This window comes from Lissotriton vulgaris, chromosome 8 (genome assembly GCF_964263255.1).
Source record: "Lissotriton vulgaris chromosome 8, aLisVul1.2, whole genome shotgun sequence".
Classification (NCBI taxonomy): Eukaryota; Metazoa; Chordata; class Amphibia; order Caudata; family Salamandridae; genus Lissotriton; species Lissotriton vulgaris.
In genome coordinates, this window is record NC_141696.1 from 30519941 (window position 1) to 30580888 (window position 60948).

Below are 60948 nucleotides of genomic sequence, written 5' to 3' on the forward strand. Positions count from 1 at the left end.
CCGTTGTGTGCTGCACTTTGTTAAAAAAAAGAGCACACTGCCCTATGGGCTGTTTGAGGCCTATCCTACGGGTGGCATATGCATTGAAAAAGGAATTGTAGTCATGCCAAAAGGTTTATTTCACCAAGTAGAATAGGCACTTTAACACTTCAATAAAGGCTGCAACTGGCAGGCCTGAGACATGTTTAAAAGGCTACTTAAGTGGGTTGTACAATAAATGTTGCAGGCCTCATGGTGACATTTCATTTACCTGCCCTGGGTATACTGTATACCAAGTTACTAGGGCTTATAAGTATATTAAATATACCAATCATGTGTGTGACAATTTTACCATGTGAGTGAGCACTTTGGCACTGTTTAGCGGTGATTATGTGTGCAGAGTCCTATGGCCAACAAAAGAAATTCAGCAAAACAGGAGAGGAGAAGACAACATATTTGGGGCAGTCTACCCTAAGGCTGACAGTTATAACATTTCCTGTGTGCCTGCACCCATTTTCAGAATCAGAGATCGGACCTGCACCTGGGATTGCTTTGAATGAGATCTGAGAATGCCCTCTCTTTGACTCATTCCTAGGGCAACTTGGAGTAGATTTGGGTTTCTCCACCCCTTCAATCGGAGCAAGGAGAATGGTTAATTTCCATGTTACATTTTTTTTATTGCAAGCACTTTTTAATTTTATAGCAAACATAGCACACAAAACAAGTTTAAAACATTAAAATATGTCACCCCCTTAAACAATATTTATTTAAAAACATAACTATTGCAAATAATGTTAATAAAATAGAAAAGTGCTTTCTAGCAGGCAGGCATAGTTCCAACAGATATGGAAGCCTTGTTCATCTTTAATGCATATCACAGGAAAATATGATTCTATATCAGGACCGGATGCAAGGATTACACTGTTTTTTTCATGCTTTATTCAACAGCAGCCATTAGATAAACAACAACAAAGGACTTCCTTTCCCATAACCCTAAGGGAAAAAGTCAAGCAGTTCAACCGCATGCATTGTCCAATCTAATGGACACATCCATGGTCCCTTGTTTATGTTGCCAACTCTTCTTTCTTTGCTGCTCCAGTATCCGAGTTAAGTGACTCTGGCCTCTGGGCCCTGTTATTTCCTTACATTTGTTTGTTTTTTGCTATGGTTAATGCTTGTTAATGGTGATTTAATGCTATTGTTGTTTTGGTCATAGTGTTTTAAGGTTATTATACTGTTTACCATTGCATGACAGCGGGAATGTTAGCCACTCCTCTGCGGCCGTTGTGGCATTTCTTGAGAGTGCTCCAATGCCTGTGGCCATTGCGGTGTGGTCTGCTGACCACTAGATGAAGCTGCATAGATCAACTCATGTGCTCTGCACATCTCACTGCCCCGTGCTGGATTGCAGATTTGTGATCTGCTAACCACCGTGGCCAGATGGGTGCTCAGCTTTCTGATGCTCTGTGCCCCATAGGCCTGGAGCAGTATGTCCGAAAATGGGTCTGTATTTTATTGCACCTAACGGTGATTACACATTCAGGACACCGGCCCAGGCAACTTCATTACCCCAGAGATTATAGTGGGTATACGGTGTCATGCAAAGCTGGCTCTCTGTCATAAGCCTTCTGGGCTCCAAATTTGATCTGGGAGACCCACCTTCAAAATACCCTCTAATACAGGCTGGGGACACCAGTATTCATATTCTTGCCTGTGAGCTCAATAGCTGCCCTCTGTGTACACTGGCGGCTTCCTCATTATTTCAGGTGTGCGTGTAGCACCCCTTTTTCTGCCAACTCATGAGTGATATTGAGACTTATGTAGAGGAGGGCAGTATGATTTTCCTCCCTACAGATGAAGACCATTTGGGGCTCCTACCCCTGTTGCCTCCGGGAATGCCCACCCCACCTGCACCACTCCCTATCTGCAAGAGAGACCCTGTATCAGGTATTAACCTAGATTCAATTGACAGGCTGAAGTGGGCCTTTTTGGGCTATTCCTAGTCTCTGCCTTTGGATATCCCTGAACATGGATCATGGGGTTACTACCATTGGTGGCCTATTTCCCCTCTCTTTTGCCCACCTCCCCAGGGTCGGGATCTCCCTCAGGCTCTGATGCAGAGGATGAGTCGGGCCCCATTCATGGCGTACCTCACAGTGTCACCTTCACAATGACACGCCATAAGATATTGCCCCCCCCAGAACACCTCTGATATAATAAATCCGGAGCTCCTAATGCAACCCTGCTCCTCACAGTGGACCCCTGTAGAAAAGGTCATGACCTACTTCAATGGGTGACTTTGTCAGCCCCTCAACAAGGACATCCATAGGCAGGAGGAATGCCCACGGCGATCCGTGGATGACAAGGTAGTGCTCACGCCTGAATTTGACAAGCGCATGGACACCTTCTTGAGGAAGTACATGTGTGATCCTAAAATGGGGATTGACCGGTCCTGGTGAGATTTCCAGGACAAACTCTTGGATTTCTCAGGACCCTTGACCTGCATTTTAGACATGGCAATGGATGCTAAGCTGTCAAACCCTCCACTTTCTTGTGCCAAATAGCGAGGGTGGTGGGGCTTCTTTTGTCCTTCATTCAAGCCATTTTTCGGGGTCCCTTCATTATCGAACCCTATAAAGCTGGAAAGCCATCCACTTCAGCAAGGGTCTCACTTTTTCCCAGGTGGTTCCCTTGTCAGAGGAGGCTCGAGATAAGATCCATTGGTGTGTGGCCTATATGGAGGCACGGAATGGCAGTATGATTTTTGGCTCCCTTCCTCATCTGGTCATAGAATCTGATGCCAGCAATATGGGCTGTGGGCGAGATGTTAGTACTTCTCTACAAGAGGAAGATGGTTCTCCCAAGAAAGGTCCATGCATATCAATTGCCTCAAATTCTTGGCAGGAAACTTCACGGTCTGGTGTTGGACCAAGGAACGCATGCAGTGCTTCTTTCTCTTCAAGATGGATAATGTGGTGGCAGTTCGCTTTATCAATCATCTTGAGGGTACTCAATGCAGGAACCTGTCAAATATGGCCCAACGTTTTTGGGATTTCTGCCTGGAGAATCAGATCCTGGTGACGGCGGAGCATCTCCTAGGAGTGGCCAATCAAGTGGCTGATTGGTACAACTGCCAGCTGAAGGGCACAAGTCTCTGGCACTTAGAGCTGTTGGTGTTCCAGGCCGTCTTCGACGAAAATGGCCCATTCACTGTGGAACTCTTTTCATCACGCCTGGACCTTCATCTACCAAGATACTTCAACTGGTGGCCAGACCTGGAGGTGACCGCCATGATGCATTCCTCTAGGACTGGCAACCAAAACAGGGCTACGAATTCCCTCCAATTGTAATGATAATGCACCTCCCGGCTCAAGTATGGAGGCAGGAAGCGGATATTGTCCTAGTGACCCTGACATGGAAATCGCTAATCTGGTATCCAGTTCTTCTGGAACTTTCTTAGGATTTCACAATCCTTCTATTCCTATTTCCATATCTCCTCAAAGATTCGGAGGGGAATCCCCATCACCTAGTCAAGTCAAAATACTTTATTTCCAAGAAATACATTCTTATAAAAATATTTCATACATTTCCCATTGATTAAAGTTGACAATTTTAGATAGCCAAAAAACAATACATAGTTGAATCATTCAATCAAACATACTTACAAATTATACAAATACAATAATATGAACATTAAAATTTCTGCATACCAAGACAATACAATCCACAGCCGAAAATCTCACGTGGTTAAAACATTTTAGAAAGTTTAATAGGAACTTAATCAATAGCAAACAAATCATTTTACCCCAATAGGCATTTATAAAGTGCAATATGCGTTGCAGCTTTACACAACCTCAGGGATCTCTCTGAATCATGCTTCTGTTAGGGACAGGCTTCCCAACTCTAAACATATTCCTATTAGGAGATCCTCTTATTGCACTTAACATCTCTTTACTTAATAGAAACACACCCTTGCCAGCCCAGATCATTAGCTCTAAGAAGGGGGTAAGATCACCTGAGTCTTCATGATTTTACAAAAATATTGGCCAATGGAAACAGCTACATCCCAGAATGAGAGGCCAAGAATCAAATCTAGACCTATTCCCTGTGTTTGAATCCCATATTTTCTAAATACTAGTCAGAGAAAATGTTTTCATTCTTCGATGAAAAATAACACAATCCCCCACTAGGTGGTTCACTGAGTATTTTCTTCCTCACTTACAGAGGCACTGACCATTAATCTTAGCAACTTCTTTTTTTAATCCCTTGATACGCCACCCAGGGTCAGTTCACACCCTGAAATGCAAGGCTTCACTATTTAAGCGCTTGTCTGGAATACTATATAGGTATGAGAACAGATCTGTGCTCTCCTGTGAGGTTAAGAAAGGAATAACTGAGCTCTTAATTTCAAAGTAGTGCAAATCCTCTCTCCAACTCCAAGTTCCACAGCCGAACGGGCAACCAAGCCCTCATGATAACCTCCAACAACAACATCAACACCACTTTTGATGGAGCATTCAAATGGATCACCACCACTATTGACGACGGTAGAATGAAGAGATAAGCTAGAAGTGTTTGTGATCCCAGAACCTTCCTTCATACAGCCTAGCTTGTTAAGGACTACTTTGTCAGAAGGAGAAGTGGCAGAAAGTTCTATCATGTCAGGTGTCGATTTCCTTGCAGTTGGTGGCGTTTTCCACCCAGCTCCTATTAGCTCTTTAGCTGCATGTATTTCAACTCTCTCTGCAAATTGCATCAATCTGGCCTTTTTCCACATCTTCTGCCACTTCCTTTCCACCACATTCTGCCATAATAGGCCTGCTCATTTCCACAGATTATTAGGTGAATTATGAGGTAAAAACCAAGGTTTTCCTTAGATTTTCCACATAGTCTAGCTGAAGCACAAATCCCAAGCAATTACCTGATAAAGCACCAAATATTGTCAGTCTTATCAATCCAGCTGATCCTGATCTGATGTCACACAAGAAGACACAAGAGGACACAGGGAGGGGAATATCAGGCAGAGTCACAGGGTACAAGCTGCTCCTCCTCACTAGAATGGATGCCTCCACACCAGGGCAACCTGAACTGAAATCATCCATGTGCCCCCCTCCACTTTATCATCAGCTGCCACTAGTTATCAGTAACTCTCACTAGTTTTCAGTGGTTCCACTGATTTCCCACATCACTTCACCTCCATGCTGCACTTTGTTAGGGAGGGATGAGGCGTTATGGGAAACACCACTTGACTTTGTTTGACATCACTCGGTTCAACTTGGGACAGTTGGGATGAGTAGGGTCACGTGCCATTTTTCTTAAGGGGTGGGGGCTCCGCCCTGAGGGGGCAAAGAAAAAATCTCCCAATGCGTCAACTTCCATGTGACAACCCGCACCACCACCAATCACTGGCCTGACCTTGTCTCCTGGGCCCCACCGATCCTCCTTGGCATCAGGGTGTCACACATGAACCAGCCCTATTAACTGAACCCATCATGTCACAGTCCACAAGCCGCTCAGCCCGCTCTAACCCGACTCCAGCCAACCCTGCTCAGACAGGCAAGAACTGCATTATGAGCGGCATCCTCCTGCAGCGGGCAGTGAGCAGTGATCCTGTAACAAGCAGCCTCCTCAACAAGCAGCATCCTCTCTCAATGAGCCGTGTCCTCTCACCAGCAGCATCTTCAACGAGCAGCGTCCTCTCACAACAAGTCTAGCAGCATCCCTCAACGAGCAGCGTCCTCTCCATGAACAGTATCCTTTCTCATCACCTAGTGTTGGAAGGATCTCGGTCTCTTATGGCATGGAAGATTACAAGGAATGTTGGAAAGTCCCAGGTCTTTAGGGACAGCCTGCGGCCCTCCTCTCCATGGCATAGGCAGATAGCACCATCAAGCGTTATAGGTCCGCATGGGCTCGATGGCTGGGCTGGTGTATGGATCCATGGGGGCGGAAAATATCCACATTCTAATCTTCCTTGCATCTTTGACATTGGAAGGACTTGCTTATAGGTCTATCAATACCGGCAGGTCAGTGATATCCACTGGCCATTTGCCGGTTGGTGTTTATCCAGTTGGGAACATACCTTGGAGAGGAAGTATTGTAAGAGCATATGCCTTTCCCTTCCTCCGGAGCCCAGATTTTCAGTTTTGTGGGATGTTAACAAGGTCCATACATTTTTCTTGTCTTGGCAATCCAAAAAGTATGCTCATAAACACGAAGAGAGTAAGGGATTGTCGGGATCAGACTCCCATTCCCCTAGGGTCAGTCCTCATGTCCCGAGGACTGACCGTAGGTGTTCTGGCGGGCTGTAGTGTTACCAGCCCCCCCCACGGTTTCCATGGGGAAAAACTCCACTTAGTTTCCCAAAAATGTATATCCTTACACAAAAGGCTGTAAGTGTGCTGAACCGTAAGTACACGGTCTGGCGATTCTGTGGAATCAGGGTAGGGTGAGCCTTAGCGTGTGTAGACCTGACGAAAACCTTACAATGTTAATCTAAGGTTGACCACATTTTTTCACTAATAGACTGATACTTTCTGGCCAGTAACGCCAACATAGGTATCTCACTCCGTTTTTAATCTTAGACTTGTGACTCCAGAATAAATACTAGGGAGTACTACAAAGACAATTTTTAAACCCTTCAATTCACTATACTCTCACACTTTCAAAAAACCCAGCTCCGCTGTAGTTACAGGCATTGAAGCACACCTAAGTGGCATTCGGCCACTGTGGTGGAACCCGATGATGAAGCATGTCACCAACCAGGTTGGTGAGTGAAAGGTTTCTTAAACAAAGAAAGAATTCTTTCTTTGCTATATTTCTCTCTCCACTTCTATAAGTCAATAGGATGCTGTGTCCAGTGGATACTTCCTCTTTTGTTTTTAGTCCAATAAGTATCTCTCAAACAAGGAGCTTTTGGCCAGGCTAGCTACTCTTCTCTGCCTCATATCATTCAGGCATATCTCAGACATCAGAGCCTTGGACTTAACGTGTAGAGTATTTACTCAAGAACTTTTCACATATCATGATGTACACAATTTAAATCTTGGTTGGTTACTTACCCTCTTTTCCCAGATTCCCCTAAGGTCTGTGTTGCCAGATGTGTAAAGAGGTTACAAGGCTATGATGGTAGACATCCATCCCCCTGGAGAGAGACAGTTAATGATAACCCTAAATACACCATTCACAGCAGTCTCTTTGCCTCCCTTCGCCAGATGGGTCAGTTGGGCCATTTATTAAGCAGGCATTGATACCAAGATATTTGGATCACATTCCATCAGGGGAGCTATGGCGTCAAAAGCATTCTCCCTTGGGGCCCGTATGGAGAATATCCGCAATGTGATGGACTGGTCTGTAGACTCTACCTTTACATGGTTCTATTTCAAGTCAGTCCTGAGTATTGCTTCGCTGGCGGTGGATGAAACTGTGTAATCTTCGCCTCTGGCCCTGACATAGGTTTGAACTTTTTCTAGCTATCATGAAGGAAAGGACACAGATGCCAGGATTAACCCGCCCTTGGAAACAACAGGTTACGCAAAGGTGGGTAAATATTTTACTCTCTTTTTGTTAATTGGAGTCATAAGTTCTTCTTTGCATTTGAATCATTGTTGACCTTTGCTGGACAAGTTGTAAGAATGTTCTGATTACAGTTTTCATGCATCTTCGTTCTTTTCCTCTAGAATCTGATGATTTTAAGCAGGAATAAAGATATAATTATCTGTCTGCAGTCGTAGGAAGAAAAAGGAGGTGGCAACATCAATAAGGGACTAAGGAAGGGTCCTGGCCTACTCTGATTGGACAATGCAAATGGCAGAACTATTTGACTTTTTCCCCAAGTGTTATAGAAAGTGAAGTCTTTTGTTGTTGTTTATCTAATGGCTACTGTTGAATAGGGCCCTGGCCTAATCTGATTGGACAATGCATATGGTTGAACTGTTCAACTTTTTCTCCAAGCGTTATGGGAGATTAAGGGGCATATTCTCAAGGAGTTATCACTGAGTTATCTGCACTTTATCGCAGCCAAAGTCACGTTAAAAATATCACCCCATTCACAAGCTAGTATTAACAGCCAATGGCACCAGTTTACCTGCAATAGAATCCAAAGAAACATCACGACAGAGGACCACGCCAACTATCGCTAATGGGATGCAGAGTAGGCGTTCCCGTGCCAAAAGCCGCAACAACACCACTCCGCAACTTTCTCAACAACCAGCCAGATAGGCGATAAGAACACAAAACATGCAATAAGGCTTGTTAGCAGCAGGAAAATAACACCTGCTCTGACCTGGTGTAAAGTCAGACAACAAAAGGGAGCCCGGCCCAGAGCAACATCTGAAGGGCAACAGATGCCATGGAGCCAACGATCATGCAGCGCGGAGCCCCAACAAGGCCACACCACCCACCGCCACCACACTCCTTCACCCCTCCCCCGGACCAACACTGAGGCAGCGCAGACAAAGACAGAGACCCTCAGAAAATGCACCAACCTCACAGACCCAACACTAGAGAATGTCATTGCCCACTACATGCTCGAAGGTACAACAATCCTCCACATCCTGACAACCATTGTCCACAGTCTAATAGCTGCTGGCTGTGCCACATGTGTTGGCCTCTGTGGGAACCTGGCCCAGCCTTGTACATCAGCCATCAACGGCATGGCACCTCAGCCACACAATAGCAGAATGGTGGGGACCAGGCCTGTGTGAAGGAGACAAGTGACTGATGAAGAAAAATGTACAAAATGCCAAGTGTGGCGTGGATGTGCTGGCCAGACTGCAGTATGCAGACCACAGACAGATCCATGTCGACATACACTCCTGGTGTTGGAAGTGTACTGGACAGTGGACGCAGAAATGTAGCTTGGTAAGCCCCCCGCCCCCGTAAGCGTGAGCGGAGTAGGCTGGCCCGGCATACACGAGGGCAGCCTAGGGGTGTGAATAAAAGGCAAGTAACTCTGGGCATTGTCCTCTTCTGGAATGGCCAATGTGTCTGCCAGGGTGGTGCCTATCACCCCACCACGAGGCCAATGCTGTAGCTGTGAGCGGTGTTGCCTGTGATTCTGTGCGCCTGCGGCAGCCAAGGATGCTGGTCCCTGAAGCAGTCTTGCCCGCCCCTGTGACCCAGCCCTCAAAGCCCACCTGCCGACACCTGCATGTGTCAAAGAGGGCCCACCACGTGTCGGGGCAAGCTCCAAGGCAGAGGCCGGTGACCTTGGCAGCCTCCTTAGACCATCAACGCATCTGCAACACAAGCCCGCAGTACTCCTTTCACGTTGACCTAATTCACCGGCAGAGACAGAGGACAAGTAGGTCACACATTTGGAACTGAGTCTTGATTACACCATGGCAGAGAACAGTAATTGTGGCAGAGTCTATGTCACTATACTCCCTTTGATTAGCGGTGCCACCTAGTCTGTGCATTGCATCACAACCACACGTGCATGTGGGTCCATGCGGACTTCGACCCTTGCCTATGCTGCCCTAGAGTAGGCCACATAATTGGAACTGAGCATCGATTTTTCAAACGCAGAGTACATATCATTGCACGCAAGGAGAGGCGTAAGAGGGTGAAGCGTTTCAGTCGGGAGGAAAAAAGGATCATCGTTACAGAGGTGATCGTACACTACCGTCAACTGCCCTGGTGTCACTAACTCTGTGCACCTCTAGCCTACGACACGTGGCTGTGGCCCACTGGTGACCACTGCCTCTGGCCTGCACTGCTGTCCAGTAGGTCTCAGAGTCTTGATTTAGCAATGGCGGAGTTCATATCAGTGTACCGGCATCATCGCAGACTGCATCCCCTCTCAGTCCTGGTGCCAATAAGTCTGTATCCCAATATTCATGGACACACTCTGGTTGAACTTTGGTGCCGTCTGAGTCTATGGACTAGGGGGTAGTTTTCATCCTCATTTTGCCACCAATTTGCGGCCTCTGAATTGGTGGCGAAAACGAGGCTGTAGCATTCCACTGATCAATTTGCTGATTCCGGACCACTTCTGCCTTCTGCATCATGCCCTGGAGGATACCTTCCACTGTCCCCCGCAACCCTCCTCCACATTCACCTCGGACATTGATGAGGACCGTCTCAGTCCACGTGGCCCTACCTCAGTGCACCGCAAGTCACTGTCCCATGGCGGTGCACCTGTGTCCTGGCTGTAGTGCATCCGGGGCCACTAACTCTGTGCAACTCAAGTCAGGGAACATTTCTTCTGAGATATTGATTGTCCTCTGAGACAATGGCCTTGGGGTCGTCAACACCATGTGTCTGAGGCCCTGCGCTGTTCACTGCCTCCGGCCTCGACTGCGGTCCATTAGGGTTCACATATCAAATCAAGTCCCGACCGACCCGGACGTCGCATCACCCCACGTGGCACATGCCACCACCGCCAGGACTACCTCCAACCGCCATCTGCCAGAGTCGAAGCAGTGGCCCTGACAGACTAACAGAGTTGCTCAAACCTGTCATGGATGCCATCTTCTGCCTGATACCCTGCTCAGCATTCCAGGTGCCACTAACTCAGTGCACTGCAAGCCATCTTCCATTACTGATTCAATTTTTTGCTGTGGAGAGGTTACGCAGCAATGTCAGTCAGTGTGGGAGACCTGAGATGATGATGAGGAAGATGATGCAGGTGTAACCTACCCCACTGTAGCTGCCTCACGACTATCTCGAAGGGACGCAATCCTAGCTAATCCATTCACATTTTCACGCTCAGCTTTAGTGCCCCAACATCAGTGCAATGCAATTCTCGGACACTTATGTTTGCATGTTGGGTGTCCTCTGTACTTGCATCCATCTACCACCATGATGCTTCGCAGTTGTTTATGCCATGCTGGTGTTTTCTGTTTCTGTTGTAATGGTGATCACTGTACAAGTTGTTGCCAGCATCCAACCACTCTGTGTGTGCTGGCTTACACTCACCCCACACCCATCCAGCACAGGTGTCACTCTACATGCGACCTTGCCAATAAAGGGGCCGGGCGCACCTGCCCGTCTCCAGTTCCATGTACTATCTGCGTGTGTCCGTATGGTTATGATGTATGCATGTGGGCCCAGACCCTTCAAGTTTACTATGTGCTGTGGACAGCGGATGCAACCATGTCACCGCAGGCAGCGGGTAAAACCTTGGACATGTAGCTTTGTCGTCCCCACTCAATACGTAGGAGTAGTGGGCTGGGCCGCCGTCCTCAGATCCAGCGCAGGTTGTGACTGATCATAGCGGGGCTCTGGGCATGGTTCAGTACAGGAAATGTGGAAATGCATATGTCTCTGTTGCAATGCGGGCCTCCTTTGTGGTGTGTAGGTGGTCTCTGAAGAGAATTAGACATCCACGTATGTGATCTCGATCATCTTTCAGGTGTTTGGACCCCACCTGCACCTGTTTGGCCACCTCCTTATGGGATTCTGACTCCTGGCATTGGGATGCCATGTGTGGCTTGGTGAAGTGTTGGGAGCCCGGCGGTGCTTCCTTCTGTGTGGTCTGTGCAGGGAGTGGGCTCTCTTCTATGTAGATTGGCTGCCCTGCTCCTGGGAGTGCTTTGCCTAGGATGTCCATGAGCTGTTGTAAGGGGTCGGTGTCAAAGGTGTGGTGGTTCTCTCCTGCATCACTGACGAGCTGTGTGGTTTGCTCTGCTGGTGTTCCTGTGTGTCCCTCGGCAATGTAAAGGGGAGATGCATGTTGACATTGTGTTGACATGTTTGTTGGCGCATTGTTCGTGGTTACATGCAGACTGTATGACAGTGAACATTGTGACTGTTTGGGAGGTGCAGAATTTTGATGGTGGGCAGTGTGCAGTTGGACAACAGGACAGATGTGGAGTTGTACATGTACATTTCCATCTCAAGGTTTCCTACTCTGTCAGATGTAGTCGCCTGTTTCAACGCATGTACAAACCCAGTTGTATCCTCTGTTCTGCGGTGGCAGAGTTGCACATTGTACCATATTGTCGTTGATGTGGATGTGTTGTTGTTGCTATGTGTGTGTGCTGCAGAGTGCCACTGGTATCAGGGGCATGATCCAGGGTCAATATGGGCGTGAAGTGTGCTACACATTGTTGTGCATGTGTGCCAATGTTTCAATCTCCCCTGTCCCCCCCATCCCTGGTCGTTCCTCACCCTGTTGATGTGATGTCAGGTCCTATTGAACTGCGTCCGGACTCCCAACTCAGTCAGTCAGTCAGTCAAATCACTTTATTCGGTTAGATAAAAACCATAAAAGGACAGAACCTACAAATATAAACTCCTACAAAATACATTTAGCCCGATTATTTCATAACATTTATATTATAATACAGAAGTATACACTACAGGATTTAAAAAAACATAAATATATATATAAAACAATCTGGTAAAAGACAATCAATTACGTAGGTTCCTGAATTTTACAGCTGCTACAAAAAAGATTGGTATATAAAAAATGTTGCAAGGCTCATTTAAGAGTTGGAGGTACATTAGAGCCGGTTTAACCTGGGTAAAACCCTTTCTATTTAGAACAGGAAATAGAAACTTCTTTCTAATATCATTATAATGTTCACAGCACATGGTGAAATGCATGGTATCTTGAGCTGAAAATTTGTCACAGGTACAGGGCCCTAGCTCATTTTGTTTACACCACCCTAGTGATTTACCTAGAAAGAAGTGTATAAGATTAAACCGAACCCTAGTTAAAAGCAGATGATGGAATGGCCTATTTACAATTTCCAAGTATGGTTCCATCATAGGTACAGTCTTTAAAAGGTAATGTGCTCTAACGGTCGGTTTTCTTACCTCCAACTCTTCTCGCTCACTTGACCACACATTCAGGAGCTGTGTTCTGACCCGCACCAGATCAGCATTCACAATCTTATCCAGGTGGTCAAAAAGATCTTGGCAGCCCACATCAGCGAATAGATTTTTAATATAATACAGCCAAGTAATTTTATTTGCTCCATCCAAAGAGATACAATCCCTTATAATTCTATGATTTAGGTCAAGTTGTGAATTAAGCCACATGTTTAGCTAGCAGATCATTGGGGCTAGCTTCAGTTTATCCATTATATAAATCATCCCTAATTATTGATGGACAGCAAAAGTTGGAGTGGATTGTGGGACCGACAAGAGATTGCGGAGAAACTTGTTCTCCACTCTTTGTAACCCCTCCATCGGCCCATAGCCCCAAATGGATGAACCATACATAGCTATTGCTATACACTTGGATTTGTATATATTTAATATAGCCTCTACCGGTTTAGGCCCTAGCTGCTGTGCAAAGCCATTTACTGCCGCAATTGCTCTGGTCATTGCATTAATCTTGACCTTATGTTGTGCGGCCCAAGTCCCTCTTTCATCAAACAAAACCCCAAAATATATAAATGCGGGCACCCTAGTTAAGTCTGTGCCTTCGCAAAAAAAGGTTCTAAGGTTGCTCTTTTTTTTGCCTAAGGTCATTACATGGGATTTAGCAGTATTTACCCTAAGGTCCAATGAATTCATAAAAAAACCAAAAGCATCTAAAAGCTTCTGTAAGTCGACCGATGTACGCGCTAGTAAAACAACGTCATCGGCGTACAGAAGTGCAGGGCAGTGATCATGACCTATTAACGGAATATTCAAACTAGCCAAATCTAAAACTTTGCCCAAATTATTGATATAAAGAGTAAAAAGCAATGGGGCTAAAATACAGCCTTGCCTTACTCCCCGGCCTCACTTAAAGTACCTAGTACAGTTGCCTTCTTGATTAGTCCTTATCCTAGCAGCAAGATCCTGATGCAAATCTGCTAGAAAGGATACCAAGCTTGTTTCTATCCCCATTTCCATTAAAATTCAATCCAAATAATCTTTATTTCGATCATAAAAGATTATAAAAGATGTACAGGTTATTTTCATCAGTAAAAAACATTATAAAGTGTGCTATACATTTTAAAAATAATTCCCCAAACTCATGGTTGCCACATATTTGCTAAAATGCATTTTAGTTAAAAAGAGGACGAATCTGTAACAAGACTAATATGCAAGGCAATAGTAAGGAAAAGTATTCATGCAGCTATAGTGTCCTTGATAATTTTTGTGCGTAATCGCCACATTGCCGTCAGGAATTTTGCCATTACAAACACTGTTGGTGCCGATAGGTCTGTCTTGAGGACTCTGTAGGCCGGAGCATAAGTTCGGAAGCCCAAGTACTTTAAATAAGGGACCAACCAATAACTCCTAATTCTGCTGTAGGCTCTGCATAACAGGACCACGTGAAGATCACTTTCCAGTTTATAGTTGCAGGCTGGGCACACCCCTGAGTCCAGATTACCTGTCCAGGATTTAGTAAGGGACCTCAAGGGGAGAGATCCATACCTCCATTGCCTATAGATCTTCCGTACAAACACAGGTGTCATGCCATCTAGTACATATTCAGGGCTATAAGAATCTTTTGCCTTAATGAATGTGTCGGTTAGGGATCCTTCCCGGATAGAATTCAAAGATTTCTGAAGCATAACGCTATAGAATAGATTTGAAAGTTCTTTTCTAGAGAGCCTTACGGACACTATTTCCGGCTTGGACCATAGCTCTGGGACTCCGATGGTCGTACACATGTCCCTGATGTACTTTATCCACGGGATTTTGGTGGCATAGGTTGATCTAAGAAGTTCCTGCAGTTCATTTCTGTAGTGTACCAGATCCTGGCTGCTCCACAAGCGCCTCCAGTAGGTCAAGGGTTTAAGGCCCAATTCCTCCGTGATTGGTCGTAATGCCAAGTCCATTCTTAGGGGGAGAAGAGGAGTGCTCGGGGGAAGTGCAGCTAATTGTCTTATAAAGTTATTTTCTGCAACCTGTATGGTATGTAGCGGAATGTGTCCCCAGAGCTCACCCCCATAAGTGATACCCCCCCGGGCTTGAGCTTTGTAAATATGGATGGCGGGTGCCAGTGGTCGAAGAGGAGATTTTTTGGCAATTCTTGTAATGGCACCTGCCCTCTGGACTAATTTTGTGGTTGCTTTTGTTTTATGTGGCAACCATGTCAGGTTCTGGTTGAGGGTTATGCCAAGGTATTCTATTACATGAACTCTTTCCAAGGTTGTAGTTCCTAGGCGAAGATTTGGGCAGCTTTTGGGTTTGGGGTTGAGAATCATAAATTTTGTCTTAGAGGGGTTTATTTCCAGGCCCCTTTCGTTACAGAACCCCAAAAACCCATTCAGAACCCTCTGAAGCCCCATTGGCGTTTTTGACAGCAGCAGGGTGTCGTCCGCGAACATAATCACTGGCACCCTGCTGCTGTTCAATTGTGGCGCATCGATTTTAGGGATCCTGCTCAGGTGCTCTATCACCCCGTTCACGAATAAGCAAAACAGGGTCGGCGCCAATACGCAACCCTGCCTTACCCCTCTACGAACGGGGAATCTGTCTGTCAGCCTGCCACCCTTTCCATATCTAACTTGGGCTTAGTTTTCAGTATGCAGCCTGATTAAGATATGGAGAATATCTCATAGGACACCCAGCTCAGCCAACACCACCCACAGTTTAGCCCGCGGGACTAAATCAAAGGCGGCACGGAGGTCTACAAAGACCGCATACAGTGTCCCGCCTTCGATGAACACCGTCTTCCAGTAGATAATATTCAATCTGAGTATTTGGTCGACTGTGGAGACTCCTTTTCTGAATCCCGCCTGGAGAGGGCTTAGGATGTCAGTCTCCTCTATCCAACTTTGCAGCCTGTTGAGTATTAATCTGCCAAATAGCTTCTGGGAGACATCAATGAGGCTGATTGGGCGATAGTTGGCTGGGAGCAGGGGGCGACCCCTTTTTAAAAATCAGGACCACCTCCGCCCCCAGCCAGGTATCTGGTATTTTCATTCCCCAAAGCACTGCATTGAATAACACCATGAGGTAGGGTGCCCAGATTCCAGGTTCATGCTTGAATAGGTCACCTGGCACCCCGTCCAGGCCTGGTGCCTTTCCAGAGGACAGCCCTGCTATCGCCATCCTAATCTCTTTTACAGTAATGGAATCAGAGGTCTGTCTATCAGGGATGGTGGGTAATGATGGTTCTGTCCCCCCATTCTCTAGCGAGTATAACAGCTGGAAGTGTTTTTGCCAGACACTTGTGGCAATGTTAGGTTCAATTGCTGTGGGAAGATCTCCACATCCGTGATTAATTATTCTCCAGAATCTACGGGAGTCTCTTATTGCTAAGGACTCCGATAGATTCTCCCAGTGCTGCACATCCCACTCTATCTTAGCGTTGGCTATAAGTATTTTATAAGCCCTCCTTCTGGAGCAGATCTCCTCCCTCGGGCCTCCTTCTTTTATAATAGATAGGAGGTCACGTTTTGCAGCTCAGCATGCAGTGTTAAACGAAGTGCATTTGTTCAATCCCTGGGTTCTAGGAGGTCTGGTGCAGAAGAGGTCAGCTTCGAGCTTTCTGATTAATTGCTCGTGTACCTGTGGGAGATCTTCGCTAATTTCCTTCATGGAGCCCAAGGGCCCGATGTAGGAGCCCTAATACCGGTCGGAAACGGCCGATTTCGGCCGTTTCCGACCGGTATTAGGGTTTTCTAATGTAGGAGCATGCTTTACAGAATCGGTATTTTACCGAATCTGTATTTACAGATTCAGTAAAATTACTGAATCAGTAAATACAGACTCGGTAAAAATACCGATTCTGTAAAAGCACATGTAGGTAGCACATCTTTGAGTGCCGCAGGCCTTTCAGATTCAGTATTTTACCACCCAATCCAATTGGGTGGTAAAATACCGAATCCAGGTGTGCATTCACATCTGTGCATGCACACCTGTGCAATGTGACACACAGACATGCCCTTAGGGCAAGTCTGTGTGCCACATGGCACACAAGTCGGGAATTGGGGTGCCAGAGGGTGTCAAAGTGACACCCCCTGCACCCTTGCAAAAATCGGAATTTACCGAATCGGTAAATACCGATTCGGTATTCACCATTGATTCCTATGGTCTTCAAGGCCCATAGGAATCAATGGGGGATACCGATTCTGTATTTACCGAATCGGTAAATACCGAATCTTACAGATTCGGTATTTACCGATTCTTAAATACCTACATGTGCCCCCTTTTATTTTACCACTTCTTAAATACCGAATCGGTAAAATTCGGTATTTTAGAAGTGGTAAAATAGAATTACCTACATCTAGCCCTAGGTTCCATAAATCAAAAGCCTCCTCTAGGATTGGGATGATTCCAGCGTAGAGGGTAGCTAGCTTGTCTTCGCTGGAGGCAAGATTTTCCCATCTTATCCTCTTCCTATTGCTATCTAAGAGGTGTCCTTCTCTAGGCTTTTGCTCATTTAACGCCCTCTCGTCCAAGCAGGGGATGACATAATCTAGTTCTAAGGCATTGTGATCACTGTCCTCTCTAGGTGTTACTCTAAAATCCACCACCCTTTTCCAGGCATGCAACTGTACCAAGAAGTAATCTAATCTAGGTTCCCTCCCGACTTTATTGTACGTACATTTGCTCGGGATGTCAGACCTAGTGCGGCCGTTACAGGCTCTCAGACCGTGAGTTAGATTAAGTGTATTTATTTGTACGGCCAGCGGTGTCCATGCTCTAGGAGGGGGAGCCTCTGTTGGAGGAACCTGCCAACTTGAATCCTCCTCTAGGGAGGGTCCATCAAGTAATCCAGGTAATGGTTCAAAGTGCGAATTAAAGTCCCCCCCTATTAATGTAATGTAAGTAATGTAATGTAAAATGTAATGTAAAATGTAATGTAAAAAGGATTTGTAGAGCGCTGAGTTCACCGGACGGTTTCTTGGTGCTGATCACTAACCCAGGGGGAGGCAGAGGGGGGAGAAAGAGGAACCTTATGTATAAGCATCGTGGAAAAGGTGAGTTTTTAGGAGAGACCTAAAGTGAGGGTGGGAAGAGGAGAGTCTGAGGTCCAATGGAAGAGAGTTCCAGAGTGAGGGGGTGTAACGACTGGATTTTTGGACCAGATGGGATCAGCTCCTGAGAGCCCCTCTAGCCCAGCCGGAACGTAACCACCTCCCTCCTCAGGACCATCTATCCAGGCACCTGGGTACCTACCTGAGGATGGGGAACTCGCAATATACAAGCTCATATCATCAGAAACACCACTAAATCTATAGGGATACTAAGAATACTCACTGATTATTAAGAACATCCATGCCCTACACCACACTCATACCTCATAGTCTCGCGACCACATGGGTCCAGACTAATCTACCCTGGGGCAGTTCTGATTATCTACCATTACACACTGATTACCCTCAGTGCTCACTTAAGCCGCAATCTTGCGGGTATACACACTGCTCACCCTCAGTGCTCACTCGACACACAATCCAGCGTGCCATATACACTGGGCTACAGCCCCAGTGCTCACTCTCTTTCTATTGTGTCCCCAATCCAGCGGGACTTACACACCAGTCTCCTACCTGGTGCTCTCATTCACACACGGTCCGCAATCCGGCAGACCTCCACACCGTATCCTTCCGGTGCTCTCATTCACACACGATCTACAATCCGGCAGATCTACGCACTGACCACAATCAGTGCTCTCACTAACGCCACTTACCAATGACGACCACTTTCCTATGAATACCTTCAGCTCTCTGTCTCTCTATGTTGGGAAGTCTCTCTCTCTATTCACTAAGGGAAAAACAACAAATACACACTAGTTCACTAAGAACTGGGGTCTCTTTATTTTAACAATGATGAAATACACATAAACAAATCTGCGGGGTCTCTATGACTAACAGGAACTTTAACACACCGCTGAAAGAAAAGGATTAGGCATACAGTACAAGGTTATCTGCGGGGACAGGAACTTTTAACACACCACTGAAAGAAAAGGATTAGACATACAATAGCCTAGGGAATAAGGACAAGATTAAGGGATAAATATAAGAACAAGGTCACCTTGGGAGTGTGAAGTCTTGCTCTAGCTGTCATCTGGGCTCCTCTCTCGGCTGTGTCTTGGCTCATCTCAGACTCTCTCTCCTGCACTCTTGGATACACATCTGCGCTGATCACTTTGCACTGGATTTCTCTCCCCCACGGACTCTCTCCACCTTCCAACTAACTTCAATCTAATGGTTTCTGCCGCTCTGATAACTGTTCATTCCACTAGCTTGTTCACTCTGGGTAAAGTCTCTGTGCCAATGTCCAATTAACTCCAGCTGCTCCCACAGGTTAATCCACGATATAACTTCAGTCTCTTCTAAAAGGCATTACTTCAGACTCCAGCTATTCACAACTCCTCCTGATAAGTAACTGCTTCTGACTGCTTCCTTCAGTTCCAGCTCACTGACTGTCTGTTTGTCTTCTCTCCTTCTCTCTGTTCCAAGCATCTTCTGTCTCTTCTCCTCCAACTCAACTAACTGCAACTTCAGCTCAGCTCTCTCTAGCTCGAACTCTCTCTCTGCAACTCCAACAACTCGACTGACTGACTCCCCCTCTGCACTTCACTAATATAGAATGCTGTCTCCTCATGGAAAGTTCCAGCCAGCAGCTTCCTCCCACCGATCCCATGCACAAGGCTCCTTGCGCTAGACGCTCCCACAGTGACCAGCTGCTTGTTTCGTCTAGAGACCTGAGCCCAGAGACACTTCCTGATTAGATTCAGCTCTGGCCGGTTCTCTCCGGTTCGCTTAGGGCGAACAACAGCTCAAAACCAAAATATTACCTTTTCCCTTGAAGCCTCTCAGCTCCATCAAAATGGAGTCCCTCTAGTTCTGGGCCTTGTACGCCTGAAAAGGATGAAACAACCCTTAGCTCTGTCAGAGTACCTACATAAACCATACCAATGTGTAATATAAAGTCAGGACCACAGGATCCAACTTCTACTATAAGCAAAAATTACAGGCCAAAGCCAATAGGCAATAGATGGCCGCTTCTAGGTCTGGAAGAAAGGGCTTAAAAGGGCCAACACAAGCTAGGAATACATATCCTAGATGTGAGCAAGATTAAAGTCTATATCACTGTCAACTAGGGCCAAAAAGCCTGTCTATACAGGGGGCCAGGAAAGAGAATCTAAGGCCTCCGTGCTTTTTACGCCTAAACCTAGGAGTCTGGAGGAGAGCGTGATGGGAAGAACGGATGTGTCTGGAGGGGGCGTACGGGTGGAGAAGAGACGAGATGAAAGAGGGGCCAATGCCGGCCAGGGATTTATGGGTAAGGCAGCCAAGTTTAAACTTGCAGCGTTCCGACACAGGAAGCCAGTGAAGGGCTTTGAGGAGGGGACGGACGTGGTGATGTTTTGGTTGACGATAGATTAGGCGGGCGGCCTGATTCTGAATTAACTGAAGTCTCTTCATTTGGTATTGCAGAATGCCTGCGTATAGGGCGTTGGCGTAGTCGATTCGGGAGATGACTAAAGCCAACAACGCCAGGGTGAGAGCTTGAGTGGTCAGGAGTGAGCAATTTTTCGAATTTTTCTGAGCTAATGGAAGCAGGAGGATACTGTGGCACTGACCTGATGATTCATGGAAAGATCCTGTGAGATGTAGACCCCCAGGCTTTTTACTTTATCAGCGGGACTGGGGGGGGGGGGGGGCTAAGGGAGAGGGGCCAGAAAGTAGAGTTCCAGGGATTGGCTGGGCCTCCGACAAGAACGAGCTCCGTCTTGTCGGGGTTAAGCTTGAGGTGGTGAGCGCCCATCCAGTCGCTGATATGACAGAGGGTGGACTGGAAATCCTGGTCCGCTTCCTGCGAGTCAAGGTTGAAAATGAGCTGAATGTCATCTGCATAATTAAATGCAGTGACATTCCTTCCCCGGAGGGAGCGGATCAGGGGGGTAAGGTATAAATTAAAAAGGAGCGGAGACAAAGACGAGCCCTGCGGGACTCCGCAGGTGAGTTTCATCCTATCCGCCGAGAATTGGGAGATTCGAACAGATTGGTGGCGGTTCGTCAGGAAGGAACGAACCCAGTCAAGGGCCGTCCCTCCGATACCAGCATCCTTGACACGGTCGACCAAGATGGAGTGGTCGACCGTGTCAAAGGCTGCCGACAAGTCCAAGAGGATTAAGGCTTGGCTGGTGTTAGAGTCAGCGCCTCTGCGGAGTTCCTCCATTACAGAGAGGATGACCGCCTCAGTTGAATGGGCGGGTCTAAACCCAGCCTGTTGAGGGTCCAGGAAATTGGAGTCCTCAATAAAAGAACTGAGGATGCTGGTGACGTATGACTCAAGTACTTTGCTTAGGTAGGGAAGAAGGGAAATGGGACGAAAGTTGGCCATCATCGTAGGGTCGGCGTTGGGTTTCTTCAGAATAGGTACTACTTCCGCGTTCTTAAACTGACTGGGAACCTCACCGAGCAAAAAGGAGTTGTTCAGGAGGGCCAGTGGAGGGGTGGGGCAGGCTGAAAAGGCAGCCCGGAGAATCGCGGGGGGCAGCAGTCTGTGGGGGGACCAGAGGAGACTTTGTTAAGCAAAGCGATGAAGACTTCTTCTGAAATGGGGGGGAACTGAGTCAGAAGGTGAGGGTTAATAGAAGGTGCAGCCTCAGTGAGGGCTGTGGCCGGGGGTGTGGAGGAAATGCTATTTTTGATTTTGGTAATTTTTTCTATAAAAAAACAATTGAGGGAGTTACAGAGTGCTTGAGACGGAAGAGGTTTGATGGTCACCCTGTCCGGGTGTGAGACCTCGTCCACAATTGCAAAGATATCTTTAGATTTCTGCGCAGAATTAAGGATTTTTGTGGAAAAGTAAGCGGTTTTAGTGGCTGATATCGCTCGTTTGTACTCTCCCAGTAGTTTTAAAAAATGTGGTTTCTTTGAGGGATCATAGCTTCTGCGCCAGCGGCGCTCGGCCTGGCGGAGACCAAGTTTTAAGGTTTTAAGGTGTGTTATTAGGTGTGGTATGTCTTCTGGGATGGTTTCTAGAAGTCGGGACAGTGCCTCAATGGTTTTGGAGGTGGCAGCTATTGAGACTGGCCTGGAGTAAATATTTATTACAAGTAATTTGTAAAGTCCCGGCCATTCGAGGAGAACAGCCAGTATGTCTTCCGAATCCACGGTGTATCGTGAAGCTGAACAGCCTAGATCCGAAGCCAACCAGATTGCCAAGCCTCCAGATGGTCGGCCTCTCCCTCCCCATGTAGCTTGTATCGAGAATGTCTCAAAACCCCTATACATGAGCTCCTCCCTTGCCCAGGTCTCTTGGAAGAGACAGGCACTTTTGGAATTGATTAATTCGGCCCATGAGTACGATTTCCATTACAATTTGCCACAGTTTTGACCTATGACCAGGTCAAAAGCTGACGATAAGTCCATAAATGCCAGCTGTAAAAACCCTTCTTTAGCTAGAGTATACTTCCCTGCTAATAAGGATAAGTTGAGACACTGATCTTGGGTCCCCTTGCCACTTTTAAAACCATACTGGATGTTAGACACAACCTGGTATATGTCTAAACAATCTGTTAATTTACCCAAAATCACTCTCCCTAAAACTTTAACTACTGATTCGATTAGGGAGATGGGTCTATAACATTTAGGGTCCCCTATCTGGCCTTTTTAAAAAATGGGCACAATAATAGACGAAGTCCATGAGGAAGGAAAACCTTGTCTGCAACAAACATTAAAAACATTGGTCAGAATTTTGGCCCAAAATGAGGCATACAACTTATACAAGTCCGCCGGGACTCCATCAGGGCCTGGAGCCTTATTACTCGTCATGTTCCTAATAACCATTCTACATCCTCCTCACAAAATGTTAAGACATTAGCAGCCCCTCTATTAGCATGTACGATCTCCTTTCCATGCATTCTCATAAATGGCCTCAAAGAGGGCAAGCCATTGTCCCTCTGTAATATTACATTCGATTGGAGTGTTATCTACACCCGAGAAGAATGGCTTATTCACAATCGCCCAAAATCTACTGCTGTCTTTAAGAACTTCCACTGAGGTTAAAGCTTCCCAGGCTTCTTTTTTAATTTCAGTTTTACTGGTATAAAGTGCTGACTAGTACACCTTACTAAGTGTTGCTATTCGGCTTTTGTCTTGGGGGGACCTTTTTAATGCAATCATTAAGTTACGATGTGCGCTGGAGCAATTACTATCGAACCACCTCTCTCCCAAAAATTGACCTGGTCTAACCGAATAGGTCAGGTCCGTAGCTACCTGAGCGCAAATACTTTCAAAGGCCCCCAAAACTGCTAAACCCTCATTCGACCAATTCAGGCATATTGCCATCGTATCTTCTAACTTTTTGGCTAGTACTTAAAAAAATAAACAGGTAAAAATTTTACCCATTTAAACCGCCTACCTTGATCTGTGGGTTTCAAACTAAGTTTCTCTCTCTGCATACCTGTATTCCTTTTCAACCCACAGCTGCTATCTAGTTCAAGGATAACTAGACTCCCAACTCCTTGCACCATCTCCACACTGATGACTGTGGCCTTGGTTTCCTCCAGCTCCTCCTGTGGTGCAGGACTCCCACCTCCTGTTGCCGTAGCTGCCTTCATGTTTGCGGCGGCTTTATGCCTGGTTTAGATTTTATATCATGTCAGTGCCTCTTGGCCTTCTCCACTGGCCTCCTCAACACTCCAGCTGCATTCAGGGTAGTGTAATTGTGGGTCAGTTGCTGGGGGTGTTCTGTCACCTCCGTGAAGCTGGTCTGGTTTGCCTGCGGACTGCACCTCGCCTTCCTCTTCCTCTTCTCCTTGGTCTACCCCTAGCCCGTTATTCCTTGCTGGTAGTCTGTGGGACTAGTGGGGTTCGCGTTGGCTCTGCACTCAGTCAGGGTGCATCCATGTTGCTACGCACGTTGTATTGTTTTTGGTGTGTTGTTTTTGTAGCTTTTATAGTGCATTTTCCCACCAGAAGCGTGTGATTTTGCAGGCCTGCCGCTGGTTTTCACTGCTTTTTGTATCACGATTGGCCTCATCTCAAGTTTTCTTGCATTTGTGTTTCGCATTTTTGTGGCGTGGTGTTGATTTTGGATCACTGACATAATATAGAATGCCAAAATATCGACCTACCAAAATATCGAGGAAAAATACAGAATGCCAAAATATCGACCTCCTATCTCCAAACAGGCAAGCACAAAAATCTTGAATCAAAAATATTGATGTAAAAAATATAGTTAGTCAAGTCAATTCAAGTCAAAGTTATATTTATTATGACCATAGTCTTTAAACAAGAGCAAGAGACAGTATCACAAATTGAAAATATTCACATAAAAACCATAAAACATTGTAAAAATGAATCCAATATCGATTAAAACTCTTACACGCCTTTTTACTATTGCCAACGTAAATAAAAATTACATCTGAGATAAAACTTATTATTACATTTAAAACACATTTCTTTCCTTTAGTTCGAGTATAATTTCCTTAATATAAAAGTTCATGCAGTACCACAGATTATTCCTGGTTTCTTAGTGCACTCAGTACCACCTTTATATATTTTCCCAGGGCAATTGCAATGTCAATAGTGCCAATTTCAAATAATAGATTTGCCGCCTGCACCCTTGTTTTTATATCGTGTTTTACAAACACAGGCCGCAGCCACATTTTCCGCTGTTCTAAAAATGTCAAAAAATCAAGTAGGATATGTACCAGTTCTCCTTTGCATCCTAAATTACACCTGCAACACCCTTCCTGATCTAGCATTTTTGCTTTCAGGTCTTTATTCATTAACCATGGGTGGATCCCAATCCGCAGCCTTAATATCTCCTGCCTGTAGCCACGGTTGGGAAGGATGTCTAGATAGGGAAACCAATTTTCGTTTGACCAGGCGTTCATCATGTGTGCTACTGATTTCTTCTTCGCTAAGTATCCCATATCAATGATTCTGGATACTTCCTTCCCATTTAATTTCAGCTCACTCTTAGTACATGATACTTGAAGCGTTTCCTGGATCACCTCTACCTTTAACCTTTTACAAATTTGCATCAATCTTTCCCTGCATGCTTTTGCCCATTTTAGGTCACTCTTTTGGATTTCTCTCCTGCACCATTGTGCTACTTTTTGCCCATCTGAATCTTCAAATCGTTTCCAAAGCCTAATAATGCCATTTGCGTTTGTATCTCCCAAGACTTTGTGCCTATTTCAGTTCTTATAGCTTGGACCATAGACAATTGTGGGAGAGATAGAAGGCTTTTTAGGCATTTCCCCTCCACCAAGTCCCAAGCTCCTTTACCGCTCAAATAAAGGATTTCTGCTCCATACAGGACTAGGGGGGTCATTGCCTCAAAAGCTCTTAGCATTGGTCGATGTGACATTTCTCCGTAGTCCCTATTCAGTATAGTCAAAATATCGAATTTTTTTAAATGCAGTAAATTAATTAAAAATTAATGAAATAATAAATATAATTAACTTAAACATACTTAAAATACTTAAATAACCTTAAAATTAATAAATAATTATTGTAAGTAAAAAAAAACATACAAATTGATTTGTTAATACAGATATATATATAAACGTAATATTAATAAAAAAATTACAATATTTTTACCGTAGGATAGAGGAAAGGGTAAAATTTATGATTTCCACTCCAGTGAGTGCAACAGTAGGGAAAGCTTTGGATAGCGTAGGGGTAAAAATTACTATTCCCACTCCAGAGAGTGCAACAGTAGGGAAAGCGGTGGATAGCGTAGGGGTAAAAAATAATATTCCAACTCCAGAGAGTGCAACAGTAGGGAAAGCGCTGGATAGCTTAGGGGTAAAAATTACTATTCCCACTCCAGAGAGTACAACAGTAGGGAAAGCGTTGGATAGCGTAGTGGTAAAAGTTACTATTCCCACTCCAGAGAGTGCAACGGTAGGGAAAGCGTTGGATAGCGTAGAGGTAAAAATTATTATTCCCAGTCCAGAGAGTGCAACAGTAGGGAAAGCGTTGGATAGCTTATGGGGTAAAAATTAGTATTCCAACTCCAGAGAGTGCAACAGAAGGGAAAGCGCTGGATAGCGTATGGGTAAAAATTACTATTCCCACTCCAGAGAGTGCAACAGTAGGGAAAGCGTTGGATAGAGTAGAGGTAAACATTACTATTCCCACTCCAGAGAGTGCAACAGTAGGGAAAGCGTTGGATAGCGTAGGGATCAAAATTACTATTCCCACTCCAGAGAGTGCAACAATAGGGAAAGCGTTGGATAGCGTAGGGATAAAAATGACTATTTCCACTCCAGAGAGTGCAACAGTAGGGAAAGCGTTGGATAGCGTAGGGGTAAAAATTACTATTCCAACTCCAGTGAGTGCAACAGTAGGGAAAGCATTGGATAGCAGGAGGGTAATAATTACTATTCCCACTCCAGTGAGTGCAACAGTAGGGAAAGTAAATACTTCATATATAAATAAAAATAAAATAAATAATAATACCAATTACAAATTAATTAAAATACTTAACACGTTTATATAATATATTAATTAATCAATTAAAATGCAAATAAAAATTAATTAATAAACATAATTACCTACTAATACAAATTATTTACCAATTAATAAATTAATTAACAATTAGAAAATAATTAAAAAATTGATAAAATAAAAAAAAAATTAAAAATAGAAATACTTACAATTAAATTACTCCCCACCCTATTCCCCTATAAACCCACAACCCACTACAGAAACTAAATTAATAAAATTAACATAATTATCAATTAATGAATTAATTAAAATTAATTACTCATTATATTTTAATTATTACCAATTAATAATTAATTAACAATTATTTCACAATAAATACAAATAAAAAATTAACATATTTAAGTATTTATAATTAAATAACTTCCCACCCTATTCCCCTATAAATCCAAAACCCGCTACTGAAAATAAATTACTAAAATTAACATATTTATCAATTAATCTATTAATTTAAATTAATTAACAATTATATTGTAAATAATTACCAATTAATAATTAATTAATAATGAATTCAAAATAAATACCAATAAATAAATTAACATATTTAATTATTTATAATTAAATTACTTCCCACCCTATTCCCCTATAAACCCACAACCTGCTACAGAATTATATTACGCAACAAAAATTAAATACCATAATAAATAATTAATATAAATAATAAAATAAATATACACTTTTCAAACATATACTAACATAAAAGACACTTTAAAAATTTATATTAACTTACTTACCTCAAATTCGATTTTTGTAGTCTATATTCTGTCCATTCTATATTTTTGTTGTCTATATTCTGTCCATTCGATATTATGTCCATTCTATATTTTTTAATTCAATATTAATGCTTTCCTATTTGATATTTTTGTAGTCTATATTCTGTCCAGTCGATATTGTGTCCATTCTATTTTTTTAATCGATATTAATGCAAATCGATAATAAAAACTCAACATTTGGACTGTATACCGTTACAATAGCTAGCACATTTTCATTCTTATTGATGTAGAAGATCAAGGCACTTTGGGACTTCAATTATTGGAACCTGAACGCAGAGCTTTAACAAGCAAGGACAATTAAAAATGAAATAGAAAGGACAGAACACAACTTTGCAAAGTAAAGTATTGAGTCGCCAACCCTGGCACTGAAATGCACTTCTCTTTGGGTGAGTGTGCAAATGTATTCAAGCAAAATGACATCAATCACAGGGCCTCCGACCCCATCAACTCAGAACACTGCTGGTACATTCTGCCAGGAAGAAGAGCTGCTGCGCTGTAGGAGAACTCCCACTCCGCTAATTTGCTTTGTTGTGTTGGCCTGCTGCCTGCACATTGCTGTTCAGTTGTAGGGACTGCCAATTTGCTAAATTATTTTGCTGTGTTGGCCTCCTGCCTCCTGCCTGGAAGTGAGAAGGATTAGATCTGCTCTCTACATCCTTGAATCGAAGTTTCTCCAAGGGCTTGTTGGCTTGCCTCATGTTGCGGAAGTCTCAAGGATATTAAGGATGCCACCTTTCACCTTCATCACAGCACCTAGACTTTATTTGCTGTAAGTCTTGCTCTGCCAAATGGTGCCAAACAAGCCCTGGGTCCTTGGAAGTGAGCTTAAAGTGCTGCATCTGACAAGAACCTGCGCTTCAAAATTGTAGTGCCAATGTGAACCTACACATTGTGTGCTGCAAGATCAGGATTGAGGTTACATCGCTGTTGAGATGTCTGGGACAGGCGCATCACACTCATCAACGCTGCATTGCCTCCGGAATCAAAGCATTAGGAACTAATACATCCAGCCATAATGTGGAGAAGATCACCCCATTGCCTCCAGTGTGGATTAACCCGGCTCATTACCTGCAGAACAGCTGCACTCTGCAATCTGTGCATCGCACAGCTTTGATGCATTGCCACTACTGCTTGAAGAAATTCGGTTGAAAATCAACTCTATGGTGAGTATCGATTCATCGCACCCCGCATTACATTCTGTGACAAGGGATTAAGGTACTTTGCTCAGTGAGTCCTGCATGGGTCCTGTAGCTAGCCTGCACTCCATCACAGGTTGATTGAACTCCTGACTTTTTTATCAGTTCAGCGAGACCCTGTTTAAGCACTACTTATTTCTAAGTACTATTTTCACACTAATTTTTTAAAATTCATATATTGACTTCTACAATTTGGAGTTTTGTTTTTTTGTTCTTATTTGTTCAGAAAATACTAATCTATTTTTCTAAACTGGTATGGAGTCTTTTTGTGGTGATTTCACTGTGTTACTGCTTGCTGTGTTTCACAAATATTTTACACAATACCTCCTAATTTAAGCTGGCCTGTTCTGTGCCAAGCTACCAGATGTTATGATTTGCTGTCCATCTGACTTACTGTGACTAGGAATGTGGTTCTTGCTTGGACAGGGTGTATACTCAGCCAAGCGAAAAGCCAATTTCTATCAGGAGTCCAAATAAGATCCATAGTCTGTGTTCTTCATTTGTCGTCCCTATATTCATGTGTTTTCAGCAGTAGCAAAACGTCCTGTTTGCCATGACTTTGTGCCTCTACTGTAACACTAATCTGTATGCAGAAAAAGAATCCCACACAAAATAATTGAAAGATCACATTTTCCCTCTACCCAGCAAAATGTAGAGTACCCCTTACATATTTTGATACAAAATGATCTGAAATGCTTGGTGAAAATAACATTGATTAAATGTTTAGGTGGCCAGTGTTAAATTCGAAAGGTGTTACATTCACAATAAATGAACACAAGATCCATTGCCCCAATGACCATGATGTGTGCACATAACAGGAAGACACTTTAGTCTTCCCCAATAAACTGCCGGAGAGCTATATCTGTAGCAACCTAACATCACACCATGGTCTTTGTCCCAATGCCCTTTGATTATGTTATGGATATTTAATTTGCCTGTGTATGAGTCGACATATTTGCTATTACCTCATGTCATCAATCACATATTCTTTTGACCCCACAGGTTTATCATTAGATATTACAGAGACCTGCTGGCTATGCTTTTTGCCATTGAGGAAATTAATCGCACGCCCGACTTGTTGTCAAACATTACGTTGGGTTTCCGGATCGTCGATACCTGCGCATCTCAAAATAGAGCCATTAAAGGGCTCTTAGAAGAGCTCTCAGGGAAGTCTGACCCAGTGCCGGGGTATAACTGCAATTTAAAATCAATACCAGTAGGACTTGTTGGAGAAATGCTGTCATCCACATCTATTTCACTATCCAGAATTTCAGGACCTCTCCATTTCCCAGTGGTAAGCAGGGTACATGGAGCAGCTGAATACATAATTATATGATAGAATAGATTATTGATGGCTCACACAACCCAAACAGAGGGCTTGCAGTTCACGAGAGAGCTCCATTTTATAGCAACCTATGTGGATGTTCAAGTGTAGACCTTCTTAGAAGCGAACATATAAGGGACTATGGACCATTATATATGTCCATTAGGGACATATACCGGACCATTATATATGTCCATGAGGGACATATACCAAGCTACAGAGGGACATAATATCCCCTAGAGCAGCACCACACACTTTGTTTTAACAATGACAGAGGGATCACCCTAATACATAGTACCCACTCTCCCTTAACGGCCACTTACACCCACGCACCCAAACGGCTTCTCAGTAAAAGACCTCCGATAAATAGACACTTCGGGGGACCCTTAGGGCATTGCAGAGCCGGCCCGACGAGGATCAAAGCCCAAATGATGATGCATGACATCCTTCGGGGTGTGTGAGGGCATTAAGATGAGGACACACTGTCGCCCACAGCTAGAGTAGCACACGAAAACAAGTTTCTTCCTCTTTCATCCACTACAAGTGACTCCCTTTGTGTAATCGTTACTTTTTGGGAGCAAGGGTCCCTGTACCTAATAATCAGCTCCTATTGCCCCCCCCCGCTCTATAAATAGGATAGGTTAACAATCAGGCAGATTAACCATATACTGCAGAGCGCACACACACACACCACAGGACAATGCCATCCATCTGGGTAGTAAATAGAGGGATTAAATCCCATAGAGGACAATGACAAGGCCCTCGTTTACAAAAATCTATTGGGCCCGCTGGCATGACACAATGCAGTGACAGAGCATCAATTGAAGGACGAGGTGCTTAGAGCGAAACTGCATTATGTCGTAAAAGCACCTGCCAAATTTTAGTAAATAGGAGCCTAATCGTGCTCCCATTCAAAGATCGCCCAATAACCTAGGTGCAAAAAGCCTGGAAACAGTAAAGAAGTTGGAGTTCTAACAAGGCTGGGCTGGTAGGTCTCATAAGGTCTCATTAAATCCACATGAGTAACAAAAATTAAAATTACAAAAAGACTTCCTTAGTCTTAGGTCAACAAACCAAGGTGAGCTCAAAAGAATCACATGACTTTGCCTGTTCTTCACTCTCCAGGCTGTATACCAGAATACCCAGAGTTGTTTGGGGGGGGGGGGGGGTAGAGGGCAGTTTAATTCACACATATTGTTAGAAACTGATTGGGTAAAATTAAATCAAATCGTAAAATTCCTTCTACTACAGATCAGCTATGGATCATTTCTCTCTACGCTAAGCGACAAGCTACAGTTTCCATCTTTTCTGCGCACAGTGCCAAGCAACACCTTCCAGATGACTGCCATGGCACAGCTAATGAAATTCTTCAGCTGGACATGGATTGGGATGATCATCTCTGACGATGAGCTCGGAATGGTGGGGGGACAATCCTTAAAAAGATTGATTGAGAAGAATGGGGGCTGTGTTGCATTTATGGAAAAAATCCATCTAAGCTACTCTACAGCCAAACTCGCCAATGTTATTGAAATTGCCAAGAGACATACTGTGAAAGTAATCATTGTTCACAGCCCTGATGTCCATATGAAGAAGGTCATGGAGGTCTTCTTTGCACTGAATGTGACAGATAAAGTCTTTGTCTTCTCTGCATCCTTCACATTTTCTCATGCACTCTTCCCCAGGAACACCTGGACACTCTTCAATGGATCTCTAATACTAAACCTCCATTTCTCACAGATGCCAGACTTTGAGTGGTTTCTTACCAACCTAAATCCATTGAAAGACTCCAATATTGAATTTATTAAACTGTTTTGGGAGGAAGCTTTCAACTGCAAGTGGCCAGGATCTAACACATCTGAGATAATGACGGAGATGGAGAACAGTGGAAGCCAGGTTTCTTGCTCAGAGAACCAGACATTACATAACATGGGAGCTTTTCTTTTTGAATTTAATGATCTCAGTATGTCATATCACATCTACAAGGCAGTTTATGCCCTTGCCCATGCTATGAACTCATTGATATCCTGCATACCTGGACAAGGACCGTTCATTCATAGTGATTGTGCTGACATCAATAACTTTCAACCTTGGCAGGTAAATAAGTGATAAGCATGTCTATCGCAATAGGTATGAGTGTATTAATGTCTCAGTTTTATAGCTTATGTGAGTCATGATTTTTACTCAGGGCCCGATTAAAAAAACTAACTAAAGACAAAATCCTAAACTTACTGCCATTTTGGTATTCACAGAAGGCACTTACTCATTTTGGTATTCACAGAAGGCACTTAGTCATTTCAGTATTCACAGAAGTTAGGAGTCCTAACTTTAGGACTCCTAAATGCCTTCTGTGAATACCGAAAATCTTAAAATTTGGATTTTTCTCAGTTTAGTAGTAGTAAAGTTAGGACTCCTAACTTTAGGACTCCTAAATGCCTTCTGTGAATACCGAAAGTCTTAAAATTGGGATCTCTGGGACACACGAGGCCCACACTGACTCGTGTGGTGCTCTGGTGGCATTATGAAAAAAACAACATTATAAAAAGGTCATGTGGACATAAGTGATGAACAATCCACTTCCTCTAGACGCTCAAGCCCCAAAAGGTGTCAAAGTCCCAGCTGCGCACATTCTTTGTTTTGTACTTGATCCTTTTCAGTTAGGAAACCTCCTATTTACAGTCAATGAGACACAAGTGACCAAGCCCCTATAAAGCACAGCCATTGATTTGTACAGAAGTCTTCATGACCCACTCCCTCCAGACACCCAAGACTCCTTCAGTGGTCGAGCCCCAAATAAGTGCACCCTTCACTCTGGGCAAAATTACTCACAGAGAACCCACTACCTCCAGACACCCAAGTCCCCTTACACGGCCATGCCCCAAATACAGCAAGCCATTGCTTTGGGGGAAGCCTTTAGGGAGAACTCCCTTCCTCCAGATACCAAAGGCCCCCTAGGTGGTCAATCCCCTACCCCGCACAACCCTCGCCCTGTGCAGGACTTTTCACAGAGAGTCCAATCCCTCCAGACACTCAACCCCCCTTATGTGGTTGGTTGAACGCCTGCCATGCAAAGCCTTTGACATGTAAGGAACTCTTCATGGACAGCCCACTCCAAGACACGCTAGCCTGTTTAGGCGGCCAATCATGTTGGAAGCACTTATACAAATTAGTAGCACACAAGGTATCTACAAAATGTGCTCTAGATAATGGCTACTAAATACCTTTCAGCTTGATAAGTTTGTACCAAACTGTCACACTCTTCTATGAGGTCATCGGTGATGTTATCACTTATATCATCATTGATGTCATGCAATAAAGCTATATGTTTTCCTTTGTCACAGAAATGGAAGATGTTGATGTGCCCCAGTAAATGTCACTCCTTAGCGTTTTGAAGGTCTAGTTCAATGTTTGTGCATCACAAAGGTTCTAGTAGGTCAGGTTCACCTTTGAGAGGAAATGCTGGGGCAGACAGTGCCATGGCCCTACAGATAGCAGGGAGTGTCAATGATCTAGAGAGTCTACAAGGCCAATCCTCTGTGGTGTTCTCACTGCCACTGTCCACATGCTAGAAATTGCCTAGTCACCGAACAAAGGGCCACATGTACTGCAGCTTTTTGTGGTCGCAAACGGGCGATTCACAGAATCTGTCCATTTGGGTATGTTAAAAGACTTTTTCAGATGTACAAAGCCCTAATTGCAATTCAGAAATCCATTACTGAATAGCAAATTGTGTTTGGGATTCGATATTACAAAGGGGCATGTTAAGGGCGTCACTTCCTAATCCCAAATCACAGTGATATGTGTGAATGTTTTGCACCCAAAATGTGGTCGCAAAACCTTTGCATTTTACAACATACTTCAAGTAGGTGGTAACCCATTCCCAAATGGGAAAAGTGCCTAAGGATGTTTTTAAGAGCGGGCAATGCCCCGTTTTCCATTATGAAATACATACCGCATTTTACCAGAAAAAAAGATTGCTTTATTTAAAAGAAATCACCAACGTGATGGTCTGCTGACCCCAGGAGTTCACCATCCATGTGAATTTAGCGATTCCCAATGGGTTGCACACCGAGAAATACTACATTAATATTCATGAGGTAGCTCTATTTGCGACCCACTGGGAATCATACAATTTGCCAAAGGCACATTTCTACATTAGTGTTTGCGATGACCAAATAGCGAATCGCAAAAATTTGCTGTTTGGTAATCGCAAACGATTACCTTTGTACATGTTGCCCTCAGAGTCGTATTTGCGCTGAATAGCTCTTTTTTATCTTGTAATGGAGGTTTATAATTTTGACACTGTATATTTTCTGCAGCCTCTCTCCATTTGCTCATCACCATCTTGTGTATAGTCTTATGCATATGAGCTGCATTTTATAATTGGTATCAGGTTAGCCAGAGACTGGTGTGCAATGATCTCCACAAGTTGCCAATCAATGTGATAACCTTTTCCGTGTGTGCCAGGGCAGGCAAGAGTTAGTGGGCTCTAATTGTGACTATTAGAGTTGTTGACAAGTGGTGTCCTAAGATCACAATACTGTTGACCCCAAATGGAATAGTCAAGAATTGCTTTTCAGAACCTGTCTTTTTCAAGGCAGTGTGGTCAAGTAGCTCAATGCTTATTGAAGGAGATCATTTAGATGTAGACACTCAGATTACAGAGAAACAAGATTAGTCAACAAGCTTACCACTACATCAATGTTTTACTTTAGAAAACTATTTTCTTTCACATAGGAAAAATATCAGAAACATAGAATGAAGATAGGCAAAGAAAACGAGATGTCTCTCCAACCATTCTAGCCAGAGATACAATCTCAAAGATAGTGCAGCTTTTAGGCACTAAACAACACTAACACAGTTAACATGGGGTACAAAGCCAATGTTATACGATGGAGGGTTTATACAAAAATGTCAAATTGCTCTGAACCTCAGTGGAGTAAAAAATGGTCACTCCTTGCAAAAGGATGGGATAACCAAAGAGGGGAACCAAAGCAGTCATGCAATGCTACACTTAAAAGGCTAGAGATTCTTGGTACTACGGTTCAAAGGGAAATACAATCAATATGACTTGCAGTGATTTTGTTTTGTTAATGATGGAGGAATGGTAACAAGGGTGTGGTGCACCTTTTACAAAACTTACCCTGGTGCTGTAAACTCCCCTGTCCATTGAGTGAAGCTCCATCCAAACTTGTCAAACAACAATTTCTTCTCAGGATACAAGGATGGTGTCCAGTGACCCATGATCTGTGCGATGCCACAGTCAACTGGAATCCCACCAGTCCCATCATTACTGAGCAAGCATTAGGGTGTACTAGCTAGTCGGGATGCTAGAACGCCTACATTTCTCCAGATCAGAAGGACCTAGAGCCAAAAGGTGCATAGTTTCATAATCTGAGCAACCTTCTTCTCGTGTGACCTCATTCCCATTCCACTCATTCCATGAGGTGAAGTCAAGACAATGTTCAAGATGTTTTGGCACTAGTGAAAGGTAAATACAGGCTTCCTACACCATTATAGAACAGACAGGGTTGAAGAAGACGTATCCTTGCAATAGTGATGGAAGACATCTTCCACTGGGCCTCAGTGTTATGCAACAGGTGACACATCCTGAGTATTGGGCTGTTCCAACCTTGCGTTCCTGGAGCAGGTGTAATCTAACTGCTGCTTATCACAGGTTCTCTAGGTCAACTGGCAGCAGGATTAGTAGAGTGATTAGTATCACTCTGTCAAGGGAAATGTGGTGAATTCAAAGGGGCTACTACATACCTCCAACATCAAGAGAGGTAAGTGTAATGAGGGGCAGGTGGTAAAGGGATGTAAAATGTGCAGGCTCACAGGTCCAGTGGGGACCTTGGACAGCCTCACATAAATCCAGCTCTCATGTTGTCACTCACCAGACACTGGAGTCTAGTGGAAACTACCATTCACTCAGCCAATCAAGGGCACATACTGACTTTGGACCACGTTCTCCAAATACATCCGTATTATCTCTTTCAATCTCTAAAGTGGTCAAAGTACCTAGCTCACATGGAGCTGTGTCAAGCTCTACACAGGGGAAGGCATTGGGATTAGCTGCCGTCACTGTCTTAAAGAGAGGGCGCCCTCCTCAAAATCCAGCTCTAGGACCTAATAGCCTGCCTAATTAGTGAATACATTGTTTAAAATATACATTGTGAACCTACACTTCTTCCCTACTTCTGAACAACAATCAGTCTGTTATGGTGCCTGCCCATACCTCAATCCAAGAACTGGCCTGACACAGCAGTTTTGAGAATTCTTCTAATTTTCCAGTTGTGATTACAAAATGTCAGAACGACTCTGTGTCTGTCTTCCAATCTCTCAGGTCCTCCACTATGTGAAGAACATCAACGTGACACTCGATATTGGTGGTGAAATACATTTTGATGCGAAAGGAGATCCTTTGAGCGATTTCGACATCGCCAATTTGCAGGTATTTGATGATGATGACATTCGGCTAATAAATGTGGGCTTCTACGACTCCCGACAAGGTGAAGAAGTGCATGTCAACACAAAGAACATAATGTGGGCCAACAACAACCAGGTGAGGAGGGTTTATTTCTCATATGCTCATTGGTATAGAAGATATCTTGACATGTACAATAATGACAATGTATATGAACCTCAAAGAATAGGAGTGACTTTCTTCCCTTTCTAACCACATTTCCAATAACCTACCCTCAAAACTCTGGATACACCTTTATCTGTGTCTCCTCCAGAGATAACTGTCCTGTCATTGCTGTGAAGGTGTGTTTAATGTTTGTATTGTCAAAATGGTATTATGAGGACTGTGTCTCCCAGATCGTGTGGAGTAGGTGAAGAGCATGGCTAGTGGAAAGTGTGGTGGTTGGTTCTACACCATCTCGGTCCATGCTTGCCTAATGGCAGAATATGTATTTGGGACTTTGAAAACCTTCCCCACTGAGATACTTTATGCAGGGAGAAGAAGATAAAGCCAGTCTGCTCCTGTCATTTGAACATTGACAGGAGCTGGCAGCTTGACATTTAGGGAGTGTCAAGAAACCGCATTATGCCTCTATAACCCTATCCCTCCTCAAGAGGAAGATGTGGTCCTTCTCCCTCCTACTGCATTTAAGGAGATGATCTGTGACCTAGTGGTTCTAGCTGCTGCCATTGGGACCACAGATGCTCATCCTTCTAAACAGCGGGTTTCCGAGCAAGGCCCTGATCAGATTGCAGGAGCTCTTATTTCACATGTGATGTCCCAGGTAGTTGTTTATTTTTAACACGTGCTGTGGCATTCAGGATGTTTTTAGCGTATTCATGTAACGGGTAAGTTCCAACAGATGGAATGACCCAATTACTTACTGGTAATATTTATTACTCTAAGTCTACAGCTGGCTGCTCCCTGGCTTCATAGTTCTTTCTCATGTTTATCAATCTCTTTCACGAGGGTATGTCTAATCCCTACTATCTCTGCTATACAGCACCCATGTTTGGCAACATTAAACGCACACCACTCTGTCAGAGGGGACACAGTAGTAGCCTAATCTTCCTTAAAATAATTTACCACTGCTGTTCCACTAACATCACAGAACACTGGATCTTCCAATGCCTCCATGCGCAAACGCCAGTCTGGTATTCATGTCCGTTCTCTATTCCACCCCACTGATAGTAAATAAGGATTATGGTCAGAGATTATTCTGCATAAATACTCCACATTTCCGACTTCACTATGCACTGCAGAATGGCAGAGAAATGTATCCAATCGCATATGCAGATCATGCAGCCCAGAAAAGTATGAATAATCCATATTTTCTGGGTGCATACACCTCTATGACTCCACTAACCCCCATCTTTGTTTCCAATTTTTAAGTTGCCTAGCCAACTGATGCACTGATGAATTAAGCAGGGTTGGGTGCGATCTATCTCTGTCAGGGTCAGCAAAACAATTACAATCTCCTCCTGTGAAGATATTCTGTGTCATGTATGGAGCCAATATCATCGTCAATCCCTAAAGAAACCCATACTAATCGGAGTTAGGAGCACAGACCCCCCACTATATTCAAGTCTCGCCAAGCCAAGTACCCCAACACCATCACATACCTTCCTTCTGGATCATTTAATTCACCTGTTTTCTGAAAAGGCGCACCATGCTGAACCCATATCAAAACCTCCCTTGGAAACTGGCCCACCATCTCTTAAGTAATGCTTCCCTTTATGAGGCTGAAGGATCGGTCTCTTGCAGTAACACAATATGCGCTCCTCATCTTTTTAAATATGCATGGACTTCATAGCGCTTAGTCATGTTGTTCATTCACTGCACATTCCAACTAATAACATTGTACAAAATGTCAGATTACTTATATTTTCCTTCCCTTTTGTATAATGGACCATTAGACTTCTTAACCTAACTATCCCAAACTCAACTCCAAAACTCCAGGACAAGAAGGAACTCATGCCCCATCCAAACTAAAAAAAACTTCCAGTTTTCATATTACTATAAGGGGTTACGCTCATACACCCAGCTTTCTGCCGCTCTTAAAGCCATTCATATCACATTCAAAATACAGTTTCCCACCCCATTTCTTACAATTACGAATTGTATATTTTCTAATATTCTGAATATTCTACCACAACACTTCTTGAAATGACATTGTGGCACTTTGTTTTTTAAATATCATCATATTTGTGTGGTGTGACATGTGGCAGAATTATCCTTGGCTCAGAAGTAGATGTAAATGTAAATGTAAATGTGCTGGACTTGTAAAGCGCACAGCTGCCCGTAAGCGTCCCGGCGCTTGCTTAGGGAACCCGTCCTGGTATTCCCCTGTGAGAAACCACGGCAGGGTGTCCACAAGGTGAAAGCCAGGCATCCCGCCGCGAGGGGCCGTAGTGGAGATTAAGCAAGCTATTGCCCAGAGTCGCAGAGTGTGACCCCGTGAGTTGAGTAGGCACCAGAGCGAGAATTGTCGAGTCCGTGGAAATTTGAGCCAGAGACCCGCCGAGGCGGGGAATCGAACCCTGGTTCACAGTCGATCTCAGCTTCCGGGTCTGCCGCCTCTAACCACTGAGCCACGCTTCTCCACCTGTGCTAGAGCCATCTACTTCCATTCCCTTCTCTTCCTCAGTATTTTGTGTAAGGGACTATTTTGTAGTTCCTCTATGACCCACCACCTTCCTAACCAGCTGTGGTTGCTCCTGATGAGCCTGTAGTCTAGAGGGGACTGCACCACCACCCCTCATTCCCGCACCATCAGGCCATTAAACTGTTTGCTTTTTGTTCTTGGGTCGTGCACCCTCCCACCGGGAAAGCTGATTTATCCACTTCAAAACCTGCTGGGGCAAAGTGAAAAACAGTGCCTCACGATCATTTGCAACACATAATTTTGAAGGAATCAACATTGCTTATGTAATCCCCTATCACAGAGGTGCCTCTTGACCACTGTAAAAGAGGCCCTTTGCTTTTGTTCTTTCCTCAAAAAATCAGGGAATATCTTTACTCTCTGATTATGTTCAAAGATATCACCCTCTGTACTTTCCTGTACTATGATATGGTCCCGGTCTTCATGAAAAAGTTACCTGGCAATTACTGGTCTTATCAGCTCTCCGGGCCATCGTGGGTGTCCTGGCACCCGATGTGCCCTTTCCAGTGAATAATGCTTTGAGAGCCCCACCTGAGCCACATCCTTCCCAGCCATGTTTCCAATCAAGATTTCATATCCCACTGCCTTCAATGACCCCCTCTATGGGTTCTGCCAGCCCTATAATGCAAATATTATTTCTTCTGACCCTATTTTCTACATCCTCTGCTTGTGCTTTCAGAATCTTTACTTTCTTTTCTAGTAAATGTTATTGCTTTTGTTTTTTACCTATTTCCTCTGCATTTTTGCCTTGTGATCTTTCTGTATTTGTGACCCTCTCCACCAGACAACTATGGTCTTCTCTTAACAGCCCCTGATGTTGCACTAGAGAATCAAATTTCCTCTCTAAAATGCTTCTCGCGAAGCAGCTGTAGTCTGCAGAATAATGTATTGTGTCACTGTTGGGCATCCTGACTATCTTCTTTTGCTCTCCCCTCATCTACAACAACTGGTAGCTGTCCTGTTAATAGGTCATCTCCTGTTTCTTTTTTCTTGGTTGTTTTCCCCATTGTGCCTCAAACTCCTAGCACTTAAATATCTCAAACAATATTTGTGGGATTTAGGGGTGTTGCCTCATGGAAGTCGGCTTACAAAGTTATAGGGGTTTAAAGTGTTTCAAATAAAAAATGGTATGTCTCTTTCATAGACCCAGAAAATGTTCACTTCATACAAAGTTTGTATCTCAGTAGATAGCTGGGATGCAAGGCAATAAAAGTATGCCAGAGTCATGCCAGGTGCCCTTGGACAGAGGTAAAAGCAAGGGCAGGCAGAGTACAGGCAGGTAATACTGGGCGGTCCTAAAGACAGCCTGGAGAATGGCAGAGAACTAAGGTCATGTTTTCTTCACTGGTGTTACTTTGCAGCCAAATAGGCAAGGCTGCCCCAGAATCTAATTTACAGTTATTTTGTGGGCCATTTTGAGCACCTTGTTCAGTGTTGGGTGATGCTTTAATGCAAGGGAACACAGAACAGCATTTGTGGAAGCCTCCTCCACTCTTCCGAAGAATGTCCTATGTTATTCTTGATTTGGGGAAGCAAGTCAGGCAAATCTCTTAGAAAATGTATTACCCCTTATGATCAGGGGGAAGAGGAGAAGAACCAACAGGTCAGAATCAGAAAGGTCAAAGTGAAAACTTGCATGATAAGCTTGATTCCTCATCTCCTTCTTATATTTCTTCAATGAAACTAGTGCCTTATCACCAGTTTCCTTATTAATTCTGCATTTGGGGAGGCAACGGATAAGACCCACTGGATGAAGAAGCATCAGAAGAAAGATTCCTTCTTTTCAACAATAGTTTCCCCATCTTCACAACATTCCAACAAAACTCTCTTCGTGTACATCCTCCTAAATCCTCTGATACTGGTCTCCCATAGCACAGCTTTAATTACCCAATTTCAATAAAAAAAGATTACACTTGCCTCAGGTGGTCAATTGCCAAATAATCACTGAAGCGCTTACCGCTGCCCCCACCAAGCAGTTACAGCGCGTGTGTAAGCACTTTGCCTTTAAGAGTCGCAACCAGGATGTACTGCTTCGCCCACTCCGAAATTGCTTCCACCATATTTTAGCCCCTCACTGGTATAATTATGAATGCTGAACGTGCCTTGCACACTTCCAGGGGAAACTGCCTGAAGACCACTTATGCTTCTTTCACAAAACACAAGGTTAATCCTGCATTCACACAAACATATTCCTCACAAAACACTCATGCAAGATGGTGTCTATACTACACTCACACAAGCACATTTTCTAACAAATAGGTAAGTCACTCACTAGGAAGTAGCAGAGTTTGGACAGATGGCACCATGGGAGAGCTAGGTTGAGTATCTGATGCATCGGTCCGCTAGTGTAATTCAAAGTTCTTAAAGTAAGCCAAACTGAAGCCTGAATGTCCACTGAGGTCATCTAATCTCCCATAAACCACACTTGGAGCAGCACAGCAGACTATGGGAGTCTGATCTTTGTGGACTTTTGCAGGAAGAGCATGAAAACAATTCCAACGTACCTTCTAAAAAACAAAGTAGTAGTTTTTCCGTAGTGCAAGCATATGTTAAAATGAATAAAACTAGAAATGAACAAAAACAACAAATAAAAAAGATGCCAACTAAATGTGAAGAGCATGTGCTTCAATAAAAAAAAAAAGAAAAGCCAAGCTTCTCACTGGTCTGTCATCTTGAAACAGTAAATAGAGGGAAGAAGACTGTTTCAAGATGGTGGCATGGTTTTGAATTTTCCAGCAGTGATGCCTGGGGCTGCATAAGAAAGTTGTGGTCCAGTAGCAATAGTTCAATTAGCATCAGTCTATATTTGCAGGGTGAGCAGCTAGGGGATGAACTACAAGAAATATCTCCTGAGGTTGGACTGATCTTGATGCAGAGTGACACAGAGTAGTATGCAAAATAATGTTACTTAACTCTTTGGTATCCGGAAAAACTAATTAGAGCCAACAATTGACAAACCAGCCAATGTCTGAAAACATCTGATTCACTGCCCAATTGTATGGTGGCTGGTTTGAAGGGCTGAAGTAATATATGAAGGACACTCTGTTTGATGAATAACTGAAGTGGGATTATCTAAAGTCCAATTTCTCTGAGCAAAAGAATGCATTATTTTGTAGAAAACATGAAGCTGGTGAAACAGTCTTTTATATATACCTAAGCACAAAGGAATAGAGAGACCCCCAGGAGCAGGAGCTTAGGGGTTCCTTGGCATACACGCGTAAGGTATACAACACTGGTCAAGAGCATCACAATCTCCCTTGAAAGACATGGGTAAGCATGGTATTACATGACCAGTGCAAGTTTCCTGTAGGAAATCTGATTACTGGGTGACTGTGAGCCGTGGTCAAGAAGCAACCTGAGGTCTTCTCATGCTAAGGCACAAGCAATTCAAAATTGCCCTGTGCTCCACCCCTTATAGCATGGCATAGAGCAACCAGGCTTAGCTTAAAAGGCATTGTGCAAAGTATCTGTGCAACACTTCAAACAGGAACACAGTGAAAACAAAGCACAAAAGGTTCACATACTAGTTTAGAAAAATAGAGCAGAATTGAAAAAATAAAATATGACCAAAACAAACATCCAATCAGCAGAACCAGAGTTATGCATTTATAAAGGTGTTATGTTAAAATGGCACCTAAAAGCATAAAGCGCCAACCAGGGACATCAGGTTGCACTGGACTGGGTCAAAGTCACACTTTCAGGCTGACCACAAGCTAGCACGTGTCGGATACAGTCACCAGGTTAGTCTTGCTGAAGTTTTTCCTGTTAATGCAGAAGATGACCATAGAGAGCAGAGAGAGCACAGCAGGAGGCCTTCGGCTAAGCGAGAAAACCTAGCTGGCATCACAGGCGGGAGTTGCTAGAGGTTCGTGGAGGATGTACCAGCAAGCAGTGAATGCTGCAGTGCGAAGAGTTGGACTGACAAAGTTTTGCACTGTTTTCCGGTATGAGCAAATGGGCCCTTTCATGGTCAAGAGGGGCCCAACAGCTTGATGTCAACACCCTTGAGCCACTCCAGGGGTCCACGACCGGAGAGGCAATACTTGGGGGTCAGGAACTTGCTGCACTTTTAGGTCCCTTAGGCTCAGATCAGGAGACCAGAAGAACAGCACAGCAGGGCAGCAGCTCCACCCAGAGCAGCGGTCTAGCAGAGTGGCGGTCCTTTCAGAAGCATAGCAGTGTTTCTCCCTGGCAGATTATCCCCAGGTCCAGGAGTGTGCAGAAGATTTGATGTTTAAGTCCAATATTTATACACAGTTGTGCCTTTGAAGCGGAGGAGAAGCTTCTAGAGTTTTCCCTTTGAAGTCCCCAGGAATTCTGCATCTGCTTGGGTTTGGAGCCATTTGTTTTGGGGCAGGACACAGCCTATTTAAGTGAACATAGGGCTGTGCCAAGCTACTCCCTCCCATCCTGCCAGTGATGGCCCATTCAGGAGCACAGTAGCTCTCTATTGTTTGTGGCTCTCTAGGAGGAATACACAAAGCTCAACTTTCAGCTACACTCAGTCATGTGACCCTGGTAGAGGATACTGGCCCTAAATTGCTTAGGTAGGAAAATGTCAACTTTCTAAAATTGACCTATTCAAAATTGTAATAAAAAATCTGACTTCACCATAAGTTAGGAATTCTATTTAGAATTCCAAAGAAGTTAAACATGAAGGGTTCACCTGATCCCATGTGAGAATCAGAATTCTTTATTGTATGATTATCTAAAATCATTTACAAATTCGATAATTATTACCTTCATAATTTAAAAAAAAACCAAAACATGTTTGGTTGGGTTAAAAAGAGGAAATCTAAAAGGATTATAAAAACAGCTGATTGTTTTTACATTGTAAAACAGTGCAATGTTATTAATACATCTAAAAGATAAGTCACAGTAAACAAAAGGATTATGAATAACAGCTGATGGCTTTTACGTCATGAATCAGTGAAATGTTATAAGTACATCTAAAAGGTAAGACATAATGCAAGGCGATACAGTAATGATAGTAGACTTGTATGCACACCGGCAGGAGAAGTGTGGCTAGTGTGTTATTTTGCTATTGTCTTTTGTTCTTGCATTTGGCATAGAGTCTTTCCAGCTACAGCAAAGAACTTCCCAACTTGTGCGAGCTCTATTGGCACTATGGTGATGTAGATAAAGTCTTAAAATTAGGATTTTTCTAACTTTACTACTACTAAAATGAGAAAAATCCTTATTTTAAGACGTTCAGTATTCACAGAAGGCATTTAGGAGTCCTAAAGTTAGGAGTCCTAACTTTACTACTACCAAACTGAGAAAAACCCCAATTTTAAGACTTTCGGTATTCACAGAAGGCATTTAGGAGGCCTAAAGTTAGGTGTCCTACCTTTACTAATACTAAACTGAGAAAAATCCCAATTTTAAGACTTTCGGTATTCACAGAAGACAGTTAGGAGTCCTAAAGTTAGGACTCCTAACTTCTGTGAATACTGAAATGACCAACAGCCTGATTCATCATACTCCCGTTTTGCGAGCCCCTAATAGCGATTCATGGCGAATCGCTATTAAGGACTCGCAAAACGGGATTCATGTAGGAATATGCAAAAAAAATGCGATTCCTACTAATTCCTTATTTGCGATTAGCAAATTGCTAATCGCAAATAAGAAATAACTCCCCATTCATTCCCAAGGGCCAAAAGGCCCATAGGAATGAATGGGGAGTATTCCTTATTTGCGATTAGCAATTAGCTAATCGCAAATAAGATAGCGATTGAAAGGGTGCCAGGGGTGTCCGAAGGACACCCTGTAGCACCCCTTAAATGCAATATGAACAGGGGTTGCGCACACACATGTCCAAAGGACATGTGTGTGTGCAACATGCAACTCAGAAAAATGCTTTTAAAAACATTTTTCTGAGTTATCGCTATTTACCATGAGGTTTGACCTCGCGGTAAATAGCGGCCCGAAATTGCGATTTCGCAATTTTTAAATGGATGATGAATTGCATTTAAGGAATCTCAAATAGAGATTCCTTAAATGTAATCCATCGCAAATTTGCGAAAACGCAATTACCGATTTTTGCATTTGGGATGATGAATCCCAAATGCAAAAATCTCACTTGCAAAGGGCCAGATTCTCAGAATCTGGCCCTTTGCGAGCCGAATCAGGCTTCATGAATTAGGCTGTAAGTGCCTTCTGTAAATACCAAAATGAGTAAGTGCCTTCTGTGAATACCAAAATGGTAGTAAGTTTAGGATTTTGTCTTAAGTTAGTTTTGTGAATCGGGCCCTCTGTGCTAAGTAAGTCAATGTTCTTTTTCTAACCCCTATTGTCTACCCTCCACCTATCAGGCTGGAGGCTGTGATTTCTGTGACTCTCCTGGATTCAGAAGCCAGGCAGCAGCATAGACATAAGGTCTTCTTTGACCCTGCTGGAGGTAGGCTGCCAAGTCCAAATGGCACAACCTGCTTTTACAAATATGAGCAGGCACATTGCTCAACACTCTGAGGCTTTCTCAGTGTCCCTACAGGTTAGTAGATTATGCTGCTTAGAGCCCAACTCCTATAGCTGAGGGATTCACATGAAGCTAACAGCAAGCTCCCAGTGTTGTAAGAGCTTTTGTGGCCCTAGTAAACAGTGATGCTGGTACAATTCTCAGACTTGTGGTGCTAACATCACTGATACATCACTGATCTCTGAATTCTGAAAAACCTAAGCATTGCACAAAGAACAAGTATCTCAAGGGAGCCATGCCCATTCAGCCAGAGTATGGTAAGGGTAATGTATGTAGCTAGTGTTGCATTTGGAAGCAAACTGTCCGAAATATATTACTAAACCATGGTGTGGTACCCTCTGGTATTTACAGACAGCATAGTTTCCATTGAAATTACCAACACATTCTAATAATAGAACTATACAGCGCATAAACGATAAGTTTTGGAAATTGGGTTTCTGTGAATATTTGTCATTTGTGCATCACCAGGAGTTTATTTATTTTGAAATATTTGTACAGTTCATTTATAGGTATTTATATTTTGGGCTGTGTTAGAAGTAAACAACATCTTACAGCATTTTCTTTCACACCAACAAGATTACCACACATTTAACATTACAAAATCCAAACACTTCTCAGTAAGCTGAGAAAAGTTAACACCAGTCTCAATGTTAAAAGAATAAGCAACAATTTGTCAGAAGACTGAAATTTAACTTGAGTCATTGACCACTCAGCAAAACTAACAAATAAAAACACCCTTTAAAGTAATCTTTAAGCACACCTTGGAACTCCAAAATGGTTATTAGATCACCTAGTGGGGCTCAAAGGGCAACTTTAGTTGGGTCCCTCCCTCTCCGGGCCATGGTGCATTGCATTGGCTGCAACACTGGTAGCAATGCCCCTGTGACGTTTTCAAGTATTTAGGGCCATATTACCAAGAAAGGGTGATACATTATCGCTCCTTTTATCGGCAGGAAACTGCCGCTAAAGCGGCGATAATGAGCTTGATAATATGTCCTTGTGAATTCCCATAGCAGCCCAGGTTCTGGTGTTAACCAAGGCTGCTATGGGAATTCACAAGGGCATATTATCAAGCCCATTATTGCCGCTTTAGCGGCAGTTTCTTGCCAATAAAAGCAGCAATAATGTATCGCCCTTTCTTGATAATATGGCCCTTATTTTTTTATGACATTGAACTCCTACAGAGGTCTACATAATTATACAACGACAGATAGATCGAAAATATATTTCCTCCGATATATAATATTTCAATATATATAACTATCTCCTTAAAAGATTTTACCATACATGCTGTGCAGACTATAGGAGAAAATAAACGAAGTGCAGCATATAAAGTGCAAGTGGAAGCAGAACATTCCAGAAAAATATTACAACACGTATATACCTAGATGAGGAGAAGTAAAAATATTACGACATAAGAAATAACATTATATTCTTAGGAGATACCCGGAAAAGTTGTTAAAAATAGATAGATCCTGTTGCAAATCATTTCATTTGGGGGGGACAAAATAAATGAATGGGCCTCAAGGGCAGAGTGAATGTTGAATTTAAGGAATAAAGGCTGCAAACAATAGTGCCTCACCTTTTACAACTACAGACACACAAATAGCACATGATTAATATCTTGAACTTGTAGGTGACACACCTTACAAATTCTCTCCATTTTCTGAATTTTGGCCCAAATAGCAGGAATTTATCCTAAGTGCAACACAAGCAGTCACAACAAGAGCATCCGCCTTCTGACGCCATAAGGTAAATTCCAGGTTAAGTAAGACTGGTGTTTGTTCCTCAAAGCACTCCCACAGACCACCTCATTTTGCGACATGGGTTGACTTAGTCGAGCTAATGGTGGGCACAGAACTCTTTATATACAACTTCAACGTGGGCTTTTACATGGGGAAATCGATGATCAAGTAAGCCCAAATACATCATTTGCTCTCTCAAGGTACCTAAAAGGGACTTAAAAACTGTCAAGTCAACTGTTCTTTCAGCTTAAGGAACATTTCAAGTCGACTCTCAGGGCAGCCCTTAGTGTTCCCATCATCCCCCCAGAGGAGAGAATTGCCCCACCTCAAATCTACTGCCAAGGAAGAGATATATGAGGAGACTAAGCCAAATTCAAGGACGTCCTTGGGGGCCAACTACACCTCCTGTTACCTCCAGTAAGTCCCACTTAGCAGGGTTGCTGAGACGCTGTCGGAGGCTACGCCCACTTTCTCAACCACTCTGAAAATGTACCTGCCTAGTACACTACTAGTTTGGGGATGTAGGTCTCTTGGCTCTTGAGTTTCCTTGGGGGCAACTACCCCTCCATTTATCTCCAGTAAGTCCCACACAGCAGGATTGCTGAGAGGTTTTCAGTGGCAATGCCCCCTTTCTCCACCACTTTGCAAACGTGCCTACTGACACACTTGGCTCTTGAGGGTCCATGGGGGCCAACTAACCCTCCTGTTACCTCCACACGTGCTGTTTTCCTACAAGCTGAGCAACGCTTGCCTTAACCATGCATTTGCGTGGTTAAGGCCGAAGACGTTCTGGAATTCTAAGCTCCACAATATTTCAGATGGGCAACATCACTTTTGTGGCTCAGGCTGGGAACTACTATCTATGACAAGTTCCTATATCCCCCACTTATGAGTATTACTCTGACTATCTGTAATAATTAAGGTTTCTATGTATACGATGAGCATTTTCTTAGTGGCTCAGGGGGTTTTCTAGTAGCTCTAGACTCGAAAGATGCCACATTTCATATTCCTGTTCGTCAAGATCAGGGGGATCTCCAACCTTTTCTGTACTGAGATATACTTCTGTTCAATAAAACCCATTGAGAGCAACTAATATTATTAGTGTTGTATAATCCCCATGTTGTTATATATATATTTTAATTCAACCAAGCAAACGTTTTCTAATTTAGTAACCTGGGATGCACATAGGTGAGCTACTCAGTGGTACTTAGAGAGCTACAGTAGCTTACAAACTACTGGCTGGAGACCCCTGCGATAGTCAGCAGTTCTGAGATTCAGAGTTGGTTCCCACAATTACCAGATCAGGATCCTTTTCCACAGTCTGGCTTTCACTCCTTGAGTCTTTGTAAAGATATTTGTACCTGTATTGGCTTCTTTATAACTTGAAAGTGATTCAATTTACTCTTATGTTCATTTGCTGATTAATTACAGCCCATTTGTTTGTAAGGCACAATCAGACTACCTGAAATTTTCTTCTGAAGCTGAAATTTCTTCTGAACTTGGAGAAACCTCACTTTATGACAGCCCAGACACATCAGTTCATCTGAGCCTTGTTCAAGATCAACTTGGATGTTGTCTTCCTGTCACAGGACATATATAGACTTCTCCAAACTCAACTTCAGAGATTAATGAACTTTATTTTAGATTCTGGCAGGGACTGGTTATGAGTCCAAGGTCGGACATAGGAAACCACTGCTGTGGCTCTTTGGCCTCTCTTGAGTCTGAAGCATAGATAAACACTTCCTATATCATTGGACACCGGATTCACAGGGCTATGAAGCCTTGATTCCATTGACTCCAGCATTTCCCAAGCCCTGAAGTAGCTGTTGATTATTGAACACCTACAAAGGAGTGTTGTTGTATCCTTTTGATTCCATTATTCTTCCCCACGGATGCCAGACACTGGTTAGGAATCCAGGATTGAGATTTTCAGAGTTTAGATCCATCCCAGAGGGAAAGTCTTCAATTCTAAAATTAGAGGGATCTCTCTTAGGGTTTGCTCTTCTTCATAAAGGCAAAGCAGTTCTATTCAAGACTGACAGCTGGGTAGCAAAGGCCTAGATCAACTGTCAGGTGGGAACAATTCATCTAGAGAGGGCGGCTTAATTTAGACAGAAATATGAGAGGCAAAAGAGGGTTGACGACTCTCTGGACATGGGACTATCCCACAACTTACTCCAATTAAACAATTAACTCAGAAACGCCGGATACGATAGACATAAAATAGTTTGGGGCATATTACCAAGCAATAGCGATAATTATCGCTATTGCTTGGTTAGAGACAACAATTTATTGCTGAGCTGCGGCAATTTTTATCGCAGACCTTGATCTATCGCAAATGCGATAAAAATCGTCCGCAATGCATGAATATCGCTGAAAAGTCATCGATATTCGTGCATTATCGAGCTAATGCTCTTAGCCATGTTATCCACCTCCCATTGGATAACATGGCTAAGAACTGCTCAGGGCAGGTGTTAGCTTTTGGAGATATTCGCGCTTAGCACGAATATCTCCAAAAGTTGGTAATAGGAGATAGCGATGTTAGCGACTGTTTCCAGTCGCTAACATCTTGGCACGCCCACTTTGCATGTCATTAGTGATAAATATCACTGACATACAAAGTGGTGCCCAAGATGGTCACTATCTCCTACTAGCTGTCGCTAACTGGTGTTAGCAACAGCTAGGTAATAGGGAGATAATTTTATCTCCGCTTTCTTGGCGTTTAAAGCCAAAAAAGCAGAGATAAACCCCCTTGATAATATGCCCCTTTGATCTTTATTTTATCTCTTTACCCGAAGCCCATTCTAGGGCGAAACGTGTTGGCTGTGCCTACTTGGCAAAGAGATTTAAGGAATGTTAATGTTAATGTTAATGTTAAAGTATTTATAGAGCACATGGCTGCCCCAGCAACGGAGCGTCCCAGCACTAAGATGAGCACCAAGAGAAACAACAGCACAAAGAAGAGTACATTTGAGAGAATAGCCAAGTCTTCACCCGTCTTCTAAAGGTGAGGTGGTCAGGAACCACCCTACCTGAATGTGGATAGGGAGGGAGAATAAAGAATCTTTTTGCATTCAAAAGAACTCAGTGAAAGAACCATTATTGAGCATCCTGTATTAATTGTATTGCCTCTAATCTTTTTGTCTCAACTGTATTTAATCTATGACCCTGTGGTGGCTGCTTGTTTGAGGTGGGCAATATGTGTGCTGTACTACACAAGTGACTAGACTGGGTAATGCAGTTTCTTCGTCCTTGCTGCCATTCTCTGCTTCAAACAGGTGGCTCAATTCATCTGTTTGAGGGCAGAAACGCACTGTTTGTCTTTTCATGCCTCTCATCAACACTGAGTGTGAACCAGGCAGGGTTTGACCTCATCTGGGCTATTTAATCCTTAGGGTCATTCTATCCATCTTTAGAAGTGTTTCAGCAACCAAAAGCCCCACTGGGCCAGCCTTCACTAGACCCCTCTGCTTCAGAGGGCATCACCCTTCTTGTGCAGTTCAGTTCAGATGTTTGTTGTCAGAAAGCCTGGGAGCAGAAGCCATATCCCTGGTTTGGTCTCCACGACGACTTCCCTCCCCTCCTCCAAAGGGTGCTGAAGAAGATTTGGGAAGGATTGCATATGTGATCTTGATAGCCCTTTATTGGCTGTGACTCTACTGGTTCCTGAGCCTTCAGTATATGTCAGTAGGGTCTTCCAATGAATCTTCCTCCCCTACAGTAACCAGCCTCTCCCCTTGGGCTATTCTCTGCCTTCACTTCATGGCTTAGAAGTTGACGATTTAGGGTTACAGTCCTAGGGGTGTAGAGGTTCAAGGTTAAACATTCCAAGGTCTAGGAGGCGCAGTAGTGTTTATGTAAAACAATGGTTATAGCTAGAATCCTGGTGTCAGCAGGAGAGTCATTTAAATCCCAGGCCACATGATCCCTTATTTTAATCTTCTACATCAGGGGCCAAATGGACCGCAGTTCACTCTTTTGAGGGAATACATAGTTCAGTAGGGGCATCATGCACTTACTGACCCCCCCCCCTCATTCATTCTCTCTCTCTCTCTCTCTCTCTCTCTCTCTCTCTCTCTCTCTCTCTCTCTCTCTCTCTCTCTCTCTCTCTCTCTCTCTCTCTCTCTCCTTCTCTCTCTCTTTCTCTCTCTCACTCTCCCTCTCTTTTCACCAATCAAAGAAGAAAAATGAACTTTAACAAACAGGCCAGACTTAATATCTTGATCAATGCACCATTCGGTGTTGCACCAACATTTGAAATCTTCATTCTAATTTCTAAATTCTGATTGTAGAGGTTTAATTGCTAGCAAGAGTATTCAATAATAGACATTACACAAAGGTACTTGTGATTTTTTTAAATAAAACTTTTGTGGCATCATTGCTGAATGTTCCACTATGCTTGTACTCCTTTTCTTGTATGACTTTCTCTGTCCTCATCTTGCAATGTACCTATTGTGAACCGTGTTTCAGTAGCACCGTTGTCTTTGTAAAGCAGATCCCACGCTCTGTCTGCAGTGAGGAGTGCCTTCCTGGGTACAGAAGAGCTGGCATAGAAGGACAACCTGTCTGCTGCTTTGACTGTGTCCCTTGTGCTCAGGGGGAAATCTCTGTTCCTGGTGAGTTTTGGAGGATGTAATTCTTTCAATAAAACCATCCAAACATGTATAAATTTCCTTGATGTATCAAATTTCTTGAGAAAATGAAAGATGAATGTGAAAAAGATACATATCTGCAAGCAGTTGTCCGTGCAAGTTACATATGTAATGGGTTGGTGCCTACAAAAGCAATAGTGTGGTTGTAAAGGAGGAGTAATGGTTTGTATTCATTCAAAGCAAGTTGATTTGGTAGGATATGTCCTCTGTGGTTGCATTCGCTACCAGAAAGGAAGGGGTCAATGTTGAATATGAAAGAGAAGCAAGGGGAAAACCCATTAAGTTGGAATATGGGCAACAAGACCTTAAATTGTGTTTAAAAGGCAGCCGCCATCGATAGGGACGTGAAGGGATATTGTCAAATTCAGGGACCTGAGAAGACTTTGAGCAGCATGTCTTGCACCCCCAAAATGACTTTTTGCTCCATACTGATGAAGGAATGAATCCAGAAACACTTGTCCATAGTTACACTGCATACACTGCATCAACAAGGGTAAGCAATTTAAGACAACAACTGAAGAATGTGTGGTCATGAACTGCATTTACCATGAAGCATTGGGAAACATTGGGTGCTGGGATGTGAGGCAGTGGGTGCCCAACCTACTTCTGTTTGGAAAGGCTCCCTTGAGCTACTGAGCTGATAAACCTGTGTTGATGCACCTGTGCCCAGTGAGTGGTACAGAGACCAACTTTTGGCAGCATTTCTAGCACTCCCAAAATGACTTGTTTCTCTATGCTGATGAAGGAATGAGTCCAGAAACACAAATCTAGAGTTACACAGCACAGCCTCCTCTAAAAAGGGTGAGCAATTAATGCATTGAGGCAAACTGAGTGCTGGGATGTGAGGTAGTATACTCCCACCCACCTGCCGCTCTGCTAATGGTTTACATCAATTGCATATTTCTCTGTTTTTGCAGACCATCTTGATTTTTCCTCGAGGATTGATCCAAAATGTGCGACCTTCAAGCCATTTAAAATTTAAGATAAACCAATTGGCAAAGTACAAATCTTTACTTACTAGGAGTCCCCTTTCAATAGATCTGGTAATTGGCACCACCTATTAGCCATTCAGGGACAGCGATATTCTAGGCTTATGGATGCTGTGTTCAATTTTTCTTCCAAACTAGGCTCCACACTTCTTCAGGTCATGCTTTATATTTACCTTATTAAATATCTTTCCATTGCAAGGAATCAGGGGAGGATCTGGAGTTATCGAGACATGGAACATTTGCAAATGGAGTTGAACGGGTATTGTAGGTTCCTGCTTCCTCACCTCCTAGTTCATTTATTGTCATTTGTCGTGAAGAGCTTGGTCTGCAGTGTACTGACGATACTATCACTCTCGTTGCCCGTTACTGCTGTGGACCTTAACTTGGGACAACTTGAAACCCAGCTGAATAGATTATTAATTTCGGAATGTTCCTCTCCAGATTGTGCCCTGAAGGTCCTGTGGTCACAATGTATTAAATGAATGTGTGTTGAACTTGGTGAACATAGCCTTTTTTTATCCTAGCACTGTATTAAAATAAGATGTGTTGGGTTAAATCTCAATTCTTTGCCCTTTGATGGGCACAGAGGGAGGAACTTGGACTTCTGAAACAATCAGTCTCATTGTATGTTCTTTTAAAAACTGTTCCTAATATTGAGCCCTGCCTCTTTAGGGTGAAGTACACCTATCCTGGGTAGGTACTGGGACATTTTAGGCTGGGACGTTGTCAGCGACAGCAACACCACCTCCCTTCTGGACAATCTCGCCAACCTCGGACTCAAACAACTTGTCACTACGCCCACCCACATCGCAGGTCACACACTCGACCCTATCTTCACCTCCAGCAAACATGTCTCCTTCAGCCACACCACAACTCTACATTGGACGGACCACAGCTGCGTACACTTTACCTACAATAAGACCACAACTCACAACCAACCTCAACCTACTCTACGAAGAAACTGGAACAAAATCACCATCGACCAGATCTCCTCATCGCTTCTTCAAAACCCCCCTGCCCACTCCTCAAACACCGAACAAGCAGCGATTAACCTCACCCAATGGCTATCCAACAGCGCCGACATCCTAGCACCGCCGAAAAAATGTCAAATCAAACTTGGCAGCAAAAACGCCTCCTGGTTCAACGATGATCTTAAGAAATCGAAGAAACTCTGCCACTCCCTCGAGAAGGCCTGGAAAAAAGACCCAAACACCAGCACCAGGGACGCCTTCAAAAACGCCACCCGCATACACCACCAACTGATCCGGACTGCCAAGAAAGCCGCATTCAAAGACCGACTAGACAACAACGCCCACAACAGCAAGGAACTATTCAACATCATCAAAGAATCCACCAACCCCTCAGCAAACTCCAATGATATCACCCCCTCTCAAGCCCTCTGCGACTCCCTAGCCTCGTTCTTCCACAACAAAATCGCAAACATCCACAACAGCTTCGACAACCAACCGGGAGACCATCCCACCCAATCTCCTGCCGTACCTTCACCCCCCTCGAACATCCTTAACGACTGGAACCCAATCTCCACCGAGGACACCATCCGCCTGATGAACTCCATCCACTCAGGATCCCCCACAGACCCATGTCCTCACCACATCTTCAACAAAGCAGACTCCATCATAGCACCACACCTCCGAGACGTCATCAACTGCTCCCTCAACTCCGCCACATTCCCGGAAAGCTGGAAACACGCCGAACTCAGCGCCCTTCTGAAAAAACCCACAGCGGACCCCACCGAACTCAAAAACTACCGCCCCATCTCGCTCCTTCCATTCCCGGCCAAAGTCATCGAGAAAGCCGTCAATAACCAGCTCGCCGCCTTCCTCGATAGCAACAAATCCCTCGACTCCTCACAGTCCGGCTTCCGAGCCAAGCACAGCACGGAGACCGCCCTCATCGCAGCAACAGACGACATTCGAACTCTACTGGACAACGGAGACACAGTCGCCCTCATCCTCCTAGACCTCTCCGCAGCCTTCGACACAGTCTGCCATAGCACTCTTCTACAGCGCCTCAAAAACATCGGGATCCAAGGAAAAGCACTGGAATGGATCACCTCATTCCTCACCGGAAGAACCCAGAGGGTCCGCCTCCCACCATTCAAGTCCGAGGCCACTGAAGTCATCTGTGGCGTACCCCAAGGTTCCTCACTCAGCCCCACCCTCTTCAACGTATACATGAGCCCCCTCGCGACCATCGCTCGCCAACACAACCTCAACATCATATCCTACGCAGATGACACCCAACTGATCCTATCACTCACCAAAGACCCCAACACCGCCAAAACCAACCTACATGAAGGTATGAAAGAAGTAGCAGAGTGGATGAAGCACAGCCGTCTGAAACTGAACTCAGACAAAACAGAAGTCCTTATCTTAGGCACCTCCCCCTCCGCTTGGGACGACTCTTGGTGGCCAGAGGCCCTTGGAAAAGCACCCATCCCGACGGACCACGCACGGAACCTGGGCATCATCCTGGACTCCTCACTCTCTATGAACAGACAAGTCAACGCAGTCTCATCTTCATGCTTCAACATCCTCCGCATGCTCAAAAAAACATTTCGCTGGATCCCCACCGAAACCAGAAAAACAGTCACCCATGCACTGGTTACAAGTCGCCTGGACTACGGAAACACCCTATACGCCGGTATCACCGCAAAACTCCAGAAAAAACTCCAACGCATCCAGAACGCATCAGCTAGACTCATACTAGATATCCCGCGTAAAGACCATATCTCTAACCACCTGAAAAACCTCCACTGGCTCCCCGTCAATAAGAGGATTACTTTCCGCCTCCTAACCCACGCTCACAAAGCACTCTACGAACTTGGACCCGAATGCCTCAACACACGACTTTCCTTCTACACCCCCCCTCGCCAGCTACGATCTTCCAACCAAGCCCTTGCTACCATTCCTCGCATCAATAAAACCACCATGGGAGGCAGATCCTTCTCCTACCTCGCAGCTAAAACCTGGAACTCACTCCCCACTCACCTACGTCTCACACGGAACCACCTAGCATTCAGAAAGCAACTTAAAACCTGGATATTCGACAAGTAATTTCCATCCCTTCCTCAAGCGCCTTGAGACCCTCTGGGTATGTAGCGCGCTATATAAATTTCTGACTTGACTTGACTTGACCTTTTCATAAGTTTCCCTTGGAGTTGGGATTCTTCCACCCTGTGCATATGATGCTGTTTCTGTCCATTCTACACTGCAGTTGGGTTATGTTCATACATTTTGGGCCTCAATGAAAGGAATTAACGCAGAGTGGTGCCGCAAGTCATTTAGCTGCCCCACGGTGCATTAATTCTGAAGCAGAGAGATGCATGTTATCTACAACAATATGATGGATCCCTTTGCTCTCCCCTGCACTGGCACACACTTTACTGTCATGCGCTGACTCAGGCACCCTTGCAACATATGGCAAGGGTGCGTGCGTTGAGAGGAGTGATTGTTTATGTGCAAGTAGGTGTCCGTTCCTGCACATAAACAACCTGAAATTATTTCTTGAAACTTCTATGTGTGCTTTTTGACGCAGCACGCATAGAAGTAGAACACTTTTTTTTAATGATTGTTTATGTGGAGGAAGGGACACCATCCTTCACATACACAATCACAAGCGGTGATTTCCTCGTTCAATGTGTGCTGCAGAAAACATTTCTCCTGGTGTTGCCCTGGGGAGGCGTAGCATTCTTATGTATTTCCAAGTTTATGATGTCTTGTAAATCTGAAAATCTTGCAGGAGCATTGGGTGTTGGATGGGAACACACACAACAACACCCATGACACGCCCCTTTCACGTAAAGTGATGCGTGTAAAGGGGCCATATTTACAATGACACGAAAAGCCACGCAGGGCGACTTTACGTGTCCTTGTAAATATGGGGCAGCAGGTTGTGCCGCCAGTGCGTCACAAAAAGTGACACACCAGCGGTGCAAGGGGCTTGCAAATAAGCCTCTCTATCTTTATATCCGGAAACACTATTTGAATCCATTTCTGAAATCTCTGCATTTACTCAGTAGACCAGCCCTTGTTCATCTTCATATGTCATCAAATGAAGTTACCTGTTCAGCCTTCTTAAAAGATTTTAGTAATGTTACTAGATTATGAAAGAAGTTATCTGTATATGTGTTTTTGTTTGTATGTTTTTGCTATTATATATTTTCATGCTACTTGTGCTTCTATATTTTTTACCACTATGGTTTCAAATAACTGACTGAAGATAATGAACGGGAAGAGATGAACAGTTACAGTGATTAATTTGTATTAGAATGGGTGTTGGTGCCCAAAGCTCTGCACCGCCAGACATACCTTGCCTCTTTAACTCACTCTTGCAGGTTCCAGCTGTCTCCCTTTGAGGCTTTTTTCTGTTATTCTTTTCCTCATTCTTTTCCCTCTGTGTGTTTTTCTCTCTCTGGCTCTGGGGAAATGTCTGCTCTGGAAAAATAGGTGCTGGTCCCCATAAATGAGTGCTGGTGGTCACCACCGACAACAAGCTGCACAAATTAATCACTGATCAGGTTACATTATTTCATTACAATTCACTAATACATAACTTCTGCGAGATCTGCACTTCCCAGCTCTCTTGAAATCCATCACTTGCCTGACAAGGGGCCTGTTTCAAGTCCTTTATTAATATGTTTCAGTGCTTACATTTAGATGACATATCAGACTAAACGTTGCAAGACCAACATTTCTAGCTTATCTAGAAGTAAATATGCATGAAAACTGTAACTGAGAGCATGAATCCTTAATAAGTGAGTAAGGGCATGTATTTGTTTTTGAAAAGGTGAATGGTGGGAATGGGAATTGAAAGACTGAATGGGTGAGTGAGTGGATTGATAGAATTCAAAACGTTACCGAAAATCGAATAGGCTGAAACTCATGGAAGGAGTGTGAGTAGTGCGAGTGGTAATAATGAATTTGGTAAGGTGAAGGTTTTAAATAATAGGCCCAATTCACAAAGGTAAACTGAGATTAAAGTCTAACTTCATGACTTTCGTTATTCACAAAGGGCATTTATGAGTAGTAAAGTTAGACTTTTGTCACATTTTAACTTAAGTTTTGGTCTTAAGTTTAACTGAGACCAAAACTGAGGCAAAAGTCTAACTTTGATACTCGTAAATGTCATTGGTGAATAACGAAAGTTAAACATTTTATGTTGCCAATCAAGCAGTGCATATACATTCATCACTGGCCAATTTCATCAACTGCGTGGTCAACCACTCTCTCTCAAGGGTGAAAACAGTGATCTACATTCCACAGTCCTCAGAACTCACCAAAACATGAATGGACCAGCCATCAAGAAAATAGATAAATATCAATTGCTTAATACCAATTTGTTATTGGCCTTGCATTTAAGGAATCGGTAATACCGATTCCTTAAATGCAATGTAGGTAGCACTTAAAACAGTGCACCTCAGCCTTAAGGAATCGCTATTTCCCACCAACTTCAAGTTAGTGGTAAGTAGCGATTTCCTTTCAAAAAGCCCTTTTTTGCTTTTTGAAATGTGCCATGTGGCACACATCCATGCCTTAGGGCACCCTGGCACCCTTGAAATACCTCCCGGTATTACTGATTTGGTATTACCGAATCGGTAGAACCGAATGTCTTCACATTCATTCCTATGGGCCTCCAAGCCCATAGGAATGAATTGGTAGGTACTCGTTATTACCAAATCTCAATTACCGATTCTGTAATAACGAATATTAAGAATTCAGTATTTTTTACGGAATTCTTACCTACATCTGAAATACCGATTTCTAAATGGATCACTGACAAAAAAAATATAGAATGCAAAAATATCAAATTCCTATCTACCAACAGGTAAGCACAAAAACATTGAATCAAAAATATAATTTAAAAAAACTATAGTTAGTCAAAATATCGATTTTTTTTAAATGTCTTAAAAGTAATTTCAAATTAATGAAATAATAAATATAACATTTACTAATACCACTCCAGTGAGTGCAACAGTAGGGAAAGCGTTGGATGCGTAGGGGTAAAAATCACTATTCCCACTCCAGGGATGCAACGGTAGGGAAAGAGTTGGATAGCGTAGGGGTAAAAATTACTATTCAATATTAAATTACTTACCTTCAATTCGATATTTTTCACCACTATATTCTGTCCATTTGATGTTTTGTCCAATCTATATTTTGACTTCGATATTTTGGTTATTCTATATTTTGAATTCGATATTTTGTCTTGTTACCTTCTAGATAACGAATCATTAAAATTTGGTATTTAGAATTCAATATTTCCCTATTACCTACATCGGGCACATGGGTTTGATATTCACAATGTACTTTAACTTCATCAAACCAATTAATTCAGTAAGAGATCTGTGTTAGACTCTGGTATATTGATTCATTTGCTAAAAAAAATATATATAACATTTTGCAATGTTTTTCCCTTAGGGTCTCCTAGTTTGATAGTACTCTTAGGGAACGCTCCTCTTAAAGGCTGTTTTCTGAAATGCACACCAGTACACACATAGGTGACAAGGGAGGTGTGTGCTAGTTTAGCAGGCGTTCTTACTTTGCCCATGTGTATGCTGGGAACTAATGAGTAGTCAAGGATCATGTACAGATCAGATCAGTTGGATGGAGGAAGAGCTGGGATGTCTATCACTAGCACTGACTGTGGACCACACACACATCATGTTAATTGTCTCCACAAATGACCTTTATGTTCTGTGAGGAAGTAGATACATATCTGTGAACTGTATAGTTTATGCCACAAACCTCTTACTACACTTTCCTAATTAAGATTTACATACAGGAAAGTTAAATGCATACCATAATATAGTAATAGCAATATAAGATACATTTACACTAAAATATTCCAAAATGAATTTATTCATACTGTGGGTGGTTATCAAAACAATCTGGCATACAGCCAACCCTCCTGCAGTTATTCTTGCCCTTAATGAATAACACATTGGTTGCCACTATTTCAAAAGTTCTAGTTCTTATGTGAGTAATTATGTACTGCTGAAATGTATTATTGACGGCCCCCCTGCAATTACAATGTGTTCTACTCCATAGACAGAGATTGTCTCCAAACATAACATTGTTTCATTATTTCTTCAGGCAGAGATGAATGTATGAAATGTCCAGATGACAAATGGTCCAATGAAAATCATGATCACTGCATCCAAAAAGTGACTGAATTCCTCTCGTTTGAAGAGCCCCTGGGACTCACCCTCACCATATTTGCTGCCTTCTTGACTTTCATCACTTCTTTGGTCCTTGGAGTGTTCATTAAATACAGAGACACTCCCATCGTCAAAGCCAACAACCGTGGACTTAGTTACCTTCTTCTTGCCTCCCTCATGCTCTGCTTCCTCTGTTCGTTTATATTTGTCTGTCGTCCTCAAACGTTCACCTGCATGCTCCGACAGACGGTCTTTGGGGTGATATTTTCTGTCAGCGTCGCCTCTGTTTTGGCTAAAACCATTGTAGTTGTCATTGTCTTCAAGGCAACAAATCCCAGCAGCTCTGCAAGGAAGTGGCTTGGATCAAAGACACCAACGTGCATAGTCTTTGTCTCTTCTTTGATTCAAATTGTTATCTGTGTTGTTTGGCTGGTGAGATCACCTCCTTTTGCAGAGCTAAACATTTTGTCTTATAAGGAAAAAGTAATTGTTCAGTGTAATGAAGGGAGCGCCATCTTCTTCTACTGCATGCTGGGATACATGGGCCTCCTGGCCACAGTCAGCTTTATAGTGGCCTTTCTCTCAAGGAATCTGCCTGGAAGCTTCAACGAGGCCAAGCTGATCACCTTCAGTATGCTGGTGTTTGTCAGTGTGTGGATGTCCTTCCTCCCAGCATACCTGAGCACACGGGGGAAGTACATGGTGGCGGTGGAGGTGTTTGCCATCCTGTGCTCCAGTGCCGGTCTGCTGGGGTGTATATTCTTTCCAAAATGCTATATTATTTTGAGGAGGCCTGAAATAAACACTAGACACAATCTCATTGGTAAAAAAAAAACTTTTGTTTCTCTCAAAAGTCAATAGAACCACAGTTACCCAAAAATAGTGTAATGGAATAAACAGGGTGATACAAACAGGTGCATGTGCCTACAAAGAGTTATCCTGTCTGATTCTGAATTCAAGAAATGAGAAATAACTTATACCAGTCAATCAATCAATCAAGCGCGACTACTCACCCGTAAGGGTCTAAACGCGCTGGGAGTTGGGGGGTGAAGGGGGGTGCATGCTTCAATACCAAATGCCTAATATTATATCTTGGACCATGACAGGGCTAAACATCCAAAAAAATGAGATCAATAATGTTTGAAGTTCACTTGGATAACAAACACATTTGAGACACAGCTGACAAAGG

At 43.5% G+C, this 60948-nt stretch overlaps 2 protein-coding genes across 2 annotated transcripts; both read left to right on the plus strand.

Annotated features, from left to right (window-relative positions):
- Positions 1–27795: 27795 nt before the first annotated feature.
- Positions 27796–48538, plus strand: LOC147693302 (extracellular calcium-sensing receptor-like). Its single transcript, XM_086935912.1, has 5 exons — positions 27796–27839; positions 29269–29560; positions 30842–31684; positions 35934–36152; positions 48386–48538. Exons 1-5 carry the CDS (start codon positions 27796–27798, stop codon positions 48536–48538), a joined length of 1551 nt encoding a protein of 516 aa, XP_086792038.1.
- Positions 48539–51433: 2895 nt separating this feature from the next.
- LOC147693303 (vomeronasal type-2 receptor 26-like) lies at positions 51434–60620 on the plus strand. Its single transcript, XM_086935913.1, has 4 exons — positions 51434–51547; positions 56870–56874; positions 57362–57376; positions 59699–60620. Exons 3-4 carry the CDS (start codon positions 57369–57371, stop codon positions 60618–60620), a joined length of 930 nt encoding a protein of 309 aa, XP_086792039.1. The 5' UTR covers positions 51434–51547; positions 56870–56874; positions 57362–57368.
- The last annotated feature ends 328 nt before the right edge of the window (positions 60621–60948 follow it).

Bases quoted from the DNA above. Each gene is read 5' to 3' on its own strand.
- LOC147693302 (XM_086935912.1), top strand. From the start codon at position 27,796: ATGCCACCTTTCACCTTCATCACAGCACCTAGACTTTATTTGCT. The intron at 31,685-35,933 runs GTAAATAAGTGA...CCAATCTCTCAG, and splicing joins ATAACTTTCAACCTTGGCAG to GTCCTCCACTATGTGAAGAA. The intron at 36,153-48,385 runs GTGAGGAGGGTT...TTTGTTTGTAAG, and splicing joins TGTGGGCCAACAACAACCAG to GCACAATCAGACTACCTGAA.